Raw genomic sequence first — 72,089 nt, forward strand, 5'->3', positions numbered from 1 at the left:
TTTCAATAAGCAGTGACTAGTGACAAGTTATGCTTCTAATTGCTTACAAAGTGTTTAATTTTATTGCAGACTTTTTTATCTCACGGCAATCTGCAAGAAAAGCTGATATCAATGATCAAAATGATTTTCTTTTAAAAACAGCAAGAGCAAACCACTATCCCCACCAGAACAGAGAACCACCATCTCTTTATCAAGACAGAAAGCTCCTTTTGAATTTAAGCTTCGATCAGTTACAGAGATTCTCTCATGAGCACATGAACATTGCAGTTTCTTTCCACCCTCCACCTTTCCCTTTCCATTTTCCTTCTCTTATTTTTTTCCTCTCCTCACATTTACTGTCAACATAGGTTTTATTTAATAAATATGAATGCCTAAGCCAACAGTCAAAGAATCCTGTCCCACTTTCACTATCCTGCTTCATCCAGTGTCCTAAACGAATACATGCTTGTCATGGAATTGTGAACCACTGTTTTTGACATGGAAAGTTCTTAAAAATGTATATTCATTTAAAGTCATGGTTTTTTTTTAATTAACTTATTCTGTTTGTTAATATATATTAGTTTGTTCCCCTCCCCCAATTTCTTGCCTTTAATAGGAAGGGAGGGAGGGAGGGAGGGAGGGAGGGAGGAAGGAAGGAAGGAAGGAAGGAAGGAAGGAAGGAAGGAAGGAAGGAAGGAAGGAAGGAAGGAAGGAAGGGAGGGAGGGAGGGAGGGAGGGGGGGAGGGAGGGAGGGAGGAAGAAAGGGAGGAAGAAAGGGAGGGAGGGAGGGAGGGAAAATCCTTCTGTGCAATTCCATGAAACCAAAATTAATAGCCAAATATTGAGGCAACAAAATGCTTAAATGCTTAGTGATTTCTCTAAGTCCCTATCTTTTGTCTTTGGTAGTCATGATGTCATGAGGATTTTTTTTATTTTTTTAATAATTAAAAAAGGCAAATAAATCATGTTCACCAGGTAACTTGTGTCAAAACATTTCCAAAGAAATCACATAAGTAAGAAAGGCAATAATTTATTTGATAAACTATATTTGTCTAATTAATGGGGATATCACATATGTTGTATAATAATATTGTTATAATAATATAGTTTTTAATTTCTAGTAATTAAGGGGGAAACAAACAAACAAACAAAACAATTACCAGGAAATGTAGATGCACAAATTAAGAGTATAAAATCCAGATATCAGGAAATTTGACACACAAAACTCACACACAACTCATTTCACACACAACTGCATTTACATTTACTGTATTAAATAATGTAATAACAATAACAATAACAATAACAAACAATAACAATAACAATAACGATGATGATGATGATGATGATGATGCGCATTCATGGCACTTATCAAATACTTAGCTCATTCTGAAAATCATGCTCATGTAAGGAGCTTGGCACTGAATTTTTCGTGTTCTCCCCTATGTTTTCCCGATTCAGGTTATTTATATTTCAATTTTCTGGTCATGGTGTCGTGGTTTAACCCGGCCGGCAGCTAAACACCACGCAGCCGTTCGCTCGCCCTCCCCCCTCCCTCTCTGGGACGGGGGAGAGAAATGGAAAGTGAAGCCCGTGAGTTGAGATAAAGACAGTTTAATAAGACAGGAAAATAATAATAACAAAATAATAATAACAAAATAATAATAACAAAATAACAATAATAACAATAATAATAATATGGTGATAATAGGGAAATAATAATAATATGTACAAACAAGTGATGCACAATGCAATTGCTCACCACTCGCTGACCGATGCCCAGCCTAACCCCGAGCAGTCCGGCCCCCCTTCCCCCGGTTAGCCACCCCTATATATTGTTTAGCATGACGTCAGATGGTATGGAATACCCCTTTGGCTAGTTTGGGTCACCTGTCCCGGGTCTGTCCCCTCCCAGCTCTTACTGCACCCCCAGCCTGCCCGTTGGCAGGACAGAGCAAAAGGCTGAGATGTCCTTGGCTTAGTATAAGCACTGCTCTGCAACAATTAAAGCATCGGGGTGTTATCAGCACTCTTCTCATCCTAAGCCAAAACACAGCATTCCACCAGCTACTAGGAAGAAAATTAATTCTGTTCTAACTGAAACCAGGACACATGGTCAATTACTTTAGTTCAATGCTTAATTATGTTCAGGCATTGGATAGAGAACCTATAGTGTACATTACCTCAAACCATAGGCATGGAGATATGTCAGGTGTCTAGATTTATTAAAGGTATTAACCCTAGCTATAGTTTCTACAACCTAGAGGTAATTAATTGTTTAGACTTATTCTAGAATCAGCAGATTCCCACAGCATATGTTTTGCATCCACCTGCTGACTTTTACATGTGGTCATGCGGTCATGTTTAAATGTGGTCGTTCATCATCATACATATTTTTGCCCATTTCATAGAATCATAGAATGACTTGGGTTGGAAGGGACCTTAAAGATCATCTAATACCAACTCCCTTGCCACAGGCAGGGATGCCACCCACTAGACAATGCTGGCCAAGGCCCTATCCAGCCCAGCATTGAACAGCTTCAGGGATGGGGCATCCACAACTTCTCTGAGAAACCTGTTTCAGTGCCTCACTACCCTTACAGTGAAGAATTTCCTCCTAAAGTCTAATTGAAATCTATCCAGTTTTAATGTAAAACCATTCCCTCTTGACCTATCATTATCTACCTGACTCCAAATCTTTCTTCATTCTTTTAAAAAAAGATTTTTTGAAGACCCTTTCAGGGAGTAATGAAAGGCCACAATGAGGTCTCCCTGGAGCCTTCTCTTCTCCAGGCTGAACAGCCCCAGCTTTATCAGCCTTTCTTCATAGGAGAGCTGCTCCAGCTCTCTGATCTTTTGTAGCCCTGCTATGTACTCACTATAACAGGTGCCCATCTTTCTTGTTCTGGAGGCCCCAAACCTGGATGCAGTACTCTAAGTGGGGCCTCACAAGGGCAGAGAAGAGGGGAACAATCACCTCCCTCAACCTGCTGGTCACACCTCTTTTGATGTAGCCCAGAATGCAGTGGGCCTTCTGGGCTGCAAGAGCACACTGCTGGTCTGTGTCAAGCTTTTCAGCCACCAGAAAGCCCAAGACCTTCTCTTCAGGCCTACTCTCATTGTGTTCTTCTCACAGTCTGTACACCTGTCTGTGACTGTCCTGACCCAGGTGCAGCATTTTGCACTTGGACTTGTTGAACTCATACAATTCACATGGGCCCACTTCTGCAGCCTGTCCAGGTCCCTTTGAATGGCATCCGTTCCTTCTTCAGGTAACAACTGCACCACTCAGCTTGGTATCATCTGCAAACTTGCTGAGGGTGCATTTGATCCAACTGTCCATATCATTCATAAAGATATTAAACAGTACTGGTCCCAGGACAGACCTCTGAGGGACACCATTCATCACCAGCATTCACCAGAACATAGAACCATTGACCACCAATCTCTCTCTGGGTGTGGCCATCGAGCCAATTCCTTATCCACCAGAGGTCCATCCATCAAATCCATATCTTTCCAATTAGGATGCTGTGTGGGACTGTGTCAAAAGCCTTACAGAAGCCCAAGTAAATGACATCAGTCAGCCTTCCCTTGTCAATTGATGTAGTCATTCCATCACAGAAGTCCACTAGATTGGTCAAGCACAATTTGACCTTGGTAGAAGCCATCCTGGCTGTCCAGCATCACCTTCCTTGTCCTGCATGTGCCTTAATATTGCCTTCAGGAGGATCCATTCCATGATCTTTCCAGGCATAGAGGTGAGGCTCACCAATCTGTCATTCCCTGGGTCTTCCATTCTATCCTTTTTAAAAATGGGAGTGATGTTATTTCTCAGTGTACAGGTTGAAGAGGTTGTTCCTTGTGATAGACATGCAAATGTACTGGTCTTATAGCTTAGTATTCCCTTCCTGGTTTGGTTCTAGAGATGAGTACAAATGAAACTCGGAAATATCATGGAAATTGCCTCATGCATACATAGAAGCAGAATTCAGGAGTAAATGTAAGTAGGTCATTATAAATCTGAGTAAAGCAAAATTAACTGAGGTGAGATGCATATGCAAACTCATTTCACAAAATCACTCATGCATACAGATAACAAATTTTGTAGTTATGGCATGCTTTCTGTTCTCAAGTCTAATGGCTGAATAAAAGCAGAAAGAAAAACAAACAAACAAAAAAACAACAAACAAACAAACAAACAAACAAAAAAGAAAACTGGAGAAACCTTTATTTTTCATTAAACCAAGCACTGCTTTTCCAGGGAATTGTGGAGAAACTATCCACACTTTAATATGGATTTCTCCTTCAGCTTCTCTTTTAAGAGCAGCAGCCCATGAGAGACTTCAAAACAAGTATAAGGAGATGTATTTTTGAAAGGTATAGTTCACCCTTGATGCTGTTATTTTGAATTTTAGTTCTTTCAGAAATCTCAGATGGGTACCTTCTGGTTCTAGCAATTCACTGTACTTGAATTTTTCATACATCTCCTAAGTTTTCTCTACTGCACTTCAGCTTCCTTTGTTGTTGTGCTCATTGTTTATGAGAAGTATCTGTAAAAGGAATTTAGAACTAAAGTGAGCAGAAAGATGGAGGCATGGAAGTTAGACGCCATATACATGGAAACAGGGAACCTTTTACTGTCTTAAACTCTCTATACAGCATATTTAAATGGCTAGACCATTCATGACAGGATGTATAGTAGACAGAGGAGGGAAATGTTCAGTTCTTATTCACAGGGAGATGTCTGTAGCTAGGCTGATATATATGATATACACAACTGATATATATATAAGCTGTATGACAGAGTTGAAATATTATGTCCTTAGTTTCATATGGACAGAAGATAACACCCTGTATATAGGGGACCAAGAATTTGTAATAAAGACTGTATAAAAAATTTGTCTATCAAAATGGTGGGGGTAACCGGATAAGCTGTTTAACTTTTGTAACTTTATCTCCAACTGCCACATCCTGTTGAGCAGACAATTGTGATAACTACCTGCTGCAAGATAACAATTGCAGTAACTGAAATGCCCAAATAAGGAAAGGATGATCAATTCGCAATGCATAGGAAGACTATGACCTTCATCCCCGTGACCACCAGAGAGCCCGTGATGACCCCCTAGCAACTGGTTGCACAACCGCAGAAGAAACCAGGATGTGCCACTCAACCTGGGACCACTAGAAAATAAAAGGGGACCCTGGCAGGGGTAAGGCACGCTGTTGGTGGAGTAAGAGACTCCCTGGCCGCCCAGCGCTGTTTTGCCTGCTTGACCACTTGCTTGAATAAATTCTGTTTTGATAAGTACAAACGACTTTTGGCTTTTATAACAAATTGATTGTTAGTGTATTCAATTTTTTAACAGTTGAATGATCCAAATTATACACTGAATTCAGAGAAGTCTCACTAAAAGTCAAAACTATTATAAAAAAGCAGTCTAGTACACTTTTTTCCTGTTTATTATGTTCTCCTTCCAGAGTCCCTTTTTGGTACCAAGGCTGACATTGTCATCTTCTTCTGGAAGAACAGGGCTATAAGAATTATGATGAACTTCCAACATCCCAAGGCAGAAGATGGTCACTGTGGTAGTTTCTCTGCCCTTGGCTGGGGCCCCGCGTAGGGCTCTGTGGATGCATTTCTCCCCTGCCCCCAGCCCTGTTGGCTGCCTTTTGGGAGGTCTGTGGGGGAGTGCAGCATACACCCTACTGTGTGACACAAAGGGATATTGTTTTCCCTTTGACCTGGGATCTACCAGGACAGCTGGGATCCCCAGCTGTCTGGCAGTGCTGTCCAAGTCAGTGATGGCTCCTGCCAGGTGGTTACAGTCATATGATGGAAAAATGGGGGATTTTAATTGATAATGGGAGCTACAATGAAAGGTAATTCAGGTTTTCTTCACTTTTTCTTCACCTACAAATCTGGGATAATAAATAACTAATTAAACAGCTGCTTTGGAGAGGCAATGATCTTTGATGTTCTTTTTCACCCTGAATCTTGAATTCATAGAACAATGATAGCTTCAATACAATTAATGTTTTAAAGTGTGTTTCAAGAAACACTCATCCTCAAAATGCTCAAAAATGTGTAGATGTCTAATATACAGAAGGCTCCAGAAGGTTTATGAGGAACAGCACTTAATTTCTGAATATGTGTGGAATTTGTGTGTGCATTGGGAGATACATAGAACCTGCTTGGACCTAAGTTTTTTTCTTTACAAATCCTGGTTAATGTTAAGGTCTAACGTTTTGTTTTCTGAAACTGGCTATTTTGAGAGATGTAGACCAAAGGTAGCAGAGGAATACTTAAGTTTCAGAAATAAATCCAGAAATCCACCTAAATAATCAGATTTTACCTTCAACTAATTTTTGTTACTTTTCAGCTAATGTGCATATCCCTATAACTCTTTGTAGTTTTCAATGTATTTTTGTTTGTTTGTTTCAGTATTTTATTTAACTTTATAAATGAAATATTTCTACATTAATTTCCAGGGTATCTGTGCTTAGATTGTCTTAGCATCATTTAAGTTGCTTTTATTTTTATTTTTTTTTAATTCACATGTGAACTGAACATTGGTAGTAGTTTGATTTATTTACACTCTTCACTGAATTCATTTATCTTATTAAAGTACATTCAAAATATCATATCTTCAGAAATTATGTTTATATATTTCTGTTGTTACCATTCTGTAAAAGAAGAAATTTAAAGCATAGTTATGAAGATAGTTATAAATTCTAAGGGAAAAAAAAAAAAAAAAAAAAAAAAAAAAGACATCCATCCATAGCGTGGTTTGTTTTTTTTTTAATATTTTTAAAATGTATGCTTTTATTTTATTTTATTATTATTATTATTATTAATTTTCCCTTCATCAGCAATGAAACAGAAATGTTAAAATGTTCACCATTTTGTTTTGATCTGGTAGAGTCAAAACGCTAGAACCTGAATTCACACAACCTAACTATATGCATTTACATAAGCTTCCAAAGCTAGGAGGTAAGATATTCATCTTCCTCTATTGTTACAGAAAACAATATATGAGGAAACATCAGCACCTTCATTCTCTTCATTGTGAAATTACATTTCAGAGGTGCGTTTTCCTGTCAGTGGCCATATAAGACATCTAGTGTGATTATACTCCTAAATTAGGTACCTCAATTAAGTGCATAAAGCTTTAACATAGCTTGAAGGCAGACTCTTGGATGAGTTCATGTCACCTAAAAACAGTCATTTAGTTTAAGTGCCTAAATTCTGTTCAATCTTTTTGCACCTAAGATGACACAAAATGTACCACTTCAATTTGATGAATCTTCAGTTTGATGAATCTGAGAAGAAATTCCACAATGCTACATGAGTACTGAGATATGTGAAATTAATCAGGTTCATGCTTTTTGATGCTTGAAAGACTGCTAAAGTGTATTTATAAGGGTGAAGTGGGTTTATGTGGCAAGGTTTTGGTAGCAGGGGGATGCAGGAGTGGCTGCTGCTAGAATAATGTAGAAGCTGCCTCATTTCAGATATGGGCCAGTTTCAGCCAACTCCAAAAGGATACAGCCCTGAAGACACCATGGTCAGTGCAGTAGGATGGCAGGAGGTGCACTAGGTGCTGGAACAGAAGTTCCCCTGCAGCCTGTGGAGAGGCCCCTGGTGAAGCAGGCTGTCCCCCTGCAACTCATGGGTCCTACATGGAGCAGATCTGCATGCTGCAGACCGTGGAGGAGCCCCCGGTGGAGCAGGTGGATGTGGAGTGGAGGAGGCTGCAGGCCATGGAAAGCCCCCACCGGAGAAGGCCCCGAGCAGGAGCTGCAGCCTGTGGAGAGGAGTCCATCCAGGAGCAGGAGATCTGAGGGGGAGCTGCCGCCCATGGGAGATCCATATTAGAGCAGTTTGCTCCTGATGGATGGACGGCCCCATATTGGAGCAGCTCTTGAAGAGGGAAGCCCCCACAGGATCAGTTTGGGAAGGACGGCATCGCATGGGAGGGACCCCATGTTGGAGCAGGGATATAGAGTGACTGTGAAGGAAAGGCAGAGACTAAGTGTTAGGGACTGACCACAGCCCCCATTCCTGGTTGTCCTGCACTGCTCAGGGGGAGGAGGTGAAGGAGTGTGGATGGGGGAAGGTGTTTTTGGTTTCTTTTCTTTGTTTCTCATTTCTTTCTGTTACTTGTTAGTAACAGGCAATACACTTTACCAATCTTCCTACACTGAGTCTGTTTTGTACATGATGATAATTGTTTTGTGATATCCCTGTGCTTATCTCCACCCTTGAGCCCTTTTCCTCATATTTTCTCCCCTTTTCCTTTTGAAGACGGGGAGTGAGAGAGCAGTTGTGTTGGAGCTCAGTTGCCTGCCTGAGTAAAATCACTACAGAGGGACCCACAATTTTAGAAAATTTTGACATCAGTGTGTGTCTACTTACATATTTTTGGTCACAATTAGAGAGGGATTCAGATCCTGGTTCAATTAGAGAGATAGATTAAGACATACAGAATAGTTCTGTAGATTCCACTAAAAGTACTGATTAGATCTCCATTGACTACAAACAATTTTAGATAGCTACCACGCATAAAATCACTGACATACAAATTTTCTGGTTTTAGCTGAATTCTAACTCAAAATGACCCTGACACAAATCACACTAAGGGTTTAGGAAAGCTCTGAATGCATTTAGTATATAAACATATAATTTAGTCAAAACAAACTTCAGTGGTACCAGATGCTTTTTGAGAACATTGATAGAGAAAGTATATTTTTTGGTCTGTATTTTGTGCAATAGTCTAACTATAGGAATTTCCTTCTTACTTACTGTAACATGTTTCTATTGACATTTTATAAAGCTCAAGATAATTCTGATATTTAGTAAGCTCTTTCTGGGAGAAAATAGACTTATAGACTTTTGTGTTGAACTAAATACTGCAAAATTCATCCCAGCAGATGGATAGCTAAATCTGTGCATTTTTGTTTGTTTGTTTGTTTGTTTATTTGTTTTTTAGTCTGTTTCCTCTCTCTTATATCAGCAGAAACTGCTATGTATTTTTGGATCTAGCTTTGACTACAATCCATTTTCTTTGTTTGATAACAAGGATTATATTTTTGTCTTCAAGTAAAATTCCACATATTGTGAAAGAGAATGTCAAGGTTAAAAACAAAGGAACAAGCACAATAGAATGTGTAGAATATTTTTCTTCCTCTTTAAGGACCTTCTTTTCTTACTCTGAATTGATTTCTGTCCTTTCCCCACTGTTAAAAGATATAGGCAAGTGTCTGTGCTATAAGCCTTTAGCAGGTGCCTCATAAGGAAAAGAAAAAAAAAAAAAGTTTTTATATCTCATTAGACCTTTCATTAGGATGTGGCAAGTATAGTGGTGAACAAAAGACAACCTCTGTGTTGCAGTACAATGAAGGTGGGTCAATGTGGCACAGGGTATTTCAGTGTGAATTTCTTTATTTTTCTAATTAATATCTATCCTACCAAAGATCAATGCCATAATACTTGTTAGTACTCTAAAAAGAATGGAGGAGATGAACATGGATGAAATAATAACCAGCATGTAACAATTTTAACTAGAATAGACTTATGCACAGAATGTGAATGGATAACGTTGGAAAAGGCATAGGTTACTCAGCCTACTCATTTGTCATTATACTGTTAGACATTCACTTTTTTTTTTTTTTTTTTTAAGAATAGGCTATGAATCTGAAGAAATAATTTAAAGCTACTTTCTTGGACAAGAATCCTGCACATTTCAAATGCAATTTAACTGTTCTATTTGTATTGATCTGTATGGTGATTTTTTGAGTTATTATGTAAAAATATAGTGAAAGAAAATAGTATTTCTTGAACTAACTGTAAAAAAAGTTCCCAAGAATGAATAAGGAACCATTTATTCATGATACTTAAAGTCTCTCTGTTAGCTATAGTAGGACTATCAAGTAAATCATAAGGCAAATGAAGGAAAGAGGTACTAGAAATTATTATCATCATGAAAATGCCAGCATTACTGAGATAGCTTCTTCCAAAGATTCATGACCTTTTATTATTATTATTATTATTATTATTATTATTATTATTATTATTATTATTATTATTATTATTATTATTATTAAATGTAGCAGCAGTAAATTAAAATTAACAATATTCTAAGAAATATAGATCTGTAAGATACCTTGGGTCTTTTTCTACTTCATCTTGTGATGAAAATGTCAATGTCAATGAAAATCATTGACATTACCCGTCTGATACATTAATGTAAGTATAAATATTCAAATTAAACATCTATTTTATTTCATGGAAATGGTATTCTTGAAAAGCACCTCTCCAGTGAAGAAAGGGTCAGGGAGTTGGGTAGTTCAGCCTGGAGAAGAGATGGCTCCACAGAGACCTTGTTGTGACCTTTCAATATATAAAGGGGGCTTATAGGAAAGAAGGACCTTTAGTGGTTCTTTCAGCTTAAACCTAAAATGAATTCTATAATGCCCCAGTGATGATGTTATACCTAATAGATATTAATAATAGTTACAGAAATATTATATATATTGCAGTAGATCATTATGTTTATAAACTGTGACCCTAGTCCAAGAATTCATACATAACTACACTGGGCTAACATAAAAAGTTTTTATATTATCAAGAATCTACATTTTGAATGTTGATGAAGAAACACATGGACCCGTAGCCAGACTCCCAAGAATTACATGATCAAAGCAGAGGCCTTAACATTGCAGGCATAGAATGATACCAGAAACTCTACAGATTATATCACAAATGGCCAACTACCAGTCACTAAGGAAATCAAAAGAAATCCAACAAAATGAAGACTTGAGAGCTGGGCATAATTTGTACAAAAGTGTGTAGCAAATCCATTGTATTCATAATTGATATTATAAGCTCAAATGTCCTTAATTTGTATACAAGACTGCAGAGAACCAACCAGCTGCACAGGCACCTGACTTCAGAACTGGGGATCTCAAGTGTGATCATTCTCATATCTCATACTGGTAAAGAGGCAAGCACTCAGTTGTTATTGTTAAAAAGAAACATATTTCTCTGGCCTAGGTATGGTCTTGTAACTTGTTCCTAAAACTTGGCTGTAACTTGGATGCGGCAGAAAGAGAAGCGAATAATATGGTTCTATTTCCTCCTCAGTTTGAGGTCATCCATATTTCTTTCTAACGCAATCACAGGGCCCCACAAAGCAGATTACAGGAAAGAAGTTGACCAAATTGTTACTATTACTTCTTTTGAGGTTCAAGTACTGAACAAGCAGGACTAAAAAGCTCATGCAAACAGAAGGAATATTCAAAAAGGTTCAGGATTCTGTCAGCTCTGGGGAATATGTTCTTCCGAATATTGTGCTTGAGTTCTGCTACCAGAAGAAAATAAGTGCCAAAAAATCTCTACACAAAGATCTCTGAAAGCAAAACTGGGCACCCATTCTTTGAGAAGGGGGATACTTTTCTCAGTAAGTTAGTTAATCTCCTTATAGATCCTGAACTTCATTCTTCAAGGCAAAACATCAAAAGGAACGTTTAAGTGGGGACTTTTAACTCTTCAGCATTTAGAAAGCAATATTGGAACACTGTACTCTATGCCTCTGGTTCTCAAGTCCAGTAAAGAAGAATTAAAATTAATGGATACGATCTTTTGATTAAATGTGTGAAACTTTTGTACAAGAAACAATTTATATTAATGAAAAAAGAGGGGGGCAGTCACTGAATACCAAGGAGTAATTTAGTTGTTTTAGAGGAAATGGATCTAGAAGTTTCACAGCTTCATGATGATGCCTGTGTAGACACAAGATTTTCCATAGACAGCCCTCTGCAATGATCTGCTGGTTTCTTCTATCTCTCATGATGCCTCTTGTACCTGCTGGTATATTAACAATCTGATTCCTTCAAAGGAAAAAAAAAATTACACACACAGTAAAACTTCTGGAGGTTACTGTAGTAACATTTAGCAGTGGAAAAGACTAATTAATGGAGGTACGTAAGTTGGTTTTGAATATTGCAAACGAGGTAATTTTAAAGGATTTGGGAATGACCTGTTGTTTTAATGGAAAATCTACTAAATGTAGAGGGGAAAATGTTTTGAGGGGAAAATGTTCTGAAAGCAGTTCACAATATCTTCTTATGCTAGCTGACAATCATAGCAATGACAATCTCAAAACAAATGTTTTGAGAAATCCTTGTTGATTTTTGTATTGGTCTGCCTACAATGAAAGCAGTAGGATTGGATTAAAGATCTAAGAGTTTAGTTTTGCAAGGCTGGCATTGCACTAAATACCATTTTTTTTTTGCCTTTTCTTTTAGTGCATTTGTCACTGTCTTTGCCATTCCTGTCGTAACCCCCCACCACCCCCCCCCCAAAAAAAAAAAAAAGTTCTTGTGAACATATAAAATGTTTATGCTATTTTGACAGTAAAATAAAGTTTCTATTCCTCAGATCACAGAAGAAACTTATTTAATATGTGTGAAACTCTCACCTAAATTCTGATCATGAATATATCTCATCTGAGGCTTGTTCTAATTGTGGTCATCTGTCAAATCCATACATATACTGTATATAGACATATATGACATGTATATGTAGACATAAACATACTAATAAGATTTATTTTCCTTTTCTTCAAAATGTATTAGCAATCAGAATTCATCAAAATGCATGGCTGAATTCCTTATGGGATAAGTTTATGTTTTGTTTCAGTCTGAGTATTAGTAATTGAACATTTTAATGAATGTAGAGGCTGCCATCTTTTCTTGAAGTTTGATACTGTCTTCCGAGAACTGAACTGAAAACCTCCAGTTTAGCACTTCCTTTTCTTGCAACTGAATCTGAAGAAAAGATAATGTAGGATAGGATTCAAATCACTAAGCAAAACAAACAACCAAAGAAAGCATTAAGCCAAAGCCAGAAAACAGGAGGGTTTAATAACAGTAGTATCTAATCTTCCATGTAAAGAAACATTTTATGTAAAGTTTGAAAATGAGAAACTTAATGAGACATCATGTATTGAAACCTCTCTGTGTAAGAAACCTAGGTCACAGGTTGAGTACAGAAGCAAATTCCCATTTTCTTCTAGAAGTTAATACGTCAGACAGGAACGACCTTTCATCTGGACAGTTTCATCATATTTATCAAGATATGTGAAACTGGATTCCAGGTCTGAAAGTGGTTACAGCTAATTTAGAATAAACTTATTTGACTAAACTTGTTTAAGAATTGTTTTATCCAGATCATGATTATAATTCATATTGAGTAAGAACTAATTGTTGGTAACATGTTAATGAATGTCAGGCCAGTAAAGTGTTTTAAAGATTGAAACAGGTGTAATTGGAAGTTTTAAAAGCATTTTCATCAAACTGATCTGTAATTTCTTAGGTGTATTCCCTAGGTGTATATACATGTATAACATACATGTACATACATATATATATACATTACATGTATATATACATGATGTATATTATATATATGTCAATATATACGTATTATATATATATGTATATATTGTATATATATTATGCATATATGCACATACACATAAATATATATTCAATTGAAACAGGGTTTCTGATATTTGCTAAGCCCATTGATAATCACCTAGTCTCCAAACAAATGGATAGATTGGATGGTGCAAGGAATGTCATGCATCAACAGTAAGGGTAAATCCTTAATCCAGTGTCTGCTGGGACATCTTCCTCACTAAAGCAAAGGCACTTTATATAAACCATGCTGTCTTGTCTTACTTTTATAGTCTATTTTATTAATGTTGACCTACACTATTATCTCAATACCTTTCATGCTTCTTGTGACAGCATTACAGCTGGACAGAGTTTTAAGGTTGTTTGGCCTACATTATTTTATTTCTTTATAATTTTTTATAGCTTCTCAGGATAAAAAACAAAAACAAAACCTAATAGACTCAAAATACTGATTTGACTAAAATATAAACAGAAATATGTTATTTTTTAAATATGAAAATCTCAAAGTCACTACATAAGAGACTATGGAAATAAAAATGTTTTTAAATTAGCCTTATTTTATGCAGTATGTCTGCACAATTTAGAACTTTCTTCTAGTTTTGGTTTTATTCAGTTCAATGGTTGCTTGAATTCCATAGTCTACTTTTATCCTTAGTAAACAATTATTTTATCTATCTTTGAGGCTGGACTTATATATTTCCTAATTCTCTTAGTAATGTCTCCTTCAGCTTCAGCTCCATAGTCAAGATCAAAATACCCTTAACTGTAATTGTCAGGACAATATTAGTAAAATTTATTCCAATGAAATAGATTCATATACATACAAATGCACACAAATTAAATAAATAAATAAATAAATAAATCTCGTAAGATCTCATACATTAGAAAGTCTCCAGATATACCTGTAGCTTCAGTTCTAAAATTGTCTAGATGAAGATTCACTCAATTTAAAGATATTTTATACTAATATATGGAAACAGAGAGACACTGACTTTCTCTTTTGGTTGTGAAGTCAAATTCAATGGTTTATTCAGCTAAATTTAAGAACTTTTTAATACAATAAACCTAATATTTAATAACCTTTTGAAGTCATTTTTATATATCTAATTAAAAATTATGACTGAATGGAAAATATTACATTTGATAATAATAATAATAATAATAATAATAATAATAATAATAATAATAATAATAATAATAATAATAATAAACAAAAAAAACATTTGTATTGAAATATAATTTCCCCCATATTATAACTTTCCAGAATTATGGTCCCATGATTGCAGTTTTGTCATAGTGTAAGACCAAATTGGCAGTAGGGACACTAAATGGGTTCATACTAAAACTCATTTATCTACAGAAATATTTAATTTTAAGGAGTGACAGGCTCTCCCTCCTTCATGGGGAGACAGTGTGGTCTGGGAGAAAAACATCAGGTCAGTCCTCACAGGAGTCCAGCTCTCGTGGTATATGGGCCATGGGGTCCCTTCTGTTACTGCTTAGTAGCTCCTCAGCATGGGGAGATGAAAAAATTATTACCTGTTACTAACAAGCTAGAGAAGTGAAAGAAAGGAAAGAAACTAAAATTCTCCCCACTCACCATTTTCTACCTGCTCCACCCAAGCAATGCAGCGGAATGGGGTTATGATCAGCCTGTGGCACTTTGTCTCCACTGCTCCTTCACAGTCACTCTCTGCCCTTGCTCCAGTGTAGGGTCCCTCCCACGGGATGCCGTCCTTCCCAAACTGATCCGGCGTGGGCTTCCCACAGGCAGCAGCTCTTCAAGAACTGCTCCAACATGGGGCCGTACCATGGGGTCCATCTGTCAGGAGCAAACTGCTCCAGCACGGGTCCCCTATGGGCGGCAGCTCCCCCCAGGCTCCCTGCTCCTGTGTGAGCTCCTCTCCACAGGCTGCAGCTCCAGCCTAGGGCCTGCTCCTTCAGGGGCTCTCCATGGGCCGCAGCCTCCTCCAGGCCACATTCACCTGCTCCACCGGGGGCTCCTCCACGGTCTGCAGCATGCAGATCTGCTCCGTGTGGGACCCATGAGTTGCAGGGGGACAGCCTGCTTCACCAGGGGCCTCTCCACAGGCTGCAGGAGAACTTCTGTTCCAGCACCTAGAGCACCTCCTGCTGTCCTTCAGGGCTTTCTCACTCCTTATTCTCATACTTGCTGTTGTTGTAGAGCTGTTTTTTGCCCTTTTGTTTTCTGCTTTTACAGAGGTGCAACTAACATTGCTTACTGGCTTGGCTTGTGTCTGGCCAGTGATGAGTTCCTTTGGAACCAGCTGGATCTGGCCCTTATCACATGGCAGCTTCTGGGCTGTGATCATGGAGGTAGTAAGCACACCCATTAAAATCAGACATGTCAATCCCTGTTCTATGCAATGTTATAAGGATATATTTTGCATTAGGCAAAGCATTTCCTACAGATAAAGGGACTTGAACACCTCCACTCAATGCTGGAGAGGCTACACCCGGCATACTGTGTCCAGTTCTGAGCCCTGCAGTACAAGAGGGACACGGACATACTGTAGAGAGTCCAACAAAGAACCGTGAAGGTGAGAAAGACACTGAAGCATCTCTCGTATATAAAAAAAGCAGAGAGCTGGGACTGTGCAGCCCAGAGAAAAGAAGACTCCTGGGGTCTTATCAGTGTGTATACCCGAACTGAGGGTGCACAGAAGATGGAGATAGGGCATTTTCAGGGGTGCCCAATGACAGGGTTAGAGGCAATTTAGAGACATGATGATGGCTCACAATTGTCACTCAATTTAATTACTGATAATTAATTACTGATTAATTAATTAAAATGTAAATTTAAATATGAAAATTCTATGTGAACAGAAAATATCAGTTTGAAATTTGGCACTGAGATTAGTGGACACTTAATAGCTGCTTTCTTTACACTCTCTGAGCATCTAATCCATAGACACAAAGACTATAGTACTGCTTAGATTCACAGATTCACAATGGTGCTTTTGAGATTACTTCAGTATTCAGATGCTGTGATTAGAACACAATAGTGCTCTAAGTTTCTAAGAATAGGAAAAAAAAAAAAAAAAAGCTTATTTGAATGTTTTGAAAAAAAAATGTTTGAATGTTTGAAAAAAATGTTTCTGAAAAAAAAATAAAAGAAAATAAAAAAAAATCAAAAGCTTCTTTGAATTTACTGACGTGTCCTTAATGGCACATCTTCAAAGTGCCTGGTAGAATCCCATTGAAATATCAGGATGAAATGAATATTCTATGTCAGTCATGGGAAAATGGAATTTGTGGGTGCACCACAAAGCATATAACCAGCATCTCTTAATTGTAATAATATTTTACAATTTATTCTCATGACCTTTCCAAGTGATTTGAGACATTCTAATTTTGTTCTGCCTTGAAGCAGTTTCATTTTAGTCAATAAAGTCCAAAAGATTCCCTAATGTAGGGCTCAAATTGTATTTTAATTACCAGATTTCAACTTTTCTGAAGTGTCATGTAGTACACAATGGACTGCTTTGAATTCTGCACCGTGAAAAAACACTTAAAACACAATTGCCACTTAACTTTTGAGTCACTTATGCTTTTGCTCTGACACTTATAAGTTTAATGGTTATGGTATATACATGTACTTACTCATGGAAGAAGAACATTAAAATGGTGGTTTAGTCAATCGTAATGTTTCTCTCTTTCTTGCTCTTCATTATTTTTGGGCTATAGGCACATGTTGTCATAAATACTGATCAGCATTTATGTAATATCTTTCCCTCAAATTATAACAAAATGATATATATATATATATGTATATATACATTTAATGAAATATACACTCATCACTGAAGTTCATTTACAATAGTGTAAGTTATGTAACAGATTTCAACAACTGTTACATTTAATAAAAAGTAAAAATAAGTTATATGGTACAATCCAGAAAAGCTACTTTTTCAGTATAGTAAAATTAATCTGTACAAGATTGTGGTTCAATTCTTTGAAGATTTAAATATTCATCTGGTTTTTCACTTTTTTTTTTTTTCCTCTTCTAAAGTATCTGTTACTTTTTTTACAAATTCTATGAAAACAAACAAACAAAAAACTTATATCTTGCCAGGTGCTTCAGGTGCTTCCTGTCAAGTAGAGACAAACCTCAGTTTGCATTCTTTTTCACTTGTGTTGTTCTCAGGGTGTCCTTTGTTTTTATTTTGTTTTGTTTTCTAATGTATGTTATCTAAATTTATTCAAGACAAATAATGCATTATTTTTAAGAGTTCAGTTATTTATTATTTTAAAAATATGATCTGACAAAAGTGTCTTATGGCCTCCATTGACTCTGATTCTTTAAAATATTTGTTATGTGGCTGCAAAAGCTTATACAAATCTTCCATCTACAACCATAGTTATACTAGAGCTGTATAAAGAATAATTTTTCAAATTATAAGTATATAATAGTAATATATACTATTACTATATAATATAAAAGTAATATATACTTTTAATCAAATTAAAAGTATATAATAACAGGCAATTGGTGAAAGCAACAGACAAAATAAAACAGGCAACTTAGCATGACAAGGGAAAGTTGCAACAGATAGAATTTCTTCCTCAGGAGAGATGGTCTTTGCTTAATGGAAGAAGTTTAAAATCATGCTGATTTTCAGTTGTGGCCAATACCATTTCAAGTTTGTCTGTTGTAATATCTACCACTATCATTAGCAATTTCCAGAGTATTTAATTAATATATATATATATATATATATATATATATATATATATACACACACACACACACATTTAAATACTAATGTCATGGACTTTTATTTACTTTGTAACTTTGTTCCAATTTATTTTACAGTATTATACATCTTTTGTGGATCTGAGTTAGTGCTTAATTCTCTCTAATGTCTTCATCTTCTCCAAATTCAGGATATGTTATCATTTCCATTAGCTTGTCACTAATTCATTCTTTCTTACAATTTGAGAGTAAATCTTGCCCTTACCATTGTACTCTTGAAGATATCTCTGGGAACCACTCTTCATTCCTTAAATTGAAATATCATTATCCTTCTACTAGTGTCATTTAGCCATGTTTCAGTCCATATGAGATTATCTGCATACATGCAAAGGAAATAATTTTGACTCTTAGCCACTTTGGAGACAGAAAGTCTTTAAAATTAACTACTTAGGGATGTGAAATATAGTTTATAGAACCCTTAACTACCATGTCAGTGCATCTTCTGCTGTTCCCCGGTGTTTTGAAACACTCTAAAGAAGAATTTTCCTGGCTTCCCAGGGAAGTGGTCACAGCAGCAAACCTCTCAAGAGTTTAAGAAGTGTTTGAACAATAATTTGGTCTAATTTTTGGGTAGTCCTGTGCGGAGCCAGGAGTAAGGCCTGATGATCTTTGTGGGTCCATTCCAACTCAGCATGTTCTATGATTCAATAATTCTATGATTTTCAAGCATCTCAACCAGTTAGAGGAATAATTTGTCTGTCTGCTCTTATCCTGGTCATGCACATTATCACATTGCTACGAAGTTTTTCTCTGAACAACAGGTATTTTGCTCTCTTTTATTCCTACTCAGTACAGTCAGTGTGGATCACAAGCACTGCATTTCTCATTCTAATTCTGCTGGTCATTCACACTAAATGTACATCATTTATCTCTAGAGAACCTCTTCAGAATAATCCCCTCTTACCAAATCCTGCAAATGGTTGTATTACTTCAGGTTCTGCCTTTCTATCCAGTATGTCCAGAACTTGTCTTGTGCTTGAAATTATTTGGATATGGATAATGATAAAGTATGTTTTTTTGTTTGTTTGTTTGTTTGTTTGTTTGTTTGTTTGTTTTTTAAGGTTTGTGTAGTCTAATGTTAGGTATACGGTTAGTTATGCTATATACTTTGACAGGCATCTTCTCTTTTAAATTATTATTTATTTTTATGTTGCAGAACTGAGACTTCAGTGCAAATAGACAGTTTGAAGCAAAAAATGTATAGGCAGAAGGCACAGGTTGTCTGATTTCAGACAGTCTCAAAATTAATAGGTAGACGCAGTACCTGAAAATTTTTGCTTCCTTTAAAACAGCAAATAAGCAAGCAAGCAGTCCTTCAAATGTCATTGAGTCAACTCACATTTAATAAAGTATGTGAAGCCTCACAATTTGATTGTAAAGGTTTTATTACTGAATAATTAAGTAAACACAAAAAGCCTTCTGATGTCTCCCCTTGAATGTAAAGCACTAGCTGAAAAGACAATTCAAATCCCAATCTGACTGAATTCAGAGATGCTATTTTTTCTTCACCATTCACTAAGTTGAGCATGAATGTGACATGTCATTTCAGTAAATACGTCTTACATTTCAAATATGTTATTTGTATCCTTGCATATATCTCTTACTTCCTCTTTTTCATTTTATTTCCATTTTTCTCCTATGTTTTCTAGTAACTAAGTCTGTTTTAGCCAGCCAAGATTGTCTCTTTTACAGTATTAGTGTGAATATATGATAGGAGAGACACCTCACAGTATTTTTATGCACAATCTGACTCAGTGGCTCAAAAGTTTGATATAGATGGTGAGGGTGTACCCCTACCCATCCCTCTATCTTATGGCTTAAGCAGAGCATCTGGTCTAAGCAATGATCAATGGAAGTCATGATGGATGTGTCTTGTCATGATAGCTGCATCTTGGATTTTGGGGAGACAGAAGATAAATAGTCAATAGCTGGTTTGAGCAAAGCATGCTGCCCCCCCAAAACCTGCTGGCCAAATTTCATAGAATCATAGAATCATAGAATCATAGAATATCCTGAGTTGGAAGGGACCCTTAAGGATCATCAAGTCCAACTCTTGACACCGCACAGGTCTACCCAAAAGTTCAGACCATGTGACTAAGTGCACAGTCCAATCTCTTCTTAAATTCAGACAGGCTTGGTGCAGTGACCACTTCCCTGGGGAGCCTGTTCCAGTGTGCAACCACTCTCTCTGTGAAGAACCCCCTCCTGATGTCAAGCCTAAATTTCCCCTGCCTCAGCTTAACCCCGTTCCCGCGGGTCCTGTCACTGGTGTTAATGGAGAAAAGGTCTCCTGCCTCTCGACACCCCCTTACGGGAAGTTGTAGACTGCAATGAGGTCTCCCCTCAGCCTCCTCTTCTCCAGGCTGAACAGGCCCAGTGCCCTCAGCCGTTCCTCGTACGTCTTCCCCTCCAGGCCTTTCACCATCTTCGTAGCCCTCCTCTGGACACTCTCCAACAGTTTCATGTCCTTTTTATACCGTGGTGCCCAGAACTGCACACAGTACTCGAGGTGAGGCTGCACCAGCGCAGAGTAGAGCGGGACAATCACCTCCCTTGACCTACTAGCGATGCCGTGCTTGATGCACCCCAGGACACGGTTGGCCCTCCTGGCTGCCAGGGCACACTGCTGGCTCATATTCAACTTGCTGTGTACCACGACCCCCAGATCCCTCTCTTCTAGGCTGCTCTCCAGCGTCTCATCGCCCAGTCTGTACGTGCAGCCAGGGTTTCCCCGTCCCAGGTGCAGGACCTGGCACTTGCTCTTATTGAAGCCTGTCTCAAACCAAATTCGGAAGGAAACAGTTGTGTGTGAATGTGACTATGTCAATCATCTTAACTCATAGATAGTGAGCAGCCTAAGAGCCCTTGGAGCTCTCATGACATGTCAGCAGGCTGCACATCAGGACCTACTCTTGGGCAGGGAAATCTCAAAAGGTTACTTCTGCAGATTTAGAGGACCCTTATCACTACAGATAGTCAGTAAATGGATTAGGAATGTAAAAGTATGCTAACACACTGTAATATTCTCTGTGATTATGCTTCATAATCTCAGCTAAGTATCACACAGGATTTTCAAAATGCTTATAATCCTTAGACATAAACTGTTGACCAAGTCTGGGATTAGGACTGGATACAGACACACCTAGGCTCCTTACTTCTTCAGTGCAAGGCACTTAGAAAGCAAGGGGGTACATTCTGAACCATAGGACTCAATGGGTGGGTTTCCTTAATGTAATGTCATCTAAGCCAGTGTCTTATGTTTTTGTTTGGTTGGTTGGTTGGTTGTTTTTTTAGTATAAAATGTCTTTCATCTACTGTCTTTGAGTAGTATAAGTTTTTTATATAGTGTGTAATTAAGTGTATCTTCCAGTTATAATCATGTGTACCTTGCCATCATCGAATCTTTGTTTAGTTGTGTAAGCTTTGTAGACAAGTCAAGTTGCTGTTTGTTTCTCCAGAATGAAGTGCATATCATTCCTCCTTCCTTTTCCACCCACAGCACAGAATAACACTCATCAATCTCTATTCTGTACCAGACTTCTTCCATTTCAAAATAACATTTTCTGCCAAAATTTGAAACATCATTTTCTTTTCTGTGTTTTCTAGGAGATTGCTTTTTTAAAAATAAGGGCAACAATTTGGTGTTTTTAATTTTTTAATTTTTATTTTTTCTTACCAGACTGATGAATAGCTAGTGAAACTATTGATAATTATTATGCAATTGTCAAATGAAGTGTTATACTTGTTGTGATAAAGATAAAATTGTCTGGGTTGACACTAACCAACATCTGCTTACCCACACAGCTGCTTGATCACCACTACCTCCTGCCCAAGCATGACAGGGAAGAGGGTACGAAGAAAAAAAAGGAAAAGAACTCATGGGCCAAGGTAAAGACAATTTAATATGTGAAGAAAAAAAAAAAAAAAAAAAAAAAAAGTGATGCAAATGCAGTGACTCACTACCTCCCACATTGCCCAGCCAGTCTCTGAACAAATCCATCTTGGGAGACAGCTCCCTCTCCCTTACTTCTTCCTCTGCTTCAGTTTTTATTGCTGAGTATGATGTTATATGGTATGGAATATAGCGTTGGCCAATTCAAGTCAACTGGCTTGGCACTGTCTACTAAAGGAATAGAGTGTGAAAAATAAAATGTTGATGTTATGCAAGAACTATTCAGCAATAGCCAAAACATTGGTGTTACCAACACTGTTTTAGATACAAAACCAAAAGCACAGGCTGTAAAGGCTGCTATGAAGAAAGTTAATTCCATCTGAGCCTTATTCAGCACACTTATAAATACCTCTCATTAAAAACAAAAAAACAAATGGGCTGTATAATGTTACTCCAGTAAAATGTTAATTTGGTTTTTATATTTTCAGTAATCTTTTTCCTCCCCTTTCAATAGCTCTGACAACTTTATTATTATTATTAATCTTGGTTTGGTTTTGTTGTTGTTATTGTTGTAGTATAGGACAAGAAGCTTATGATTTTTGTATCCAAATTTCATGTTATTTAACTGAGTTTCTCAGCACCAGTAACATTGTCACACCCTGGCTCATTCATTTTTCCTTTGAGTTTGTAAACTGCTCTGCAAAATATCTTTATAATTAAACTTGAGATCACAGAGTCACAGAATGGTTGAGGTTAAATGGGACCTCTGGAGATCATCTGTTCTAGTGCCTACTTGCTCAAGCAGGGACTGAGCAAGTTGTCCAGGACCTTGTCCAGGCAGCTTCTAAAGATCTCCGAGGAGGGAGACTCCACAGCCTTCTGGGCAACTTGTTTTAGAGTTCAGTCACCCTCACACTGAATAAATGTTTCTTGATGTTTATATGGAATCTCTTGTCTCCCAGTTCGTATCCATTGCCTCTTCTTCTGTCATTGGTCACCACTGAAAATAGCCTGGCTCCATCTTCTCTGCACCCTCTCTTCAGGTGTAGACATTGATAAGATCCCCCCCGAGCTTTCTCTTCTATAGGCTGAACAGTCCCAACTCTCTTTGCCTTTTTATACATGAGAAATGCTCCACTATGCTCCTCACCTTCATGGCCTTTTGTTGGACTCTCTCCAGTATGTCCATGTCTCTCTTGTACTGCAAGGCTCAGAACTGGACACGGTACTCCAGCTGTAGTCTCACCAGTGGTGAGTAGAGGGGAAGGGTGACTTCTGTCCACCTGCTGGCAAAACTTTCCTTCTAATGCAGGAGTAGCCTTCTTCAGGACAAGAACACATTTCTGTGTCATGTTCAAGATGGTGTCCACCTGGATGTCCAGCCCCTTTCTGCAAAACTGCTTTCCAGCTGGGTGAACCATATGTTGTGTATGGGGTTGTTCCTCCTTATTGAACTTCATGAGGTTCCTGTCAGACCACTTCTCCATCCTGTCCAGCACAATGATCTAGGTCTATCAGACACATTCGCATCATCAACAATTTTTCATCAGCAGCAAACTAGCTGAGGCTGTACACTCTACCCCATCATCCAGATCATTAATGAAGATATTAAATAGGGCTGGATGCAGATTTTACCCCTTCAGTACACCACTAGATACGGGCTTCCAACTAGATTTTGTGGTAACCATCCCTACTGTCTGATATTGGCTATTCATCCAGTTTTCAATAATGTTTCTCTGCCCATCCAGCTCACAAAATTCTCATTAAACATGCTCTCAGAAGTAATAAAATGTATAGCATGGACAAATACTGCAGAACTACAACCAGGTACAGATCACTACAGTACTTTGAGTTAAACGTATTGCTAACTGTATTTATATCATACTCAAGAAACTTAACTGAATCCAACAGTGTCTCATATTAAACATTTATATATATACATATATATATGTATATATATATATAACTTGAAAGACTGTAAACCAGAGGTCATTACCATGGAAAGCATATGCTCTTACATATGAAATGTAAAAACAATAGCTGTGCAGACAGGAATTGATTATTTTTATCTTTTCTATATTACATAAAATAAAAGTATTAGGTACATAATATTGTTTTACATGTATGAATGAAAGAAAAATGCAATTAGAAAATAATATACTTCTACCATGTAGTGAAAATATATCTGAAAATAAAATACGTTCGCTCTGGTATGAAACATACTTCTGTGGGGAAAAATAAAAATAAAAAAATAATCTTCAAACCAGTATAGTTATCGTACTTGATTGTCAGCTACGAGAGCATATCAGGTTGCTCAGAGTTTTATCCATCCAAACCTTCAAGAACAGAGAATGCAAGGACTCTATAGACAACCTGTTCTACAGTTTGATTTTCCTCATAGCGAAAGCATTTTGCATCACCTTGTTCTCATAAACTCTTCTGTCTTTTTTTTTTCTCATAAAAGCACAATAAATGATCATTAAATATATAAATACTATTTTTTTCAGTAATAGAATTAGTTTTTCTTGGGCTGCTACTGTTACTATGCCACTTCATGATCATCTTCTAATAAGTATCATCAGCACAATTCATAAGAAAATAAGAGAACTTCACATAAAATACAATGAGGTTATAGGAGCTGAAACTGAATGTAGGTGCTATCAGTGTAGATAAATAAGATTTTAGGTGTTAATTTATCTATTAATATCATGTTCAGTTTCTATGTCTAAAAATTGGATGTCAGCATGAGTTTTTCTTATGGTCCTATTATATCTGATGGAAACGTGTTCAATTAATGAGGTAAATAATTAGCCAAATGCATACATGTGGTACCATTTTCAGTACTATTGGATATCCTGTCTGGTCTCTGTCAGTACAGAAGGAGAACTGGCATTGTGATTGAATTAGCAAAGGCCACAATGATTATATAATTACTAGGAAGTCACAACGATGCTCTGAGATGCTGAAGTATAATAAGGTTCATAATTTCAATCTCTGATTAGCAAGTGCTTTATCCAGAGGATATACTCAGATAACCTGGTTAAATTAAAAACAACAACAACAACAACAAATAAATAAATATGTGAAACTATCATTTATTTCATTTACATTATTGTTTTGAATTTTCATCTTTGAGTTGCCTCAGTTTTTACAAAGTTTTCTCTGGATGCTAATATTATTTATCCAATTGTTGCTGTGAGGGAGTTCCAAGTTCTGAGTCCTCCCATCAATCTTAATTGCCCATACTACTTGTCTCACCTGAAAATACCTTTTGCCAATGGGCCCAGGAGATACAAGTGCTGAAGTATTTGCTCTTGCCTGTGCTGTGGACAGTCTTGGCACCGGCTCCTCTCATGGAGCAGGCCTGTTCTTTCCTTCTCAGTTGAACAGATCCCTCCAAAAGAGGGTAGTTAAGTTAAAAGATTTTAAAAGTCGCAAAAAGCAAGAAAAAGGAATCTTTTCAAAGGTAAAAATGAACTCTTCATAAAAGAAGATCTTGAGACACAAAAGTAGCAGACAGACTGCATGGGAATTAGCTTTTACTGTCTTCATGAAATTATTTCAGTCATAAGGGCATAAGCATACCATGTCATCTCAAATAACCTCAGGCTTTTAGAGCACCAGCATAAGAATGGAAGATAGGACCCATGTTACATGATTAACTGTTACCTTCCTGGAGCAAAAGCTGAATGTAAAAGGCATATCCTAAAACAAATCAAAAACCTATGTATAGAGAACTGTCTAAAGTCCTGTGAGGAGCGGCTGAGGGAGCTGGGCTTGTTCAGCCTGGAGAAAAGAAGGCTCAGGGGCGACATTGTTGCTCTTTACAGATACCTTAAAGGAGGCTGTAGTGAGGTGGAGGTTGGTCTATTCTCCCACATGCCTGGTGATAGGACGAGGGGGAATGGGCTTAAGTTGCACCAGGGGAGTTTTAGGCTGGATGTTAGGAAAAACTTCTTTACTGAAAGGTTTGTTAGACATTGGAACAGGCTGCCCGGGGAAGTGGTGGAGTCACCATCCCTGGAAGTCTTTAAAAGACATTTAGATGTAGAGCTTAGGGATATGGTTTAGTGGGGACTGTTAGTGTTAGGTCAGAGGTTGGACTCGATGATCTTGAGGTCTCTTCCAACCTAGAAAATTCTGTGATTCTGTAAAGTATTGGTGTACACCATGTAAGGGCCTACATTTGAGTTAACTGTACAAACTCCCATAGAGGACTAATCAATAAAGCTAATTGACTCAGCTTACCCTAAAACAAACAGTCACTTTAAACCATTTGAGTAATTCTCCATTGACTGTACTGACTACAAGTTCAACTAATTTGCCAAATGTCAATGTTTAGTGTAATTTGAAACTCCACAAGTTATATGAGAAATCTTAATAAGGCTTAGAATTGTGACAGAGGACTTGCAGAGACTCATGCCCTTCTGAATCAGCAGCTGAAAGACAGGTGGATAGACATGAGAATCAGTACTGGGTCTGGCTGGAATGTTAACTTTCCCGGCAGCAGCCCATACAGTGCTGTACTCTGCACTTGTAGCTGGAACAGCAGTGTTATCACACCAGTGTTGTGTCTACTGCTGAGCAGTGCTGGCACAGCATTGGGCCTCTCTCTAACCCTCCTAGGGGGTGGGCAAAAAGTGAGAAGAGAAACATCACTAGGGCAGCTGATGTAAACCAACCAAAGGGATATTCCATACCATGTGATGTCACACTCAGCAATAAAAGGTGGAAACAGGAAGAAGAGGGGAGGGGTGGGCTCTCGTTGGGAAAACGTCGGTCCTCCTCTCGAACACCGGCTAGGTGCGTTGAGGCCTTGCTTCAAGGACGTGGTCAATCATCACTCATTTGTGGGAAGTAGAGAGTAATTTCTTTCCTCTGCACTTCCACATAGCCTTCATTTATTTTATTTGTTTGTTTTCCTCCCTTCTTTTTATTTTCCCTTTACCCCTCCCTTTTCCCCTTTCCCTTTTTATTTCCCTTTAAATTGTTTAGTTCATAATAATCTTTATTTAATTATTATTATTATTTCCCTTTAATTAAATTATCCTTATCTCAACCTGTGAGTTGTTCTTTGCTTTTCATCTAAAAAGAGGGGGAGTGAGAGAGCGGTTGTGGGGTTTAGCTGCCCAGCACGGTAAAACCACCACAGTCCTTTTTGGCGCCCGATGTGGGACTCTAAGGGTTGAGATAACAATAGAATTGTAGAATTAAAACGCATACAACTAACACACTTACTTGCTAGTAACCATGTTCATTGTCCTGTTAATAATGGCTTTGATCATATGTCATGCAATCCGTGTAATATTCTCCTTTCTCCTATATATCCAATCCGACAAAATGCTACAATCTGTGTTCATTTTTTTTTTTTTTTAATTTGCTGTGCTGCCAAGCACTGACCTTGAGTTTAATCTGGAATTCAGGCTCTGCGCTAGTATCATTTGGGTCTCATGGAAACTATCTTTTAGGGAATATTCAGAACTACACTGCCTTCCTCTCCTCATCTGGATACCAGTTTATTAATAATATCAGGAATGGTACTTTTCCCTTCTTTCATAGTGGGCTAATTACAACAGTTTGGGAGTATTTTGAAGAACCATGTGTAACCCATATATTGCTATTTCTAATTCTGAATAACAGGTTTCACTTTCTCTCTAAGATTAGTCAATTGTTTAGAAAACTTACTTGGGAATCTGTCCCGAAACAGTCTTGTGGTGAGTGGCAAGGTGTGTGGGATGATGTTGGCAGATACCTGTCACGGGTGTCTCCTCCAATAGTTTTGAACTTCACCCCTGAGCAAGTGCTAAATCCTAAAAACCTGGTAGAATGTTTGAGAGTTGTATGTCCTGACCCTGATAATGCCAGAGAACAACAGCTTGCAGCATTGTGCTGGGCCCTGGCTTATTCCTATCAAACACCGTTTAACATCATCCAGCAACTTGAAGAGAGGGAGGAAGTCTCTGAATCTGATGACCAAGTAACACATGCTGTGGCTGACCCAGAGGACTAACCAACTATGGTATCAGTCGCCCCCATAGTCAAGTCAAAACAATGGAAATGGAGGTCAGCTCGTTTAGTAAGGGAAGAAGCCTCTCCTAAGAAGGAGAGAGAAGGGGAAATGGCAGGCACCTCTAAAGCAGAGCCATCACAAAAACAGCAGGAAAAAGAGACGGAAATCATAAAGGAATCAGAAATCACTCGATCCTTATCCCTGAGTGAGTTGCGAGAAATACGAAAGGATTATGGTCGACGCCCAGGTGAACACATCCTCACCTGGCTGCTTCGATGCTGGGATGCTGGGGCCAATAGCCTACAATTAGAAGGCAATGAAGCCAAGCAGCTGGGATCCCTCTCTAGAGAAAGGGTAATTGACAAAGTAATTGGGAGAGGAGCACAGGCCCTCAGCCTCTGGAGACGACTCCTGGCAGCTGTGAGAGGAAGATATCCCCATAAGGAAGATATTGTATATCACGTAGGCAAGTGGACCACTATGGATAAAGGTCTCCAGCATCTGCGGGAATTAGCTATGCGGGAGATGATTTATAGTGATTTGGACAATGCCCAGACACCTCAAGACCCCGATGAAGTCCAGTGTACAACATCCATGTGGTGTAAATTTGTGCGGAGTGCACCATCAGCACATGCCAGTACACTGGCAGTATTTAACTGGGATGAGGGGATGGGACCAACGGTGTATGATGTGTCCTGCCAGCTTCAACAATATGAAGACAATCTCTCTGCTCCGCTACAGTCCTGTGTCTCAGCTGTGGAGAAACTGTCTGAAAGACTTGACCAGCTCGTGGAATGAGCATATTCCCCATATTCCCCCCCATCTAGACGGAGTGATACTTCAGCCACTAAGAATCAGCATTTGCCTGCTCAAGAGAGAGAGTACCCAAGACGTACACCACGTGGCACCTTGTGGTTTTATCTGCGTGACCATGGGGAAGATATGAGGAAATGGGATGGTGTACCTACTTCAACCCTAGCTGCTCGGGTACATGAACTGAAAGGAAATACAGCAGCAAGAAGAGGGGCTCCTAAGAGAAATGCTGCTCCAGTTTCTATTGGGCAGTACCCCAGAAGCAGTAGAGGAGCTGATGTTATTCTTGACCCTGATGAAGGGACCTCTGCTTCTCATTTGCAAGAATTAAGTGGCAGACGCTCCAGCCAGGACTAGAGGGGCCCTGCCTCTGGCCAGGTAGAGGAGAGGAATAACCAGATTTATTGGACTGTGTGGATCTGATGGCCTGGCACATCAGAAATCGCAAATGGATGAATATTTATGGAACTGAATTGCTCCCTGGATTTTTACCAGCCATAATGATGACTTTGGCACATTAGAGTATGATACAGTACAGAAGTGATTTTAATGACCCACTAGACATGCAATTTCCACTCTACAAAGTCAAGGGATGTCTTGGTCTTGTACTATACCATATGTCTTGTACCCTACCTTCAACCTCAAGTAGAAATCTCAGTAGACCGGTATATCTCAAAACAGGTAGACACTTTTTTTTTTTTTTAAACCCAATCCCTATCTCTAGGTAATGTGAATCCCTTTATGGATCATTTTCAGTATGTTGAACATAAAGATAGTAACAGGCTAACAGAGAAGACCCCTTTGCCTCCTGTAATATCTGTTCCACAAAACATGATACATAAGAAGCACAGTGTATTTCTCAGAGATGAACAGATGGGAAGTGGGAAGTGTGGTCGATTGAGATTCAGTTCTGAACAATATCACATTGGTTATTCCCACATTCTTAAATTGTGTTTTGATCTATGAGGTCAAAAGCTCAGGAAGGCAGAATAACAATCTGAATCTTTAAATACAATTTATTATAAACTTAATAAACAAATGCAGCAAAGCTGGTATGACACAGAGAAAAATCAAAAAGAAATAAATAAAAAAAAAAACACAAACATATATATCTATTCTCTTTATACCTCAAAGTGTACTACTGCTATATCTAAACACAAATAATATCAAGTTTAACAAGAGCAAGTGATGGATTCTGCACCCAGGAAGGGACAACCCTGACTGTATGTACACACTGGGGAATAGAGGCTGAAAAGCAGCCCCACAGAAAGGGATCTGGGAGTTCTAGTCAACGGCAAGCTGAATATGAGCCAGCAGTATGCCTTGGCAGTCAGGAGGGCCAACCCTATCCTATGGTACATCAAGCACAGCATTGCTAGCCAGTTGAGGGAAGTGATTGTCCCACTCTACTCTGTGCTGGTGCAGCCTCACCTCAAGTAGTGTGTGCAATTTTGGGCACCACCTTATAAGGACATAAAACTATTAGAGGGTGTCCTAAAACCACAAAGATGGTGAAAGCTCTGGAGTTCAAGACATATGAGAAGTAGCTGAAGTCACTTCATTTGTTCAAATGAAAGAAGAGGAGACTGGGGGGAGACCTCAAGGTGGTCTACAGCTTCATCTTGGGGGGGGAAAAATGGAGGCGCAGGTGTTAATCTCTCCTCTCTAGTGACCAGCAAAAGGACAGCAACAGAACAGCAGTGGAATGGCATGAAGCTGTGATGGGAAGTTCAGATTGGATATCAGAAAAAAAGTTCTTCACCAAGAGGGTGGTTGGGCAGTGGAACAGTCTTAGCAGGGAAATGGTCATAGCACCGAGCCTGAAAGAGTTAAGGCAGGTCCAGAGTAGGGCCACAAAAATTATCAGAGGTTTGGAGCACCTTTCTTATGGAGAAAGGCTGAGGGAGAAGGGTCTCCAAGGAGACACTAATGCAGCCTTTCATTACTTGTAGAAGTCTTAAAAGAAAGCTGAAGAGAGACATTGTAAAAGGGTGTATAGAGATAGAAAAGTTGTAATGGTTTTAAACATAAATGAAGGTACATTTAGATCAGATATAAGAAATAGTTTTTTCACTATGAGCATACTGAGGCACAAGTTGCCCAGAGAAATTGTGGATGCCACCTCCTTGGAAGTGTTTAAGGTTAGGTTTGATGGGGCTTTGAGCAGCCTTATCTAGTAAGAGATATCCCTATTCATGTCAGGGTGTTGGACTAGAAGTTCTTTCAAGGTCCCTTCCAATGCAAACCATTCTGTGATTCTCTGATTTTCTGAGTCCACGATTCTATCTTGTTACTCCATGATTCTGTGATTCTATGATTTAAGTTGATATGGAGTGGCAAGAGGTGTCTCCTTCTGGTTCATGAAATCTATCTCCATGTTTCAAACTGCTGAAACAGAAGTTTAGAAATATCATCTCAGTTTAGGTGGCTGAATCTTGGATTCAATTAATCCAATCCTTAATCTACAATGTGCAATTCCTTTTTTTTCCTTTTTTTTTTTTTTTTTTTTTTTTCTCGCTTTCATTTTTCTGTTTATTATTTTCTATCCTTTTGGGTCTATTTTTTTCTGTAAGGACAGTAATACAAGTTTTATGGACTTTGTCATGAAATAGACTCTCCAAACTATCTTTTTGTTGTTCTTTCTTTAAATAAATTATAGTACACTTATATGACATAAGATATTTTAGTGATATATTATATACTGTAAAAATATGATTTTTACATTTTACAGCATACACATTCTGAGTGTTGTATCTCAGCTGCCATTAAGAGGTGCAGAATGTTCTAATGGAAACACATTTTCTCTTTTTGATCTCTTTTAGCTTGCAGTGGCATTTCTTTGCCGTGGGTGCAACCTGTCAAAAGAAATTGCTCAACACACTTATTAATAGCAATAACAGTATGCCTAATGAGATTTAATTAGCACAATCTAGTAGACTCAGCCAGTGACTGCTTCAGAAAACTTGCCATTGAATTTTAGCTCATAACCTTAAAGATTATGTGGAAGCTATTTTAAAAGTCTATTTAGATTTTTTCTTTAAATATATATATATATTTAGAATATTTAAATATTTTCTATTTTTATTTTTCTTTACCTTAAAGATTTAGAAAATACAAGCCAAAACACAAAACAAAATAAAGCAACTGATTCCTAGGAGAAAATAACAATAATTGAAAATATTTTTTTGTTATTTAAATTTTAGTTGATGATTTTAGCTTTTACACACGCTCTTGAAAATTGTTTGCACTGAAAGGGGAAATGCATAAGACTGAATTTAAGAAGAGATTGGACTGTGCACTTAGTCACATGGTCTGAACTTTTGGGTAGACCTGTGCGGTGTCAAGAGTTGGACTTGATGATCCTTAAGGGTCCCTTCCAACTCAGGATATTCTATGATTCTATGATTTGTCAATGTTATCTGCTTTAGTAGAAAAACTCACCTACTTTTCCTTCACTTATACGTGAACATCATTTGTTATTACAGAATACATTCCTTATGTGTCTGTAAATGTTCTTACTTTAACCCCTATGGGTTAAGAGTGATGGGATCTCAAACCTGTGCCAGTACAATCAAATGATAAAATGTAAATCTCTTTCACGTTTTACCAGCATAAGCAGACAGAGGAAAACAAACACCTTATTGGTTATCTTGTGTGAAAAACAACCAACCAACCAACAACAACAGCAAGGACTGTAATAATAAAAGGAAAATCAGTATCATACATGTCATTGTTCTAAAAATTTAATATCTAGAAGAGTGGGAAAACAATAATATGTTTCCATTTTTAACTTACAAAAGTAGAGAACAAGTTAATGCCTATGTCATCAGTGTCCTGGGGATTCTGTTCAGAAACAGAAAAGGCTATTTCAGAAGATGCAAAAGTTGCTTTAAAAACTGCTATTATGGAAGCACCTTGTCTTTTGTGATATTGTTGATGATAAAGATGAGATCAAATTGTAATGTTAATATAATAGTAGTGGATTTACAACAATATGTATTGATATTTAATATCAATAAGCATTTTAATATGCTTGTCAGAATAAATAATTTCCAATTATTAAAAGTAGAAAAAAAAACCTATAATTTACTAATTAAGAATTGTACTATCCTACACAGATTTGACTGTTGATCTGTTTGTTGTTGTTGTTTTTCTTTTTTTAATACAACTAATATATTTTTGTTACAACTAGTAGAAATCATCATACATGAGTAGTGATTGTCTCATAAATATAATTCCACTGTCCTCTTATAAAGATGGAAAGTCATTCATGAGAAAATTGGGTTCTCATTAGTTGACAACAAATTTTCTCTAATGCAATGGATCTTTCTTCTCTAGGAAAACTCTTTTTTTTTTCTTTTTTTTTTTTTTTTTGTTATCATTGTTTGATTTTGTTTTCTCAGTGGTCTTGATGATCATTTCAATTTTTTCTGAAATATTTTTTTTTCATGGGGAATCACCACTGGTATGTCTTGAAACAGATATAGTAAGTAGACTTTCTGTTCAGAACTCAAAGTTTCCATGACTCTTCAGAACAAAAGTATGCTCTTCTGAATAGAAATTTTGCATGGAGTCCAAAGAGCCCAAGGAGATAGAAGGGATATTTCTGGAGGAACTTTTACCCACTCAGTGATGAGTACAGACAAGCTTGTGCCAAACATTAGAAAACATGCAACATCAATGACAAAAAAGAAAGAGCCCATCAGAAGAGATGAGAACAAAGACAGGAAAATGATCATTTCAGAAGAAATTATGATGATCATTTCAGAAGAAATTATCCTGTCTTTTCAAGACAATTAGTTTAAAAACAAACAACCTGCATTGCTATTAAAAAAAAATGCTTAAAAATTTGCTAAAAAAAACTATGCTAGGAAGTAATTTTGTTTCGTATAAACCAGTTAATTTCTTCCTATTGAAACTTGCTAACAAAAACGTGGCCTTTTCAGATATGTTTGAAGCTCAAATATGTCCAATGAATCTTTTCTTTTCTTTTCTTTTCTTTTCTTTTCTTTTCTTTTCTTTTCTTTTCTTTTCTTTTCTTTTCTTTTCTTTTCTTTTCTTTTCTTTTCTTTTCTTTTCTTTTTTTTTCTTTTCTTTTCTTTTCTTTTCTTTTCTTTTCTTTTTCCTTTCCTTTCCTTTCCTTTCCTTTCCTTTCCTTTCCTTTCCTTTCCTTTCCTTTCCTTTCCTTTCCTTTCCTTTCCTTTCCTTTCCTTTCCTTTCCTTTCCTTTCCTTTCCTTTCCTTTCCTTTCCTTTCCTTTCCTTTCCTTTCCTTTCCTTTCCTTTCCTTTCCTTTCCTTTCCTTTCCTTTCCTTTCCTTTCCTTCCCTTTCCTTCCCTTTCCTTCCCTTTCCTTCCCTTTCCTTCCCTTTCCTTTCCTTTCCTTTCCTTTCCTTTCCTTTCCTTTCCTTTCCTTTCCTTTCCTTTCCTTTCCTTTCCTTTCCTTTCCTTTCCTTTCCTTTCCTTTCCTTTCCTTTCCTTTCCTTTCCTTTCCTTTCCTTTCCTTTCCTTTCCTTTCCTTTCCTTTCCTTTCCTTTCCTTTCCTTTCCTTTCCTTTCCTTTCCTTTCCTTTCCTTTCCTTTCCTTTCCTTTCCTTTCCTTTCCTTTCCTTTCCTTTCCTTTCTTCCTAATTAAATTCTTGCACTTTGAATCACAAAGTTTGACACCATGGTACCTAGCAAATTGTTACTTTTAGTCCACATCTGGCTTGGTAGAAGTGAATAATAGCTATCCTGTCCCACACTTAACAATGTATTTTTTAAGGTTTTTCTGCAAGTTCTATAGATAGCTTTTGATAAGTTATTTTCATTTAATTACTAAATATGAATTTCAAAATTAACTTTGAAAATTAAACTGATTATTCCTTGTTCAGAAATGGCAAGCTTTGTTCAGAAATGAACTTATGAAGATGTCTGTCCTCCTGAAAAAAATGCTACTCGTATTGAGGCCTTGCTTCCCAGGACATTACCAAACATCACTTGTTGATGGGAAGTAGAGAATAAATATTCCCCCCCCTCCCCGCCGTGCTTTTGCATGGTGTTTGCTCATTTATTTCCCTCCTCCTTTCCTCTTTAATTAAATCGTTGTTGTTGTTGTTTATTTGTTTGTTTGTTTTTATTTCCTGTATACTTTCCTCTCCCCCTCTTTTTCTTCTGAGAGGGAGTGAGAGAACGATTGTTGTGGAGTTCAGCTGTCCAGCAGGTAAAAACCCCACACATTATGACCCTGCAACTGCATACAGACTTCTAACTCCTCTGATCCACCCCCACACCTGCCATTTTTCTTCATGTGTTAGTGTATGGATATTTCAGAGATATACCATCTAAGGCTTAACTCCCAGAGAAGATATAAGACCTTGCCCCATTATGCTGCTCTGTAGGCAGTTCCTTATTTTTGAAGATACACTTCAGGTAGATCTCATTCTGCCCTGTTTTATTGAATATGAAATTTTTGAGAGCACCCCTGAGGAGAAGGACCTAGGGGTGTTGGTTGATGAGAAGCTTGATGTGAGTCAGCATTGTGCCCTTGCAGACCAGAAAGCCAACCATATCCTGGGTTTCATCAAAAGAAGCATGGCCAGCAGGCTGAGGGAGGTGATTCTCCTCCTCTACTCTGCTCTTGTGAGACCCTACCTAGAGTACTGCATTTAGCTTTGAGGCCTCAAGCACAAGAAGGCCATAGATGCATTAGAATGAGCTCAGAGGAATGCAGCAAGGATGGTAAGAGAGTTGGAACACCTTTCCTACGAAGACAGATTGAGGGATTTGGGGTTGTTCAGCCTGGAGAAGAGAAGGCTCTGGGGAGACCTTATAGTGGCTTTCTAGTACCTAAAGGGAGCTACAGGACAGATGAGGAGGGACACTTTGTCAGGGAGTATAGTGATAGGACAAGAAAGTAACGGCTTTAAACTAAAAAGTGTAAATTTAGATAAGATAGTTAGAAGAAATTCTTTACTGTGAGGGTGGTTAGGCGCTGGAACAGGTTGCCCAGAGAGGTTGTAGATGCCGCATCCCTAGAATTCTTCAAGGCCAGGTCAGATGGGTCTTTGAGTAACCTGGTCTAGTGGAAAGTGTCGCTGCCCATGGCAGGAGGTTTGGAACTTCATAATCTTTAAGGTCCCTTCCAACCCAAACTATTCTATGATTCTACGATTGCTCTTGTCCACATCACCCTGTACCCTTTGCTTAACAACTTGGTCTAACGCTTCCTTGCTTGGTTTTGTGCCATCATCCTCAACTTGCTTTGTTCCTTGTTCAAAGTTCTCCTTGTCAGCCAGTTGGGAAAAATGTTTTCCTCTACCTAATCAGGTGGATACCATCTCTCTCTGGCAACTCTCAATCCTCAAATGCCTTCCAATGGTTTTAAAACCATATATCTGTTGTCAACGTCAGATGTGCAAACAGTTGTCAACACTAAGAATGTCTGCTCCTCGAGTCATTCACCCTCATCAGTTTCAATGAGAAACCCAGCCTTTATCCTTGCTGCTTTAGCCATATAACTTGATATTCTCCATGTCTCCCTGGTATTGTTGGTGCCCATGTGGAAGCATAGCAGTTGATAATGGACAAGTTTCAGCAGACTCTCCCCAGTATCTTGGGCTTGAGCCGCTGGCAAGAAGCAGTATTTGGAAGTTAGACATTGTAATATTGAACCTTAGAACCTCCTGCTTGCAGTTTTATGCCTTAAAATTTAGTATAAACGGGACATTGTTAAATTAATTTGGAATCATCGGTGATATCATTTTCAATCAACTGTATCTTCATACTTAGTAAATCACAGGATTTAAGTAACAGGGATTCCAGGGGTCACGTGTGTGGAAAGATGCTATAAGATGCCATATGACAGTAACAACCAGTTACAGACATCTCTGAAACTGGTGTGAGTAGTCCATCATGCACAAAAACTTCAGACCAACATCAGAACTCTTTGTGAGACATAATTTAGACATAAATGAGAAGCTGCTAAGGGCTGCAGATGCTTCTAGAGATGCTGCTGGAAAGGCATTTGAAGTCAAGAGGGTTACATATACCCCTAAAGGGACAAGAGTCTTCAGGAGACCCATGCTGAGGTGAGCTGAAGGACTGTGGTCTTGGGCAATCCACATCAAGGCACAGACACCCTTGAAGTACTGCAGTAGGATGCAACACAGGAAAATTTGAAGATGCAAAAGCAGAAGATGCACTGGCAGAGGTCATTACACATATAGCCCCAGACTTCTATGCCAGTCAACACCTCACTGAAGGAATTGGGACTGAGTGTAACTCAGGTTGAAAATTAGAGGATCTGCAACTATGTATTTGGCTTAATTTGAGTCTAGGGAATATGAAAGAAAGGGGTTTTATGTAACTATTTAATTGCTTTTGTTTTATTTTTTCTTCAATACCCAAGTCAACAATCAGAAATTTATATGAATTGGCAATGAATTAAATTAAGTAATAATTCCCCAAGTCAAGAGTGTTTTGTGTACAACAGCATAACACACAAATCAAGATTTTACAGAACTCTTTCAGGGAGCACTTCTGTGATCTAAGGGGGGGGCATAATGATGAAATAGTGATACATAGCATATTCAAGAACAATTTATATTCTTCTGGCACTCAGAGAAATAGGAGTCAAACTAATTCTGCATCTTTCTAATCAAGAAGGCTCAAACAAACATAACAACCTTTTGTCTTAAGCAGCTGGTCTTAAAAAGTCTTGATACAGAATTAATCTATTACTGCATTAATTGTCTGTGTGTCTGTAATATTATTCATAATCTAATCCTGACAAGTAAAATTTAAGTTTGTTCTGTATTATGGAACTCAGATTCTCCTACCAGCTCCACCACAAGAAATTTTTATTTTTATTTTGTTTTGTTTTGTTTGCATTTTGATCTGGGAAGCTGCAATACAGAAATATTTAGAAATTTCCATTAGGTAATTGTTAACTATTAAAAGACCTTCTGGAAACAAATGGCAAAAGTCATAAATAAATAAATTGATTTTTTTTCTCCTTTTTTTTTTTTTTTTTTTTTTTATTCCCCTAGGAAAGAATCAAAAACAGAAGCTATATTGGCTTGTTCAAAAATAAATGTCATCGTACTTATTAGAATGCAAAAGCTTCTAAATTCTATTCCACATATCCTCTCAGTCTGGTTGTTTCTCACATAATTCATCTTTCTCATTGTTTTATTGTTTTACAGGTCATGAAAAGGACAGGCAAAAGAAAGTGAACATGGAAAATTTAATCCCTCCATATGACTGTATATTTCTTGATTGCTGTTTTATTTTCATTTATATATCTTGAGATTTTTTTCATTATATTAAAAAGATTGAGGTAATCTGCACATAAGTTACATGTATTACAGAAGCTGTAGCAGCAAAATATTAAGACAAAGTTATTTCCTAAGTACCTGAAAATACAGAAAAGCTAATTGTTCAAACTGTTACACATGATTTCTCAAAAGTGTTTTAAATATGTATGATCCTTTGGGAAACAAGAGTGATGGTAATAAGATAACTGAACAATATGGCAACATATGGCAAAGGAACATACTATTCCTTTTTAGGAATAGTATGTCTAATAAGTAGATCCAAAGTCAAACACTGTATAGTCTGATTTTGCATGGAAATAACAACTGTGACATATGCTAGAAGAGTCTGATTTTTATACCACAATCTTATTTATACAGGTTGTCATACCAGTAAGCTTCACTGAACTGAAACTGAATTACTATGTTATTAGAAATGTTATCACACTTCTCAGTGCCACTTGCAGTAAGGAAATTTTGGCTCATAAGGATTGTCTGCAATTTTTCATGGAAATATAATTTTAAAAATAAGTAAAAATATCATATATATCAAATTAAACTACAGTGCAATAAAATTCAATATAATACGTCTTCCCTCTACTCCCCTTCATTTTGCAACGAGTCAGTAATAGTATCTTCATCAGGACTTATTTCAGGTGTTCCATTGTCATCATGCTCTTTTAGGTCAAACTACATATATTACTGGAATATCACTTGTGGAAACTCAGAAAACATGTGGAATGTATGAAGATATATGGGACAACAGCATGGGACAACAGCATTCTTCCATTCCTCAAGGAGATATAGTTAAGCACACCAAAATATTACAGCTTTACTCTGAAGATCATAGTGCATGCACGCTGGCTGTTCTTGAGTACATTCAAGAAAAAAAAAAAAAAAAAAAAAAAAAAGGACAAATGGTCATGAAATACAATTTTTAGCTGGAGAATGAAAGAAGCTCAAGAAAAAAAAAAAAATATGTATATATATATATGTCTATTCTATTTTCTTTCTAGCAGACAAATTATGCAATATTTATTTGCAGCCAGCTGCAGCAGAGTATGAGTTTGTGTCCTGGTTTTGGCTAAGATAGAGTTAATTTTCCCCTAGTAGCTGGTGTCATGCTGTGATTGGGATTTAAGATGAGAATAATATTGATAACATGCTGATGTTTTAATTGTTGCAAAGCAGTGCTTATGCTAAGCCAAGGACTTTTCAGCTTCTCACACTGCCCTGCCAGTGAGGAGGCTGGGGGTGCACAAGAAGCTGGGAGGCGTCAGAACCAGGATAGCTGACCCAAACTGGCCAAAGGGGTATTCCATACCATATGACGTCATGCTGACTAATTAATATGGGGTGGCTGGATGGGGTGGGAAGGATTACTGCTCGGAGTTGGGCTAGCTTGAGCTCTTTGTACAGATTATTATTATTCCTGTTATTATTGTTAATAATAATTTTCTGTGCTATTAAGCTGTCTATCTCAACCTACTCGCATTTACCTTTTTTTTTTTTTTTTTCTCTCCCATCCCGCTGCGAGGTAGGAAGAGTAAATGGCTGTGTGGTGTTTACCTGCCTGACTGGTTAAATCAAAACAGTTTGTTAAAAAATTACAGCTGTAACTGAAAGCACATGAGAGGGGAAACAAAACAAAACAAAAAGATTAGTAAGGGCAGTTTCTTCTCCATGTCTGGAGAAGCTGAGCAGAGCAGAAGAGCAAAATATGATCTTGCTGATGCACAAGTAGTGTGGACAAATCTGTACTAAACTTTTGAAAGGACTCTATTGAAATGGTCAACTAATGCCAAAGATCTCTTGGTTCACCTGTACACAGCTGAAGAATTTCAGTTTGAGTGGAAGAATTTATTCATCCAAACGATTATTGTAGGTGGGAGACTGGAGTACCTGATAGTAGGAAGAAGAAAACTTTACCTTTTTCCATTTGTTAGGGACCTCTGCCAATTTCTGGTACCTATCAAATATGATAAAAAATGATATTTCAAGGATATCAGGTAGCACTATTGGAAGCAGCCCGTGGATCAGAAATAGATCTTAGAGCGCAGCTTCTTATAAAATTAAAATAAATTTAGAGAAGAATATTAACACTTTCATGAACAAAATAACAAGAACAAGCATGGTCAAGCCTAGAAATGTTGGTTTCTTTCCCATGTACCTATTTTCCTTAAAGTCAGCAAGAACCACATGATCTTATTCCTATAGATAATTCCATGTCTGTGTTCTTGGTTTTCATAGAATCATAGAATAGCCTAAACTGGAAGGAACCCAAAAGGATCATTGATTCCATCTCCTGGTTCTGCACAGTTTTGCCCAAAAATTCAGACCATATGACTAAGAGCCAAATGCATAATAGTCCAAACATTTCTTAAACTCCAACAGGCTTGGTGCTCTGACTACGTCCCTGGTAAGCCTGTTCCAGTGAGCAAATGCCCTCTTGGTGAAGAACCTTTACCTGATATCCAACCTGAACTTCCCCTGTTTAAGCTTGACACCATTCCCTCAGGTCCTATCACTATCACTAAAGAGAATAGGTTGGTGCCTGCCGCTCCACTCCCCCTTGTGAGGAAGCTGTAAACTGCGATGAGGTCTCCCCTCAGCTTCCTCTTCTCCAGGCTGAACAGACCTAGTGACCTCAGCCACTCTTCATATGTCTTCCCCTCTAGACCCTTCACCATCTTTGTAGCCCATCTCTGGACACTCTCCAATAGTTGCAGATCCCTTTTGTACTGTGACACTCAAAACTGCACACAGTACTCGAGGTGAAGCTACACCAGCACAGAGTAGAGAAAGACAATCACTTGCCTCAACTGACTAGCAATGCTGTGCTTGATGCACCCCAGGATACGGTTGGCCCTCCTGGCTGCCAGGGCACACTGCTGGCTCATATTCATCTTGCTGTCAACAAAAACCCCCAGATCCACCCTCATTCGAGTCCACAACTCCCCCAGGAGGAGTTGTGGACTCGAATGAGGGTGGAAAGGCCTTGCAGAGGGATCTGGATAGGTTGGAGAGCTGGGCGATTGCCAACCGCATGAAGTTCAATAAGAGCAAGTGCCGGGTCCTGCACCTGGGACGGGGAAACCCTGGCTGCACGTACAGACTGGGCGATGAGACGCTGGAGAGCAGCCTAGAAGAGAGGGATCTGGGGGTCGTGGTAGACAACAAGTTGAATATGAGCCGGCAGTGTGCCCTGGCAGCCAGGAGGGCCAACCGTGTCCTGGGGTGCATCAAGCACGGCATCGCTAGTAGGTCGAGGGAGGTGATTGTCCCGCTCTACTCTGCGCTGGTGCGGCCTCACCTCGAGTACTGTGTGCAGTTCTGGGCACCACGGTATAAAAAGGACATGAAACTGTTGGAGAGTGTCCAGAGGAGGGCTACGAAGATTGTGAAAGGCCTGGAGGGGAAGACGTACGAGGAACGGCTGAGGACACTGGGCCTGTTCAGCCTGGAGAAGAGGAGGCTGAGGGGAGACCTCATCGCAGTCTACAACTTCCTCGTAAGGGGGTGTCGAGAGGCAGGAGACCTTTTCTCCATTAACACCAGCGACAGGACCCGCGGGAACGGGGTTAAGCTGAGGCAGGGGAAGTTTAGGCTTGACATCAGGGGGAAGTTCTTCACAGAGAGAGTGGTTGCACACTGGAACAGGCTCCCCAGGGAAGTGGTCACTGCACCGAGCCTGACTGAATTTAAGAAGAGATTGGACTGTGCACTTAGTCACATGGTCTGAACTTGGGTAGACCTGTGCGGTGTCAAGAGTTGGACTTGATGATCCTTAAGGGTCCCTTCCAACTCAGGATATTCTATGATTCTATGATTCTATGATCCCTCTCTGCGGGGCTGCTCTCCAGCATCTCATCACCCACTCTGTATGCATAGACAGTGTTGCCCCTTCTCAGGTGCAGGACCTGGCACTTGCTCTTGTTAACCTTCATATGGTTGGTGATTGCCCAGCTCTCCAATCTGCCCAGATCCCTCTGCAAGGACTTTCCACCCTCGACAGAGTCAACAGTTCCTCCCAGTTTAGTATCATCAAAAAACTTACTCAAAACACTTTCTAGTCCTTCATCCAAAACATTATGAAATGTTTTATGAAAACATTGAAAAGAACTAGTCCTAAAATAGAGCCCTGGGGGACCACACTGTTGACTGGGCCTCAATCTGATGTAACCCCATTTACCATAACACTTTGAGCACTACATGTCTGCCAATTATTCACTTATCATATGTTTTATCTAGCTGTATGCAGGATATTTTGTCCAGTAGTTTCCTATGGGGAACTGTGTCAAAAGCTTTACTGAAATCCATAAATATTATATCAACTGGCTACCCTTGATCAACTAGATGGGTGATTTTATCATATGAGGAAACCAAATTTGTTAAACAGGACCTACCGTTTGTGAACCCATGTTGGTTGTGACCCATGACTGCGTTGTCCCCCAGGTGTATTTCAGTAACTTCAAAGATAATCTTCTCCATAATTTTACCAAGCATTCATGTGAGACTGACAGGCCTATAGATACCAGGATCTTCTGTCTTGCCCTTCCTGAAAATTGGCACATTTGCCAGCTTCCAGGCAACTGGGACCTCTACAGATTCCCAAGACCAATGAAAAATAATTGTGAGAGGTCCCATGATGATGTCAGACAGATCTCTGAGCACCCTGGTATGAATCCCATCCAGACCCATGGATTTGTATGGATCCAGGTGAATCAGCAAATCCTGCACACACTCGGGGTTGTCTGGGAGTTTACCATTCCCACCATTACAGTCCTCCAGCTCAGGGCCCCCCAGGGTCCCAAAGCTCATCTTCAGTGTTGAAGACGGAGGTAAATAAAGCACTAAATATCTCTGCTTTGCCTATGTCATTCTTTGTGAGGTGACCATCTTCATCAAGTAGTGGACCTGTTTTCTCTGATCCTTCTTTTTCTGTTCACATATTTTAAAAAAAGCCTTTTTTATTGTCTCCCACAGACCTGTCTGGCTTCAACTCTAATTGGGCTTTGGCTGCACAAATTTTCTCCCTACAAAGGCGAACAGCATTCCTTTAGTCCTTCCATGTTGCCTGACCCTGCTTCCAGCAGCCATACACTTTCTTTTGGTGCCTAACTGTGAGGAATGTTTTAACAATTCCAATTCGTGTCCATAAATTCGTGTCCATAAATTCGTGTCCATAAAGAATAATTCTGTTTGAATCCTGTCTGCCTCTGGGCCCTGCACTGGCAATTTAGTTCTTGAACCACAGATGCAGTGTGTCCCATTCTCCCCCTCATTCTAGTCAATTTATCACGTCTTCAGAAAACACTCCTTAAATTTATGAATCTGTTTGCTTTTGTTATTCCGGACTTCTATTTCTAACAGTTACAGCCTTTTTTCCTGTCTTCTTCGAGATTAACTTAACACTGCTATAGATGTGTCTGTGAATGGCTGGGGAAGAATGTTTTAATTACTCGTGAAGCGTCAAATAAGAAAGCTGTTTGTGTTTGATGTCTGGGAGTTTCAGAACAACTGATAACAACTAGTGACTGTTATGAGATCCTTGGTATCTGGCCAGGGGGGCCAAGAGATTAAGAGGAAGAAAAAAGAAGCTGAAGGACAGTTGGGAGACAAGACCTGTGGAGAGTGTACAGAGAGTGTTCCATAAACTTGGAATAGTGCCGAGTAAGTACAAAGGGTGAGAGGAAGACTACAAGCCTTCAGCATGAAAGACCCCTAGAGACCCCCAGAGGAGACTGATGCGCATGCTCCAGTAGGAGGAACTGGACCCCGGAAGCTAATTATAATAATCTATTTTTTTAGAAGTAGTAATGAATATGTATTAGTCTAGGTGCATAAAAATCAGCTGCTTGATGTAACTGGTGTGCGTCCTGGTGGAGCGGAGACTCCCGGTGCATCCAGCGCTGTTTGCTTACCTCTATTCTTTTATAATCTTTTAATAAATCCTATTTCTTTATTTAATCCTAATTTGAATCCTGAGCCATTTATAACACTAACCTACAGAAGAATCACAGAATCGTCTAGGTTGGAAGAGACCTCCAAGATCACAGAGTCCAACCTCTGACCTAACACTAAACTAACCAGTCCTCCACTAAACCACACCATTAAGCTCTACATCTAAACGTCTTTTAAAGACCTCCAGGGATGGTGACTCAACCCCTACCTCATTCATACTCAGCCGACTATCAACCAATACTCCCAGATCCTTCTCTGCCAGGCAGCTTTCTAACCACTCATCTCTCAGCCTGTAGTGTTGCCTGTTGTTTTTTTTTTTTTTTGCCCCAGATGCAAGACCCAGCACTTGGCCTTGTTGAACTTCATACGGTTGACCTCAGCCCATCGGTCCAGCCTATCCAGTTCCTCTGCAGAGCCTTCCTGCCCTCAAGCAGATCGACACACACACCTAACTTGGTGTCATCTGCAAAATTACTGAGGGTGCACTCAATCCCCTCATCCAGATCATAGATAAAGATATTAAAGAGGACAGGCCCCAGTACCGAGCCGTGTGGAACACCACTAGTGACCGGCCTTCAACAGGATTTGACTCCATTCACCATAACTCTTTGGGCCCAGCTATCCAGCTAGTTTTTAACCCAATGTAGCGCTCATCATTAGAGAAGCTACACAGTGCACCAGTCCTCCTCCACCCAGCAGACTGTCTGGTGCTCTGTCCAGTCCAAGCTGAATTATGTTAGCAAACAGGACTCTGCCGTTTCTTTAGGCAGACAGGTTTCTCAGCAAAGTTCAGTCCATCAGGAGTGCCCAGCACAGCCTGGATTTCCCTTATCCTTCCAGAATCGGCTTCAGGATTTTGGAAACTCAGAGTCCCCACTGAAGGCTGGGTTGTGGATACTGCAACTGCAGGCAATAATGCAGATTTCAACTGATGAAAGCCACAGCGCTAAAGATAGACATGCAGACAGGTTGCTAGTACTTTTGCAGATTTCACTACCCTTTAATATTAGAAAAGCAGCTCTGTAGACAAGTAAGCCAAGCACACCCAACCTACTACGTGCTACACCATGCTCCCCAGGTACGTGCAGAGCAGCTCTACCCTTGCGTGGGGCTGTTTCACAGACTTGTGGGGTGATTTGCGTTGGAAGGGACCTTGAAGGCCACCCAGTGCCACTTCCTGCTATGGGCAGGGATGTCACCCACCAGCCCAGGCTGCCCAAAATTCCCCTTCAGCCTGGCCTTTGACAGCATGTGCCCAGGTCTGAAGGCAAAACAGCCACACGTACCACTGTTATGTTCCTATTTCTCAGAAGTCAGGCATCTGGAAAAGCAAGTATTTGCCACAAAATGCTTTTTAATTATTATTGTTATTTAAATACAGGAACTGGGAATCAGCTATAGTATCTAAGTGTCTAGACTGCCCAAAACTAGTGGGTGGGTTAAAGCAGCTTTCTCAGCCATCAGGTCTAGGGGCTGTATCCCTGCCTCAAGGTAACGCTTCCTTACCACTCACACAGTCATAATCTACAGTGACAGTGATGGCAGCGCAGCTTGCTCTGTCGGTACCCCGAGAGGCTTTCAAATCAAAATTGCTCCTTAGTGTTAACTCCAACCACTTGAGTTATGTTAACACCCACAGGAGAGGCATTTTGCTGCTCTTCCTCTGGGCAGAGTGGCATGTGCTGAGACCCTCAATATCATGTGCAGTCTTTCCTCTGATGCCGATGGGGTACATCTTTGGGAAATCTTTGGCTGCTGTATTTTCCTTGCTGTGGATCAGGACAAACCAAGGTCTCAGCTGTCTGCAAACCATATGTCTTACTGAGGTCTCAGCTGTCTGTGAGCTGTGTGTCTTCCTATTGCGCTCTTCCAAAGGAGCTGGGGATAGGTTCAAAGAATTTGTTCAAAGGAGGCTGCTAGTGAGACAGCCAACTGGTGGCTTGAGAAGAGGGGAGGGAGCAAACTTACTATCCTAATAACATTTATATTGTGATACTGAGGTGCTTGAGGGGCGCCCACAGACAAATTCCCTTGATTTATTGCTAACTTCATTGGAGGAGCCTGCAACTGTAATTCCTGGGTATGTGCTACCTGTGTTTTTTGTTTGTTTGTGTTCTTTCTCAATGAAAACTACTTACAAAAATCATATATTTGATTTCTTTCTTTCTGGCAAGGTATCATGAATTGCTAAAGAAAAGAGATAAGAGCAGAAACAGAGAACTAGGTATTTTAACATTGTCTGAGTTTCTCAAAATATGATTTTTTCTTTAAATTGTTTTATTTTTTTTTTCTGTTGCAATAGCTGCTATACTTCAACTTAATCCACTTTCTCTTTTAAATAAATTTTAAAAAGAAATTACAGTTCAGAACATTATTATATGTATACATATATTTATTTTTAACATTTTTTATTTTTTCAGGACATTGTATACATTAGTTTAATGAAAAACAAATTCTTCAGAAAATATGTGTTCTATGCATCTTATGCTCATGAAACCTATCAGAATGTTAGAATTCCAAGCTCAATTGTTTAGTTTATTAGTAAAAATAAATAAGAATATTTCATATAAGGAAAACTTTTCTTTTTTTTTTTTTAGGAAAGAAAAATTCATAATGTTTATCTCATATCAGAAATCTACCAGAAAAGTTAGTGCTCAGGAGTGATTGTGTTAGTATATTGAGGCCAATGACAGACACTCAAAGCCATATATTTTAAACTGACTTTTATCCAGTTTGACTGTGATGTGAGCACTGCCTTGGTTACTTCAGGTAGAAATGGCTCTTTTGTCTCAGATGAGCTACTACATAAAAAGTTCATGACAATTGTATGATTATCTGTATAGAATTGGTTAATGAGACACTAAAGTCTTTCAAGAAAATGCCAGCAGTGGTAGTCTGCTCTGCATCCTGTCTTAATGTTATAGGGAGAAACTCATCTGTAAATTCACTTTACTTATCTGTAAACTGTTAGGTGTTTCAGCGGTTTTCCTCATTGATTTTAAGTATATATATATATATACATATATATTATTTTTTTTTGAACACACTACTCCCTATCCTGCAAGAAAATAATTTACATCTATGATATGTGTTTACATTAATCATCTAGTTTTGATATATGTAAAATCCTTGATTCATTACAACTGTAAAACACAAGAAATGTTACAAATTCTAAATTAACCTTACCTAAATACAAAATATTGTATTATTGTGGTTTAATATCTCAAAATAAGTTGAAGGAAGTCAATGGACAGTAACAGACATCTCCACCATGCAAGTGCAAAAGGATAGCAGACAGATGATAACACAGGATGATATTAGATGTTCCACGTCTACAAGCACAAATCAAGTATTCAATTACTGATCACTAAAAGCATGTAACTTTGGGATGCACATAAAATTAGGTATAAGCATAACAAAGAGAATAAAGAACAAATACTTACCACATGTAAAACAAGTATTTAGCATATTTAAACTATACAAAAAATAGTAGAACATGGATACAATATGGAATTTACTGACCAGTGAAGAAAAAAACAATTAAGTGGACTGTGCTAGCATGACTTAAAGCTTAGCAATTAGATTGCTTAATTAGATTTAAAACAAAACAAATGAAAAATCTTACAACAAATATTTGGATCCATATATATTGTGTCTGCATCAGTTTGGTGTGGTAGGCAATTTGCATGCAACAACATCTACGTTTGGTCAGATTAAATATAGTGAGCTATGTCTCACTAACTTCATTGATTCAATCTCCCTTGTCTGCAAGAACTTTGACACAGCAAAGTCTAGATGTCAAAACTGCAAACACATGAAGTCAGATATCTAAGACTGATGCTTATTCCAATCAATGTCTCATACATCTATCATAAAAGCATTATACTTATTTGTAAAATATATTTTTATGCACTATACACCACTAACATGGCAATTCTAATTCATTGATACAGATCTGCACATACACAATTGCTTAGCTTTGCACAGGGTGGTCTCTGAACAGCACTTGGGAAGCCAAATTGTGTTCTGAAGCTTAGCATTTACAAAGTAGAAGTAGCACCTCCTATACCTAGCTCATTCTGTATTATCTTCTGCAGAAATGACCTTTCTTCCAACAAAAAAACAGTTAAAGCATCTCTGTTAAACTATTCATGGAAATTTTAAAATGTTCTCTACTATATATATGCACATATATATAGTGCATGTATACACAAACACACATTTTTTGCTTAATTCATGCACAGAGAGGAATACTTGCACCACTAATACACACTACACCAGTTAAGTCTTTGACAGATGTATGTATGACAAATTATCAGACAGTTCAAGAATGTGATTATAATCTTCTCATTGCTGTTAATTGGCAGGCTGAGTAGAAAGTGTAAAGAGATATGCATCTAATAAGCATGATCTAAGAATTCTTGTATTACAATCAGCCACACATAGTTTGGTTTATTTTATCTATGTTATAGTTCTTAATCAAATTATTTTCAACACAAGCTCCTTTAAGATTAAGGTTCAGGCAGAACATTTTGGGTTGCAATGTCCATTGCAGCTATCCCACTAAAAATGTTATTTCTAAATCTGTCAGAGTGAGGAGTTTTTTCTACCTTTCCTAAACAGGTTAAGGAATTCTATACAGAGAGGAGATGAACTATAAGAATCAACGTCCCTTATAAAGGCAGGTGAGAGTCTTTTTTTCAATTTGCAGTATTTTTCTTTTAATTTTTTCTTTCTCAACCTACAACATACTTAACTCTACTTATATAAATACAGAAGATTTTAGACTGAAATGGTTTAAATATTATCTTGTTTAAAGTGTTCAGTAGATTTCCAAACTTCTACAGTGTTTGAAACATGAACACCTTGAAAGTGAAACTGTTTAAAACATAATAAATGTTCTCAGGAGAAAAACAAACAAACAAGCAGAACTCCTCATTTTTAATCACTACAAACCTTAACATAAATTTAGACAATTGTTCTGGTAGCATGATTGATCATTTTTTATTTGGGGACTAAATTATGTAAATATGAATGTGAATTTCATATGAAAAAATATGGGTTTGAATAAAAAGGGGTTCTTTGCTTGGCCAGGACTTCAACTGTTCTTTTGCTTTTAATAGCTGACTAATATATTTTATATTTGACAGAATTTAAGGTCATAATTTTGTGTATGTATGTATACAAAATAAATATGAAATAGTTTTCATTAATTGATCTGTGGGCACCAAGTTTAAAAAATTATCTTTATCTCTTCATTGCCAAGTTTCTGTTTGTTTGTTTGGTGTTTTTTTTTTTTTTTTTTTTTTTTTTTCTTCTGAAATTGTATCCTCAGGCTCCAGGATTTTCTTGCTTATCAATTACAACAGTTCATATAGTTCCATAAATACATTCAGAAAAACTTCACTCATCTGTCTGTCCAATTTCCCTATATTTATCTTGTTCCAAACACTTTACACACTTTAGTTTTACTTTAGTTTACAGTTCTTTCACTCTTGGAAGTTTCTGAAAAGGCAGGTAAGAACCTTTTCAGAAATATGTTTTTACAGAAAAATATATAAAGTAGTTTGGAATTAAAAATATTTTCAAAGGAAATTCTTTCCAAGGTAAGAATTATGCTAGAAATGATTGTTACTTTAATCTGTAAAGCAATATTGCTATCACAAACAGCTTGAGATTCTTTAGTATGGGATTAAAGAAAATGCCTTTGAAATTAGGATGAATACAGACTTTTCATATTAAATATTTGATAAATGTGTGGATGTTAATTACATGCTTGTTAAATCTGAAAGTTTTTCACTTCTTGAAGTTTTCTTGTTGTTTTTGGTTCCCTGCTTCCAAATAAATAAATAAATAAATAAATAAATAAATAAACAAACAAACAAATAAATAAATAAATAATGTTAGATTTCTATTCCACACCCAGATTTTAAATTACCTTTAGAGTCATCCATACTTCCCTGTATTTTATTTTTGATTTGTAATTATTTGTGATTTGTAATTGATTTCTATTTATTTGCATTTTTCTTTTGAAATAATTGTGTTGTGAATTGACACAAGAGTTTCAAATTTATTATTCTACATTAAAAGATTAGTGTTTTGAAATAGCATCTTCAGATTTCGAAAAACTAAAGCATTGCTTTTCTAAAGCTTGTCTGCCTTTATTTTTACATACCTGTAATTTTCCATTGTTCCCAAAAAACTTAAGATTAAGTAAAAAGTAAAAATCTTATAGGCACATAGTTTATCTTATCAAAGTATTTTTAGTAACTCAAGAACTGGATCCACTGTAGGAACTTAAGCATTGAAGTGGAATGACTTCTGAAATGAAGATAGGCCAAGAATATACAAACTAAGACAAAAGATCACTGTACTGTTAAGAGGAGACATTTATCTTTTGAAGTTTGGTAGTCACATTAAAGTTGAAAATTTAATTTTGCAAGAGCATGTATTTTCTAAATCCCTTAATCCATCTACAGAGTATTAACACAAGATATTAATGACAAACCACTTCTGAGAACTCTGGATGTGATAAAATTTTAGGTTTTCTTTGAGTTTTCAGTCTAGGGGAAAGAAAAACAACAACAATAACAACCAAGAATCTGGCAAACCATCAAATCTATCATTCTCCTAACTATACTTGCTTCTTTGTTTAATACTTTCTTCTGACATATTAGAAGATATGCTGACCAATATTTGCGGTGAAATCCTTTCAACACTACTCCTTTTTGGACAACTGAGGAATCTCTTGTATCTCTGTTCCATTAAACACTACTATGGGGTAAGTGATCCTTCCTCTCTGACAGATTTAATTTGTTGTCAATAGAGGATGTCTTCAGATTATTTGGAGCCTTTTTTATTTCTTAATTCTACTTTCAGTCTTTGCCTTATGATACTAAGTTATAACATAGACCACATAGATATCAGAGGCTTTGGAGAAAAAAATGCCCATCAGTTTTGGGTCTACTGAGAGTTTTTGAGTCTCCAGCTTGATGCTGTAGCCAGTGCTAAACACATGCTCCCACGCTATTACACTGTAAGAGAGGTTGCTGCTATTGCTGTTATCAGTAGGAGATGAACTCAAAGATGAAAGGTAGAGTGAAAACAGAAGAGTGTAGTGGAAGCAGGTGCTGACTCCCAATTTTCCATCAGTTATTATTGGCAGAAACAGCAATCTCTAAGAGGTTATAGGAACTCTGGCACTTGCTGCTTAGGCAGCTATCCTCTCTTTTCTCAAGAGGGGAAAGAAATTAGACTGCGGAAAGTTATGTTGAAAAAAATGTAATAAATCACCTATGCCATTTATAACTCCATTTGAAATTATTCATTTTTAAGATTAGAAAAACAAAAGGAGGAAGAAAGAGCACGTTACCTAAACTACTTCAGAAATAAAAATTCACTGCATACAGAGTAATGGATCACTCCAAAATCACAGAAATCTGTGATAGAAGGGGTGACAGACCTCAACATTCAACTGGTCTAATGCTTGTACTTTGACTACAGACCTTGAGCTTTTGTTTGTCTGTGACTACTATGACTACACTATATAACTCTATATAAAAATGAAGAGCTCAAAATAATGAGAACATTTTTTTTTTTGTTTGTTTAAAAGAAAGAAATACCCTCAAAAACATTTCTATACCTTTAGAATAATTCTTGGTATTGCTGTGTTGTCAAGAACTTTCTAAATAACCAAAAATGTTTAAAAGTAATAAAAGTTTAGATTAAAATATTTGAAACTGAAATAATGTTTTGTAGAACTGATAACAGGGTCAAAGATATTATCTTGTATAGGAAAAAAAGACCAAGGATAAGGACAATTCTAAAACCATCACACACACACACACACACAACACACACACACATTAATAATATTTAAAAAAGGCCTAATTGAGATTTCAAGGAAACCCTAACAAACCATGCTGCAGAGCAGTGTAAGCATTACTGCAAAAGTCAGCCTAACAGTTAACAGTCTAAAATCCAATGAATGTAAAGATAGCAGTATTGCAACAGTACAAAAGTATTAAAAAATGATTTCCTAGAAGCTATGTTTTATAATTTAACTATGTTCAAGTATGTGGAATTCACTGCATATATTTGAAACATACATTGACAAAATGAAAGATAGTGAAAATGCTGTAGATTCATAAACATTCATTTGCATTTTTTAATAATGTATCAGAAAAATAGATGTATAAGATTTGAGAGACTACAAAACAATGTGCCAGCTGAAATGTTCCAAAATAAGGATAGGGTTTGCCTGAAAATAATATTCAGCAAGGTTATGATTCTATTAAAGTATTGTTTTGAAGCAGTAAAAATTTGCTTCTCAGAATAACCGTTACATAGAAAGCAGTCATAAAACTGAAAGAACCTTTGCATCCAGCACAGAATCTCAAATGTTGATAACAACAGTTATCAAAAGGCAAAGTGATGTCCCTTTATCTCAGACATGAATGCGAGCTGCCCTAAAACAGAAATGAAAGTAACTGTGTACAGTGTACAAAGGGTTCTTTCAATTTCCAAGATCTGCAAATGCCAATTTTACTAGAAAGTCACACTGTGAAATTATTCTAATTTTCTGAGCCAATCACACACTGACTTGACTTCATTACGTGTGTTTAGTGTGTGTCTGTTACATAGTGTACTACTCAAAAAACATTTTGAAATCTGTTTTCATCAGAAGCATATTAACCTTTGTGATATGTTTAAACTTTCATGGCACCAAGCCTCCGAGAGTTCAAGAAGCATTTCTACAATGCTCCCAGACAGATAGTTGGATGTTTGGGTGGTCCTGTATGGAGCCAGGAGTTGACTTAGTGATCCTTGTAGGTCCCTTCCAACTCAGGATATTGTATGATTCAATGATTCTGTGAAACATCTTTCCAACAAAATGCTTCTAATTTAAAGGTGAGTGTAAATAAGAAGCCTTCAGAATGAGAATAAAAATGTCAGGTAATCTTTCTTGTAAACAAGTTTTATTTATTTATTTATTTATCTATTTATTTATTTATTTATTTATTAAGAAAACGCAAATAAATGCAGGGATTTGTTGAAATATATAAAACATAAGACTTCATTTCTTTCCTGGTAGAAATGCTTTCCCAACTATTCAGCAGGAGGCTTTTTTTTTTTTTTTTTTTTTTTTTTAATTAGTCTGGTTTGTAACTGAAACACTGACTTCCACTGAAATCTTGAAGGGACTGACTTTTAAAGAAACTAACTCAATCACATCTATAATAGGGTTTTAATTAAAACAAAGAGACCCATAGCAGATGCACTCACTTCCTGCCTTAAACTGTGATTCACTTACATTCGTCATTTGCATTTCTTATTTTTGATATGGAACTTGCAAACCGTTATGCACATTTTCTGAAACTAAAATACAATTTTAAATACAATTTTAAAATTGATGTCTATATTCCATTATACCCTATATACAAGGTACTGCAACCGTGGCTTAAGAAGGCATGTTCCAAGGAAAGCAGAAGAACGAGAATACAAAGAAAAGATTTTGAACACATCACCATTTAATAAGAAATGTGTAAAGGAATCCTTGCAAAATCAAGTCAGAAAAAGACTCTATGTGTAAAAGAAAGTCTTATTCTGTTTTTACATTTTAGTTGCAACTTCTTTAGAAATGGAGGAGGAGAATGAATTAACATGAAAAACGATTTGATATTGGCACATTTTAGCTTTTAAGAAATAGGCGTAAGTGTAACAGTGATATAAACAATAAACTGATCATGTCAGACAAATGTTGGCCCTGAATAATAAAATAGGAAGAGTCCTATCAATAAAATAATACAATGGCATCTATTTTGCATGCTAAGTTGCAGGAGTAGCAATTAACACATATTGATGTGGTATTTTTTGCTTTTTATCTAAAATACATGGCAGCTTTCCTTTCTCTTGGATAGTTCTGATGAATACATTTGCTATCTTTAAGAATAAGAGCAGAAGAAAAGAAAAACAAAACAATGTGTCTACAGGTATCTTTCATATCATACTCGGGAACTCTTCAATGTATCAGTATTAGCATCAGTCAAAATGACACAAGGAAGATTAAAGAAGCACACTGAGAAAATATAGATGGTGTCATCAGATACACTTTCCTGAAATTCAAAACATTCAGCAATAAATCAATGCTAACTATAGCTGACGTGACTATTTATTTCCTAGATATTGCTCATTAACTCATGTCAGACTTTTGAATTCCTGAGATAAACAGCCAAATAGCTTCTAATTCACTCAAAAAACACCCAATTGTACTGAAAAACCTCCTTGCAATTAAGAATTATAAAAGAAATGTCATAATCTTCGGCAATTTAAGAATTTCTTTAAGTCTTACATATTCATATTTATGAAATAGCACAGCTATTAAAAATATTTTTGATTATCTAATCTACAAGAACAACAACAAAAAAATAAAACTAATGTGCTTAGAACTGAAGTAAAAAAAAAAAAAAAAAAATAACATTCAATACAGATTTTCTTAATTAGACTGAGTTCAGGACATCTACACTAAAGCTGAAGTCAATACAATATATTAAAATGTTTCAGGCTGAATTCCAAAAAAAATGACTGAGAAATTTGCAGTAACTACTGCTTTCTGCCAATGTATCTTTAAGATCAAATGTAATAATTATTAGATTTTGAGTATAGAAATATTTTGGTCAAACTTTATTTGCAAGTGACAAAAATGATTGTTCAGTCCATAGGGAGCAAGAAAATCTGATGTAGTAGGCAGATTGAGTACAAACAGACAGAAAGGTAACAAGGGCAGATAATCCAAGGCCAAGTGTGAATGACGTCTGTAAATGCTGTACTAGGGTCAGAGAAGAAGTCTACTTGAGATTAATATCTTATTAAGTATCCTAAATGTTAGAGGTAACCAACATGGCTGTGCCTTGTTATTGCTGTTATTAATGGTGTTAACTATCTGTCACCTGCTATGCTAGATGAGGGTCATAAGTAGTGTAGTCATAGTGACCCTAGTTTGATTCTGAAAGAGTCTGAATGGTTTCCAGTATTTTCAGTCACCCTTTCTAGTTCCTCGTGTTGTCCTTTCTACTTTTTTCTACTTTTTTTTTTTCTTTTTTCACTTGAAATCTTATCACTGAGTTTGTCTTAAGAAACAATTTTACATCACAATTAGCTCACATTAAGTAAACTGAGTTATGGAAGAGTGAGTGAGGTGCTTGAGCGGGTCCAAAGAAGGGCGACGAAGCTGGTGAGGGGCCTGGAGAGCAAGTCCTATGAGGAGCGGCTGAAGGAGCTGGGCTTGTTCAGCCTAGAGAAGAGGAGGCTCAGGGGTGACCTTATTGCTCTGTATAAGTACATTAAAGGAGGCTGTAGAGAGGTGGGGGTTGGCCTGTTCTCCCATGTGCCTGGTGACAGGACGAGGGGGAATGGGCTAAAGTTACGCCAGGGGAGTTTTAGGTTAGATGTTAGGAAGAATTTCTTTACTGAAAGGGTTGTTAGGCACTGGAACGGGCTGCCCAGGGAGGTGGTGGAGTCACCATCCCTGGAAGTCTTCAAAAGACGTTTAGATGTAGAGCTTAGGGATATGGTTTAGTGGGGACTGTTAGTGTTAGGTCAGAGGTTGGACTCGATGATCTTGAGGTCTCTTCCAACCTAGAAATTCTGTGATTCTGTGAAATGAGCTATGATAGAACCTCACCAAGTTTATGACTTGAGTTAATTTTATCTTATCAAGACAAAAGACATTGAAGAACATAAACAAGAAACCCAAATTAAATGATATATAATGGACTGGGTTCCTTACTTAAATGCATACATCCATAGAGTAGATGTCTGAATTTAGATCAGTACTCATCTATCCCAGACCTAATTTACTACAATAGCCCTCTTAGTTCTCAGTGATCTCTGCTTATAGTCTGCTTAGTAACTTAGTTATGGACCTGACTAAGCTATCTTTTGTCTATACACAGGCCTATATTGTTTAGAGCTGAGCATCTACCATCAGCAAGCAGCAGCATCTTGATTGAGTCGCTGCAGCACCAAGTATTTTCTAGGAAAAGAGTACCTAGGCAGACGTTTTTGCAGAACGGTACATTGCTACAAGAAAAACATCTACAGTGTTCTGGGTTAGGAAGCCACAAATGAGAAGTCTGAAGAGACTCCCTCTCTTCAAAGTTTTGACAGACTATCTAGGGTGAAAGGAAACAAACATACTGTAATAGCATCTCTAACACCTACTGTGAGTAGTATCCACTGTGTGGTGCACTGAAATACGTCCAGAAAGTGCTAAGCAATGTATTTGATTTCAACCTGAACTGAATAATCCTAATTTTCTTTTTATGGTTCTGCTTTTAGTGCTATAGCAGTAGCTGTATTAAAGCTACTCACCTAAAGGAGTAGCTCTGGTATATGAGTCATCTGACATGCAGGTGTTCATTGTTTAAGCACCCTTTTTTGTGAAGTCCAACTAAGATTTTATTTGAATATGTTTTCTTCAAACTAGGATAATGATGATAGCACCAGAATGTATCTCCCCTGTGTTCTGTTAATGGTAGGATAAATAATAAAGAATGAAATATTCATTTAGAAAACAAAGGTTGAAAAAAAAAAAAAAAAAAAAAAACCACCATGGAATATCCCAAAGGTTAAAGAATTCTTCAAAGAATGTTAAGACCATGGTTCAAATTTCATCTCAACAACACATATTTCATCACAGACCTATGTCACTGAAAACAGTTTACAAGACAGGACAGATGGTGTAGTGAATATTTTTAAAACCTTTTTTTAAATCATACAAAACAATTCTCAACAGTGGCTTCCTAATTTAAAGCAAATTGATCGTCCCATCCTCACTGTGTTGCCCTGCCTTTGCCAAAAAAAAAACAAAAAACAAAAAACCACCAAACATCTCTTGTTCAATTTTCTGCAAGCTTTGATTTCAAGCAATACACAGTTTGCAATGTTAAATCACTTAAGCTGAAAAATTCCTAGAAGTGAAGAGAAAATATTGTTTTGAAAACAGTAAATCATATAAAGTATATATATATATATATATAATGTGGACTAATGCATGAATCAAGGAATGAAAATACTTTTAATTTAATCCTTTGTGAATTTCACCTTTCATCATTATAAATCAACCACCTTCAGTCATCAATAAAATTATCTTTTTAAAGATTTGTTACAAGATAGGCAGTTCACATGGAGTTCATAATTGCATAATTGGTCATTATATTTTGTATTTTTTTATTTAACCCAGTGTTTCTGTATTCATATATATCACCCAGTTACTGAAAACAAGACAAAATAAAACAAAAGAAGATAAAGCAAACTGCAACATTAATATTATTTAAAATGCCTGTATTGCATACAGTATTATTCTGAATACTATATTTCTTGATGCTCTATTACAGCCACCCCAGACAAATGAGCTGGCAACACATGATAGTGTTAGTGTAGTCAGGCACTTAGCAACACTGACATCAGATGCTGGCATCTTTTGTTTCTCAGCAGCATTTAATCCAGAATGAACTAGAAGCTAAAACTCAGAAATAAACACCTCAGTTTGTGCAGTAAGATTTTGGTGCAACTGCTGAGAAAGTATTTGTTTCGACTTTCTTAACTTCTAATTACTTATTGGAAAATGTATGATACTCCAGTGTTGTTGCATTTTTGTTTGCTTGTTTATTTTAGTTGCTTGCCAGGTAAACCACAGATTTCCAATCCTGTTAGACCAGTAGCAATCTGGAAGAGTATGTACATCAGTGTAACATTCAAAAACAAAATTTTCTCTGAAGAATAGGAGAATAGAAAGAACACCATAAAGAAAGAAAACTAACCACCAAAACCAATCATTAAAAAAATTGCCAACCCCCAGGAATGGGCCCAAAAGAGGAATAAAATAATAAATTAATATTAATTATATTTTATTTAATTATATTTTATTTAATTAAATTTTATTTATATTATATATATATTTATTATATTACATTAATAATAATGAAATTATAATAAAATAATGGACCGAGTCTCACTTCAAAGTTGATCCACATCACTCAGTGTATAGTGCTACAAAGTTTAGTTACGTTGTCAGATCATAGGTTAACCTGATTTTTCAGTGAAGCTTCAGCATGTTTAAAGAGGAAATGAAATCAAAATAAAATAAAATAAAATAAAATAAAATAAAATAAAATAAAATAAAATAAAATAAAATAATAAAATAAAATAAAATAAAATAAAATAAAATAAAATAAAAAAATAAAATAAAATAAAATAAAATAAAATAAAATAAAATAAAATAAAATAAAATAAAATAAAATAAAAGAGAGAATTAAGCAAAGAAGGAAGGAATCCAAGAAGGAAACAAGGAAACAAGGAAAGAGGAAAGGAAGGAAGGAAGGAAGGAAGGAAGGAAGGAAGGAAGGAAGGAAGGAAGGAAGGAAGGAAGGAAGGAAGGAAGGAAGGAAGGAAGGAAGGAAGGAAGGAGAACATGCAGCACAGAAAGTTTCTCAAAGAGAGGAACTCCATCTTGAGTAAAAATCAGGCCTCTCATTGAGACATAAGAGGCAGTAAGACACCAGAACTTAGGTAAAGAACAGGTGCTTTTAGTTTCAGTTTTCTTCCTGAAATAATCAATAGATGATATTTATTGTTTTGACATAAGTTTATTCCTCAAGTCAATTCTTCCTTTCTCAGGCTGTAAATTCGTCCTCTCTTCCTTGTGTGCTTCTTAGCAATGGAGTTGCATCTTCAGAATGCCTCCCATTTGAAGTATTCAGTCACACTTCAAAGATTCTTGTTCTCAGGTAGGGCTTCAAGCTGGCTTTTGTCTGTGTTTTAGCAGCCGTTTTATGTCAGAACTTTCCTATTACAGTCAGATTACCTTCATAACTGATCCAATCAAGCTCCCAGGGGAATATTAGCTTTTCAGTCTAGTTGCTAATATTCACCTGCATGTGAAAGCACCTTCCTGGTTTTGCCTGTTATATTTCAGGTACATATCACAGCAGTGCATGAAATTATCTTTTCAGTCTGTAATCAAATGAGGTCAAGATAAAGGGCAGGTAGAAGTAACTTGAACATCTAAAACAGACAATGGAAACTTGAACATTTAACAAGAGAAAACCACAAAATTCTCTCCAAGAAAACTTGACAAAACACTGTGGTTACTTTAAATGTCTGTTTACAGACAGTTACTGAGTACAGTGAATCACTTCCTGGAAACACTTTTCTCTTAAGTGCTTTAAGGGAATGTTAGATGACTGAGATGTGCATGAGTATTTTGTATACAAAAGTAGAGATCTGTGCCACCTGAAGTATATTGGACAATTAATGCTCATGATTAAGTAATTGTTCTTCAATTATTTTTCATAATTTATTTACTCGTGAATTCAGAACTCAGCAAAACCAAAATCAGATAGTTGTAACTCTTATAAAATAAAAATAAAAAAATAAAGCACTGTGTGAAAGAAATATGAGAATTATTCAAGTACTTAAGAGTATCTCTCTACCACAATCATGTTAATCATCTTAAAATAATTTAACTATTACAATTAAGCAGTTAACAGAAGTAATTTTCAATAGCAGATTTCTTTTTAAAGATCCTTAGATGCTATAGCGTGAAGCGTCAGCCTCAATAGTTCCATGGAGTAGACATGTGCGGTGCCTGGAGTTGGACTTCATGATCCTTATGGTTCCCCTACAACTCGGGGTATTCTATGATTCTATGATAGTTCAAGAAATCAGTTACTATAAAGGGAACATGTTACTTTCAGTCAAGCCATATCTGTAAAGAAATGTTTCCTAATACCTAATCTGAACAAGGTCAGTGAAGAAGAAGGGGGAGGAGGTGCTCTTGGCACTGGAGTAGAAGTTCCCCCAAGGCCAGCGGAGAGGCCGCTGGTGGAGCAGGCTGTCCCTCTGGAGCCCATGTGTCCCAAAGCTGAGAAGATCTCCACACTGCAGCCCATGAAGGAGACCACAGTGAAGCAGGTGGGTCTGGCCTGGAGGAGGCTGTGGCCCATGGAGAGCCCTCAGAGTAGAAAACTCCAGACTGGAGCTGCAGCCCATGGAGAGGAGCCCACACAGGAGCAGGTGACCTGGCAGGAGCTGCTGCCGGGGGGGACCCATGTAGGATTATTTGGCTCCTGAAGGATGGACCCTGTGGTATGGATACATGTTGGAGCAGTTTTGAAGAGCTGCTGCCTGTGGAAAGCCCACGCAGGATGAGTTCAGGAAGGATGGCATCTAATGGGAGGGACCCTATGTTGGACCAGGGGAAGAGAGTGAATGTGAAGGAATGGCAGAGATGAAGTGTTAGAGACTGACCACAGCTCCCATTCCCTGTTCCCCTGTGCTGCTCGAGGGGAGGAGGTGGAAGAGAGTGGATGGGGGGTGGGGAGTTTTTGATTTATTTTATTTCTCACTTCTCTGACTTGATAGTAATAGGCAATAAATTTCCCTAATCTCCCTATGCTGAGTCTGTTTTTCCTCTGATGATAATTGTTGATTGATCTCCATGTCCTTATCTCAACCCTTGAGCCCTTTTCATCATATTTTCTTGCCCTTTCCCTTTGAGGAGAGGGAGTGAGAGAGCAGTTGTGGTGGAGATCATCTTCGCAGCTGAGTAAAACCACCACACTTCAATAAAATTCAGAAAGATTATGTCTACCACCTTCCCTTCAGCCATCAAGGTTAGCATCCATATTGCAGTTCTGCTGCTTCTGGTGCTGAGTAATCCGTCTTGATACTCCTCAGACTGCTCCTGGTTGTACCACTGGTGACCACACGAAACAAAAATAGCAGATAATAGTGAGTGGGTTGTACGAGGCTTAGTCGTCTCTCAGTGACATTCCTGATATCTGCCCATGGTGAATAGCACACTTCTTTCAAGAATGGGTCAGATCAACAAATGAGTGCCTCCATAGCCCTCAGAAGAGAGTTGCTTGCTACTACCATGCCTCACCTTTTCCTAGTTGTGCTGGTTGTTATGCACAGAGAAGACTGAGCTTCCTCACTCAGCTCCAGCCTCTCTCCAGATGTGACAAGTCTTTTCTCATCAGTCCACAGAGGGCTGCAGGGGCACCTCAGGCTTCAGGGGAAGTCTCTTCTGCCTGCTGGTCCCTGACATTGTAAGCTTCCATTCTTCTGTGTTATTGGCCTTTCTCAACTCTGTGTGCTCATACGGGAGTTTTTAGCTTCCTGGCTGTGGGCCTAATACAGACTGTGCTTGGAACCAGCTATCTAAGTCACCAAGCAGGCACATCCCACAGCAGGGTGGGGGATGGCAGCATACAGGGGGCTCCTGAGCCAGAAAAGCCCCAGGGTTGTGCAGAGGCCCACTCAGGACCAGCAGCTCATGTGAGAATGGCTGAGGAGGCAAGGGCAAGGCCAGAAGCAACAGCAGTCACCCCCATCTCCGACAAAAGTCCAATCCTAGGGTGTGTGAGGAACCATACTGGTCAAACAGGGTGTGGCACGGAAGTTCACAGGACAGTTTCCATGGGGGGGGGGGCGGAGTATGGGGGTGTGGCGGCATGGGTGCTGGCACTCTGCCACTTCAAATGGTGGTGGTAACCTGCTTGCATGCTTGCAAATCTTATGAGGAAAACAAGTCTAATGAGGAGCGGCTGAGGGAACTGGGGTTGTTTAGTCTGGAGAAGAGAAGGCTCGAGAGACATTCTTGTTCTCTCCAACAGCCTGAAAGGAAATTTTGGGGAACTGAGGGTCGACCTCTTCTCACAGATAAACAGTGATAGAAATAGATTGAATGGCCTCAAGCTGTGCCAGGGGAGGCTTAGGTTGGAAATTAGGAGACATTTCTTCTCAGGAGGAGTAGTCAGGCATTGGAACAGGTTGCCCAGGGAGGTAGTGGAGTCTCCGTCCCTGGGGGTGTTAAAGTAAAGGTTGGACATGGTGCTTAGGGATGTGGTTTAGTGGGTAATATTGGTGGTAGGGGAATGGTTGGACCAGATGATCTTGGAGGTCTTTTCCAACCTTAATGATTCTGTGATTCAAGGTCTCCTCTCTCTGGTGAGCAGTGATAGGACCCAAGGTAACATCATGAAGCTGTGACAGACGAGGGTCAAGATAGAAGTTAGGACAAAATGTTCTTCACCTAGAGGGTGGTTGCACACTGAAACAGGCTCCCCAGGGAAGTGGTCATGGCCCTGAGTCTACTGAAGTTCAAGAAGCATTTGGACAATGCTCACGGACATACATTTTGATTTGGGGCTTGAGATTTTTCCTCTCCTGGCTTCACAATGAGGCCCCAGGTACTCCTTGCAGCTCTGGACTTGAAGGGCTGCATCCACCATCCAAAGCTCAGTCTGAATAGATGGCACTATCCTAGCATTGGTATAGCTGATCCAGTATCTATTGTGGAAAGCAGCTCTGTGGTATGTTACCAGCATATCCAAAACTGTTACAGTGATCCAAATTTGACTAAGGCTCCTTTCTTTTCTCTGTTCTGCGAAAGCTGCTGTGCAAACTACTGAATCTGTTGTCTACTTCTTGCAGCTGCTCTCCAGGCTAGGCTTTTAAATGGGGCTCTCCAGAGCATCAGCTAAAGGGATAATTTACTCCCTGATGAGAGGGTGTGTAGTAGGTTTACATGGCAAGGTTTTGGTAGCAGCGGACCATAGGGCTGGTTTCTGTGAGAAAGATCTAGAAGCTGCCCCATGTTTGGTAAGGGCCCCACCGCTGACCAGAGCCGAGCCAATAAGCCATCGCTTTGTTTTGTGCCTCTGTTGTTTTGTGCCTCTGTGAGAGCATATTTAAGACAGGGAAAAAATGCTGCACCACACAGCAGCTGGGAGAGTGAGAGGAGTGAGGAACAGCCTTGCAGGCACCAAGGTCAGTGCAGAAGGAGGGGGAGAGGTGCTCCAGGCGCCAGAGCAGAAGTCCCCTGCAGCCTGTGGTGAGGACCATGGTGAAGCAGGATGTCCCCCTGGAGCCCATGGAGTACCACAGTGGAGCAGGGTTCCACGCTGCAGCCCGTGGAGGAGAAGGAAGGAAAACAAACAAATAAAATAAATGAAGGCTATGTGGAAGTGCAGAGGAAAGAAATTATTCTCTACTTCCCACAAATGAGCGATGATTGACCACGTCCTTGAAGCAAGGCCTCAACGCACCTAGCCGGTGTTCGAGAGGAGGACCGACGTTTTCCCAACGAGAGCCCACCCCTCCCCTCTTCTTCCTGTTTCCACCTTTTACTGCTGAGTGTGACATCACATGGTATGGAATATCCCTTTGGTTGGTTTACGTCAGCTGCCCTAGTGATGTTTCTCTTCTCACTTTTTGCCCACCCCCTAGGAGGGTTAGAGAGAGGCCCGATGCTGTGCCAGCACTGCTCAGCAGTAGACACAACACTGGTGTGATAACACTGCTGTTCCAGCTACAAGTGCAGAGTACAGCACTGTATGGGCTGCTGCCGGGAAAGTTAACATTCCAGCCAGACCCAGTACAAACATCCATGTTAAGAATAAATGAAGAATAGCAACTGGCATACTAAAGGTTCCTGAAAGACTTCAAAAACTATATAACATTACTGTTATATTACCTAGTACATTTTTATTTTTTTTTTTTTTTGTGAGGCAATGATATATTCTTCATGTAGAGTGGGCAGTGTTCAGCTAATGAGGTAGGTGTTCATTGGTACTGTTATTATTTTTATACTTATTATTGCATCACAACTTGCACAGAGGAGCCCAGACAAACTGGAAAGCATAGTTCTCACTAGAGCTTTGACTATGTTTATAATTACCTGGACTAACGACATTAAACTAAACATTTCCAGAAATAGTATCAAAAATATAAAATGTCCTGAGAAATCTGAGTTTGAGATAGCTTTTTAAAGCTGGATTGTATTATGTATTTCTAGATAGCTTCTAACAATCCATTCTTCAGATGGAAAAAAAAAAATAACAATAAAGCATCAGCTTATTCAAAAACACCATGCATTATTTTATTAGATTGACATTGTATATACATGTACATGTATATATATTACTGGGTCAAATTTATTCTTTGTTTGAGTGCATAATAGAATATAGGTTAGTATGTGCATTATTTGGGAGAAAAATATTGCATTATGGACATTAAGTTGACAGTAGCCATGACAGGGCTTTTTTGAAACCATAAATTTTGCAGGTGCAAATAGATGTAGGCAGTTTTATGACAACCATTATTTATATGCATATTCATGGAATTTAGTCATTTATACAGCTGAATGCACCTGTAAGCCAGGTACTTAGATACCGAAGTCAGATTACCTCTGTCTATGAATATCTTCACCCATAATTATTATCAAATATGGAACTAGAAGTAAAAAATAAATGAATAAAAAAAATATATGTGTTTGGTTTAGCTTCTAGATACATATGTGGAAACAGGACAGATGCAAATAAGGATGACATAGTCCTAAGCTAGTCTGTCCCAATATCCAGAAATAAGGCATATAAGCTATGTATCATATATAACAAAGACTAAAACTTTCCTTATTGAAAAAGAAATACAGGTTGTTTGTCTGTGGAAAATAAATGGCTTTATATACAAAACAATGATACTATAGAGCTGCTGAATTGTATTATTTTAAGGAAAATAAAATATATAAAATACTATGTAATTATTTTGTTATGTTTTATTACATTCGATCCTATAATGCCATTTAAATCGGGCCATTTAAATTGGGCACCACCGCCATTTCACAGCCACTTGCCGTGGCGATTGGCTCCGGGGCAGAAATGTTCTGCAGCAGAGTGGGGGATCGGGCCAGGCAGGGCTATTTTTTCTGGCATCGAGCCTACTTGAGGGAGGTGCCAGGATCTGGCAGCCCTCATGAGGGAGGCTGACGAGGCACAGGAGGAGCCAGCAGCGCCCCCTCCCCCCGGCTGTTCAAAAGCCTAGGGAGCGCGAGCAACTAGGAGTGCGGCGAACAGGGCAGGCAAACAGGGCGTGGCACGTCAGAAGGGAGTGGCGCAGCAGTTAGCAAAGAATCATAGAATATCCTGAGTCGGAAGGGACCCTTAAGGATCATCAAGTCCAACTCTTGACACCGCACAGGTCTACCCAAAAGTTCAGACCATGTGACTAAGTGCACAGTCCAATCTCTTCTTAAATTCAGACAGGCTCGGTGCAGTGACCACTTCCCTGGGGAGCCTGTTCCAGTGTGCAACCACTCTCTCTGTGAAGAACCCCCTCCTGATGTCAAGCCTAAACTTCCCCTGCCTCAGCTTAACCCCGTTCCCGCAGGTCCTGTCACTGGTGTTAATGGAGAAAAGGTCTCCTGCCTCTCGACACCCCCTTACGGGAAGTTGTAGACTGCGATGAGGTCTCCCCTCAGCCTCCTCTTCTCCAGGCTGAACAGGCCCAGTGCCCTCAGCCGTTCCTCGTACGTCTTCCCCTCCAGGCCTTTCACCATCTTCGTAGCCCTCCTCTGGACACTCTCCAACAGTTTCATGTCCTTTTTATACTGTGGTGCCCAGAACTGCGCACAGTACTCGAGGTGAGGCCGCACCAGCGCAGAGTAGAGCGGGACAATCACCTTCCTCGACCTACTAGCGATGCCGTGCTTGATTCACCCCAGGACACGGTTGGCCCTCCTGGCTGCCAGGGCACACTGCTGGCTCATATTCAACGTGCTGTGTACCACGACCCCCAGATCCCTCTCTTCTAGGCTGCTCTCCAGCGTCTCATCGCCCAGTCTGTACGTGCAGCCAGGGTTTCCCCGTCCCAGGTGCAGGACCCGGCACTTGCTCTTATTGAACTTCATGCGGTTGGTGATCGCCCAGCTCTCCAACCTATCCAGATCCCTCTGCAAGGCCTTTCCACCCTCATTCGAGTCCACAACTCCTCCGAGTTTGGTGTCATCGGCAAACTTGCTCGAAATACCTTCTATTCCTACATCCAGATCGTTTATAAAAATATTGAGAAGTACCGGCCCTAAAATGGAGCCTTGAGGGACCCCACTGGTGACCGCCCGCCAGCCTGATGCAGCCCCATTCACCATAACCCTTTGGGCCCTGCCCGTTAGCCAATTGCTCACCCATCGTATGATGTTTTTATTTAGCTGTATGGTGGACATTTTGTCCAGGAGGATCCTATGGGAAACCGTGTCAAAAGCCTTGCTGAAGTCCAAAAAAATCACATCAGCTGGTTTCCCTTGGTCCACCATACGGGTGATCTTATCATAAAAGGAAATCAGGTTAGTTAGGCAGGACCTACCCTTCACAAACCCATGCTGGCTGGGACCAATGACTGCTTTGTCCCCCAGGTGCGCCTCAATAAGTTCGAGAACCATCTTCTCCATGATTTTACCAGGCACTGACGTGAGACTGACAGGCCTGTAATTGCTAGGGTCTTCTTTCTGACCCTTCTTGAAAATCGGCACAACATTTGCCAGCTTCCAGTCTACCGGGACCTCTCCAGACTCCCAGGATCGTTGAAAAATAATTGAGAGAGGTTCCGCGATGACGTCCGCCAGCTCTTTCAGCACCCGGGGATGAATCCCATCCGGACCCATGGACTTGTAGGGATCCAGGTGGAGTAGCAAATCCCGCACACATTCAGGGTCGGTTGGGAGTTTGTCATCCCCACCATCCCGGTCCTCCAGCTCAGGGCACCCTGGGTCCCGAAGCCCATCATCGGCAATGAAGACAGAGGCAAAGAAGGCGTTAAGCGTCTCTGCTTTGCCTATGTCATTGTCTGTGAGGAGACCTTCCCTATCAAGGAGCGGCCCTATGTATTCTTTAGTTCTCCTTTTTCCATTCACATATCTAAAAAAACCCTTTTTATTTTCTCTCACAGACACAGCCAGCTTCAACTCTAGGTGTGCTTTAGCCACACGAATTTTCTTCCTACAAACACGAACAGCATCCCTGTATTCTTTCCATGTCACCTGGCCCTCCTTCCAGTAGCAAAACACTCTCTGTTTCCGCCTAATCTCCATCAGAATGTTCCTGGTCAGCCACGCAGGCCTCCTGCCACGCCTGCCTGACTTGCGATATTTAGGAACTGCCTGTTCTTGTGCTTCTAGGAGGCATCGCTTAAAGAGTGACCAGCACTGGTGGACATCAAGGCCTTCAAGAGCAGCTTCCCAGGGGACCTTGCTGACTAGTTCCCCGAGCAGCCTGAAGTCCGCCTTCCCCATATCTAGGGATGAGGTTTTGGTGGCACTTTTCCTTCTGTCACCGTAAATTTTGAACTCAACCACTTCATGGTCGCTAGGACTGAGGCGGCCACCAACCACCACATCTCCCACCAGACCCTCTCTGTTTTCTAGCAACAGGTCTAGGAGGGCACCTTTCCTAGTTGGCTCCATTAGCACCTGCACCAAGAAGTTATCATCTAGGTGCTTCATGAACCTCCTGGACTTGCTCGTGTCAGCCGTGTGGCACTCCCAGTTAACGTCTGGCAAGTTGAAGTCCCCCATAAGGACAAGGGGAGTTATTCTCGAGGCCTCTCTTAGTTCTGTAAAGAATAATTTATCGGCGCTATCGTCCTGGCCAGGCGGTCTGTAATAGACTCCCACAACGACATCCCCTTTATTCGTTCGTCCCTTGATCCTTACCCAGAGGCTCTCAACTTTGCCATCGCCGACCTGAAGTTCCACACAGTCCAGCCCCTGCTTCACATACATCGCCACCCCACCACCTCGTCTACCCTGCCTGTCCCTCCTGAAGAGCCTGTAACCATCTATCGCAACACCCCAGTCACAGGACTCATCCCACCAGGTTTCGCTTATGCCGATGATGTCGTAGTTGCGGGACTGGGCCAGGACTTCTAGCTCATCCATTTTATTCCTCATACTGCGTGCGTTCGTGTAGAAGCATTTCAGGTGCGTCTCCTTACACTCAGCACCTTGTGGATCTAACCGAAGGACCTCACTGGCACACAGCCCCTCTGATTCTAGCGTACCATCCCTTAGGTCTTCACCGGCGTGCCTGGTTTTAGCCCCTTCCCCCTTCGATTCTAGTTTAAAGCCCTATCTATCAGCCCTGCCAACTCCTGACCAAAGATCCTTACCCCTCTCCGAGAGAGGCCCATCCCATTCGGTGCCATCAGGCCCGGTGTAGCATAGACCTTCCCGTGATCAAAGAACCCAAAGTTCTGCCGGTCACACCAGTCTCAAAGCCACGAGTTTATGTGAACAGCACGCCTTTCTGCTTCGATCCCCCCTATCGGAAGGACAGAGGCAAACACAACCTGCGTGCCTGATCCTCTAAGTAGTCGCCCCAAATCCCTAAAGTCTCTTTTGATCGCCTTCGGAAATCTCTTTGCTACTTCATCGCTACCAGCCTGAAAGACCAGTAGCGGGTAGTAGTCAGTGGGCCGTACCAGGCGCTTGACTTTCTTGGCAACGTCCCTGACCCTGGCCCCAGGGAGGCAGCAGACTTCCCCATGGGTAGGGTCAGGCCGACAAATAGGGCCCTCTGTTCCCCTAAGGACAGAGTCTCCCACAACAATCACCCTCCTGTCTTTCTTGGTGGAGGCAGTCCTGATGCGTGGAGTCGACCTCCTCGCCCTAGGCATCCTCCTGGGAACACTTTCTATCTCTTCCTCAGTTGCTGGTCTCTCAATCTCCAGGGCCTCAAACCTGTTCCGTAAGGGCACCTGGGAAGGTGGGGCCGGAAGGGGAGGGCATCGCCTGCCATGTTGAGCAGGGACCTGTCTCCATTGCTCCTCAACTCCCAGATCCCCTCCCTCTGCCTGACGGTGACAGGGCAGGGGGTCCACCCCCGTTTGGGGTGTCTCACCCCAGTACCTCTCCTTGAGGCCCTGCAGGGAGTTACTCCACAAGTCTATCTCCCGCTCACACTCCCTGATGGCCCTCAACCTCTCCACCTCCTCCTTGAGCTCCGCCACCATGCGGACCAGGTCATCCACCTGCTCACACCTCACACACACAGTCTCTCTGCCTCCCGCCGATGGCAGCAGCAGGCTCTGCATCCGGTGACCTGAACCGCTGCATTCTTTAACGGGCAGTTGGTCTGGGTGTATACCGACCTCCTGGAGAGCGCACTGTGCCTGGTGGAGACCATTATCACCTAGCTAACGGCTGTCGTTAAGAGGTGTTCGTGTGGGCAGGGGGTTGCACTCCGCCCTTCCTGCTCGCCCTGCCTGCGCGACCTGCCCCGCTAACTGCCGCGCCACTCCCTTCTGACGTGCCACGCCCTGTTTGCCTGTCCTGTTCACCGCGCTCCTGGTCGCTCGCGCTCCCTAGGGGCTGCTTTTGAACGGCCGGGGATGAGGCGCTGCTGGCTCCGCTTTCGCCTCGTCAGCCTCCCTCACGAGGGCTGCCGGGTCCTGGCGGCTCCCTGAAGTCGGCCGGAAAGTTAGCCCTGCCTGGCCCGATCCCCCGCTCCGCTGCAGAACGCGTCTGCCCCGGAGCCGATCGCCTCGGCAAATGGCGATCGCCTCGGCAAATGGCAGGGCACAGGCAGGGCAGAGCGTTCCCCCCTGCCAATACAAACAACTGCTCTAATGGCAGTCTCCCATTAGCTAGGTAGCAATGGTCTCCACCAGGCATGTTGCTCTCTCCAGGAAGTCAGTATACACTCAGACCGACTGCCCGTCCAAAAATGCAGCAGTTCAGGTCACTGGATGTGGGGAGTGTCTGAGCCTGTTGCTGCCATCGGCGGGAGGCAGAGAGACTGTGTGTGTGAGGTGTGAGCAGGTGGATGACCTGGTCCGCATGGTGGCAGAACTCAAGGAGGAGGTGGAGAGGTTGAAGGCTATCAGGGAGTGCAAGCGGAAGATAGACTGGTGGAGCAACTCCCTGCAGGGCCTCAAGGAGAGGTACTGGGGTGAGACACCCCAAATGGGGGTGGACCCCCTGCCCTGTCACCATCGGGCAGAAGGAGGGGACCTGGGAGTTGAGGAGGAATGGAGACAGGTCCCTGCTCGACCTTGCAGGTGATGCCCTCCCCTTCTGGCTCCGCCTTCCCAGGTGCCCTTATACATGTACAACAGATTTGAGGCCCTGAAGCTTGAGAGACCCGTGGGTGAGGATGAGGTAGGAAGCCTACCCAGGAGGATGCCTACGGCAAGGAAGTCAACTCCATGCCTCAGGACTGCCTCCACCAAGAAAGACAGGAGGGTGATTGTTGTGGGTGACTCCCTTCTCAGGGGAACAGAGGGACCTATTTGTGGGCCTGACCCTACCCGTAGGGAAGTCTGTTGCCTCCCTGGGGCCAGGGTCAGGGATGTTGCCAGAAAGCTTCCCAACCTGGTTTGCCCCTCTAACTATTATCCTCTTTTGATAGTCCAGGCTGGCACTGACAACGTTGAAGAAAGAAGCCTCAAGGCTATCAAACGGGACTTTAGGGAGCTGGGACGACTAGTGGAGGGAGCAGGAGTACAGGTGGTGTTTTCATCTATCCCTATGGTGGCAGGGAGGGGTACAGACAGGACACGGAAAGCCCACCTGATAAACACGTGGCTCAGAGGCTGGTGCCAGCAAAGAAATTTTGATTTTTTTGACCATGGGGCACTTTACTCGGCATCCGGCCTTATGGCTGCAGATGGGTCCCTATCTCTAAGATCGGTCCCTATCTCTAAAATGGATCCTAGCCCAGGAGCTGGCGGGGCTCATTGAGAGGGCTTTAAACTATGTAAGAAGGGGGATGGGGCTGAAACAAGGCTTGTTGGAGCTGTGCCAGAGGGAACAATGGCAAGGCCGAGTGATAAGGCAATGGCTCAACTGAAGTGCATCTACACTAATGCACGCAGCATGGGTAACAAACAGGAGGAGCTGGAAGCCATCGTGCAGCAGGCAGGCTACGACTTGGTTGCCATCACGGAGACATGGTGGGACCACTCTCACGACTGGAGTGCTGCAATGACTGGCTATAGGCTCTTCAGAAGGGACAGACAGCACAGAAGGGGTGGTGGTGTGGCTCTCTATTAGAGAATCTTTTGATGTTGTGGAACTTGAGGCTGGGAATGATAAGGTTGAGTCCCTGTGGGTTAGGATTGGTGGGAAGGCCAACAAGGCAAGCATCCTGGTGGGGGTCTGTTATAGACGGCTGAACCAGGATGAGGAGACGGATGAGGAGTTCTACAGGCAGCTGACAGAAGTTGCAAAATCATCAGCACTTGTTCTCTTGGGGGACTTCAACTTCCCTGACATATCCTGGAAGCACAACACAGCCCAGAGAAAGCAATCTAGGAGGTTTCTGAAGAGCGTGGAAGATAGCTTCCTGATGCAGCTGGTTAGTGAGCCTACCAGGGGTGGAGCGCCACTAGACCTTCTGTTCACAAACAGAGAAGGACTGGTGGGAGATGTGGTGGTCGGAAGCTGTCTTGGACAGAGTGACCACGAAATTGTAGAGTTCTCTATTCTTGGTGAGGCCAGGAAGGGGACCAGTAAAACTATTATATTGGACTTCCAGAGGGCTGACTTTGAGCTGCTCAGGACACTGGTTGGCTGAGTCCCTTGGGAGGTGGTTCTGAAGGGCAGAGGAATCCTGGAAGTCTGGGCACTCTTCAAGAAGGAAATCTTAATGGCACAGGAGCAGTCTGTCCCCACGTGCCACAAACCGGTGTGGAAGTAGACCGGCCTGACTCAACAGAGAGTTGCAGCTTGAGCTTAGGAAAAAAATAGGGTTTTAATCTTTGGAAAAAAGGGCAGGCCACTCGGGAGGACTATACGGATGTTACGAGGCTGTGCAGGGACAAAATTAGAAAGGCCAAATCTCATCTGGAGTTCAATCTGTCTACTGCCATTAAAGACTATAAAAATCTTTTTACAAATACATCGGCACAAAATGGAGCACTAAGGAGAATTGCATGCTTTATTGGATGCCGGTGAAATTTAGTTACAAAAGATGAGGAAAAGGCTGAGGTGCTTAATGCCTTCTTTGCCTCATTCTTTAGCAGCAATACCAGTTGCTCTCTGGATACC

General features: G+C 39.5%; 1 long non-coding RNA gene across 1 annotated transcript; it reads left to right on the forward strand.

Moving 5' to 3' along the window:
* Positions 1-5,750: 5,750 nt before the first annotated feature.
* Positions 5,751-38,788, forward strand: LOC119713442 (uncharacterized). Its single transcript, XR_005260699.2, has 3 exons — positions 5,751-5,859; positions 22,040-22,123; positions 38,132-38,788. It is a non-coding gene; the product is annotated as an uncharacterized lncRNA (long non-coding RNA).
* Positions 38,789-72,089: the final 33,301 nt, after the last annotated feature.

The sequence above is a fragment of the Anas platyrhynchos genome, chromosome 1, assembly GCF_047663525.1.
Source record: "Anas platyrhynchos isolate ZD024472 breed Pekin duck chromosome 1, IASCAAS_PekinDuck_T2T, whole genome shotgun sequence".
NCBI lineage: Eukaryota > Metazoa > Chordata > Aves > Anseriformes > Anatidae > Anas > Anas platyrhynchos.